The sequence below is a fragment of the Saccopteryx bilineata genome, chromosome 3 (genome assembly GCF_036850765.1).
Source record: "Saccopteryx bilineata isolate mSacBil1 chromosome 3, mSacBil1_pri_phased_curated, whole genome shotgun sequence".
Lineage (NCBI taxonomy): Eukaryota > Metazoa > Chordata > Mammalia > Chiroptera > Emballonuridae > Saccopteryx > Saccopteryx bilineata.
The window spans coordinates 215104809-215176897 of record NC_089492.1 but is presented as its reverse complement, the minus strand read 5'-3'; the positions used below and the strand labels follow the sequence as shown (position 1 = coordinate 215176897).

The 72089-nt window shown below is 38.0% G+C and overlaps 1 protein-coding gene and 2 non-coding genes across 3 annotated transcripts; 2 read left to right on the top strand and 1 right to left on the bottom strand.

Moving 5' to 3' along the window:
- Positions 1-23817: 23817 nt before the first annotated feature.
- On the top strand, positions 23818-24031 carry LOC136332558 (small nucleolar RNA U3). The gene has a single exon (XR_010730773.1). It is a non-coding gene; the product is annotated as a small nucleolar RNA U3 (small nucleolar RNA).
- Positions 24032-24640: 609 nt separating this feature from the next.
- On the top strand, positions 24641-24716 carry TRNAT-AGU (transfer RNA threonine (anticodon AGU)). The gene has a single exon. It is a non-coding gene; the product is annotated as a tRNA-Thr (tRNA).
- A 22367-nt stretch (positions 24717-47083) lies between these two features.
- CTBS (chitobiase) lies at positions 47084-71780 on the bottom strand. Its single transcript, XM_066268785.1, has 7 exons — positions 71564-71780; positions 67538-67676; positions 66832-67040; positions 60822-60993; positions 57254-57351; positions 56747-56908; positions 47084-50267 (listed from the first exon to the last, which is right to left on the bottom strand). The coding sequence occupies exons 1-7, from the start codon at positions 71756-71758 to the stop codon at positions 50076-50078; spliced, it is 1167 nt and encodes a 388-aa protein (XP_066124882.1). The 5' UTR covers positions 71759-71780; the 3' UTR covers positions 47084-50075.
- Between the last annotated feature and the right edge of the window lie 309 nt (positions 71781-72089).

Genomic DNA, 72089 nt, shown 5'->3' with positions numbered 1-72089 from the left:
TGCTTTCTCATATATTCCTTGAGTGGGGGGCTACAGCAGAGGAAGTGACCCCTTACTCAAGCCAGGGACCTTGGGGCTCAAGCCAGCAACCTTGAGCTTCAAGCCAGTAACCTTTGGACTCAAGTCAGTGACCAGAGGGTCATGTCTATGATCACACACCCAAGCCAGCGACCTTGGGGTTTCGAACCTGGGTCCTCTGCATCCCAGTCCGATGTTCTATTTACTGTGCCACTACCTGGTCAGGCTTTAGTTTTGTTTGATTCAAATCTATTTTAACAGATGTCAAGGTGGAACAGTGCTTTGAAATCTTGAAAAATCTTCTGCTCTGCTGTAGGTATGCTAGTATCCTTAAGAATTGTCCAACTTTGATAATTTTTTTAGCAAGAGAGACAGAGACAGAGAGAGGGACGGATAGGGGACAGACAGACAGGAAAGGAGAAAAGAAGCATCAATTCTTTATTGTGGCACCTTAGTTGTTCACTGATTGACTTGACCAGGGGGCTCCAGCAGAGTAAGTGACCCCTTGTTCAAGCCAGCGACCTTGGGCTTCAAGCCAGCAACCTTGGGCTCAAGCCAGCAACCTTTGGGCTCAAGGTAGTGACCACTGGGTCATGTCTGTAATCTGTAATCTTACACTCAAGCGAGCAACCTGGGGGTTTTGAACCTAGGTCCTCTACATACCAAGCCAACTATCTATCCATTGTGCTACCACCTGGTCAGGCTGATAATTTCTTTTCAGCTACTTTATTTTTCAATTTTTATTATATATATATATACTATATATATTATATATATATACTATATATATAATATATATATAGTATATATATATACTGCAGTATATATTTTATATATATATATATACTGCTCACAAAAATTAGGGATATCTCAAAATGAATATGAAGTGATAAAATATCCCCTAATTTTTGTGACCAGTGTATGTTAAATTTTATTATGTAGTTTTGCAAATCACCATAAATTCTCTTGAGGAAAACCACAGAAAATAATACACAAATGCAATGTAGTCTGATATACATAAGACTACATTTTCATATGGAGTGATTGTTCACATTTATTATTGAGGTATATGAAATACATATGGTGAAACAATTTTTAGCATTCTACAGAAATTTGTGTAAATTTAGTTTTCTCACTTCTAATAGTGTATTTCTATTTTATAGAGAATACTGTATGTATTTTATCTTAATTTTTGACCAGAAGAAAATAAACTTTTAAAAATGTGTCATGGTCACAATTTTATTATAATTTACCACTTTACTTAGTTGTATAGGGTGTATGTTCATTGCAATTATTGACCTTATTTATTAGTAAAATGTCTATTTGAATAGTCATAATAAGATTGAGTACACAGCTAAGTTGGCATTTTGAGTCTATTTTAAAGCCTTTTATGTGTCTTTTTTTTCACATTTTGAATTAATCAGAGACCAGAAATGAATGGAATACTATGTTAAACAAGTAAAAAATCTGTTATAACCTTTATACTACTTAAATGAAGAAAGGTAATAAAACCAAAAAAATTTCAACTGATGATTCCATTCAGACATTGGTCAGTTTGTCCCTCAATCCAAGTCGACCTTCCTCATCAGAGGTAAGGAGATATTTTTATACTAAAATATAAGGAAAATATGCTTATTGTTTTGAAATATTTTGATAAAGCAAAAATATGGATTATATAAAGTATTAGATATTTACTTCATTTTGAACCCAATTCCACGTCTGATTATAGTTCTTGTATATCTAGCTCACTTCCTTTAAGTCCCCTGATTATACTGGGACCTCCGATTACCTGTTTGTGTTTGTTTGTTTGCTTGTTTGTTTGTTTGCTTTTATTTCTCACCTTGTGATACCCACTGTAGCTGGCTTAAATATTGTAGGGCAATTTTGATCACTCTCTTGCACGTACTTTTGACTCCTTGCCCCTCTTGCTTTTTGTACTCCTTGGCAAAACAACCCTGGTTGGTTAATCCAATTCTATACCTATACCTAGCGCAGAACATGGCGGGAGAGAAATATACCAGCATAAAGACTATTCTCACTTTAAATTCATAAGCATAAGCATGAATCTCCAGTGGAACCTTTTGCCTATAGGCAATTGACTATCTTCCACCCACTCATTCACTCTTTCACTATCCTAGACAACTATTCCATAGCTTCACCCCATTTTCTCCTTAAAACAACTCCAAGTTATCAAAACTGCTGTTTTTTTTTTAATTTTTATTTTTTAGTTAATGTAAGGCCAGTAGTCACAGCCGTCACCACCATTCACATGCAGGTTCCCATTAGATTCAGGGAGGTGGTAAAGAAACAGTGGAGCCAAAATGTGGTGGGCCATCCTTTTATTAAGTCTTGCACCAACCAATGGGTAAACTCACAGGGAAAACACTTCCCTCTTCATTTAGAGCTCACAAAACCACTGACGCATTCTCCAGTTCCACAACCAGAAGAATCTTCTCCGGTTTCTCCTAGAATCAAAGGCCCCGCCAGTCTCAGTGGAGCTCGCAAAGCCCCTCAGCTCTGGTTCCCCATCTGCACACCTTCTCTCTCTCACTACGTGTGGCTTCGTCCTCTCTCTGCATTCCGCTCTCTCTGCATTCCCTCTGCTTCCACTCTGCAAATATGGCTTCCCTCTTCCTTCTCCTTCTCTCTCACTCTTTTCAAAACTTTCTGGTGTGAAAACCTCTCCTCCAGCAAACATTAGCAAAACAATGGCCCTTCCCAAGCAGGAAGGTAATTTGAAATTTCACAGTCCACACATGCTTGGCACTGCCCAGCCCTCAATGCAAACTATAAGTGAGCAAACATAAAAATCCTATTTTACAAACTTATTTGACTAGCAGTTAATCTTTATTTTATGTCATATTTAAAAAAATTTTACTTATTAGTTTTAGAGAGAGAAGAATGAAGAGAGAAAAACATGAATTTGTTACTCCACCCACGCATGCATTCAATGAGTGACTTCTGTATGTGCCCTGACAAGGGATCACCTGCAACGTTGACTTACCCAGTCGACACTCTAACCAACAGAGCTACCTGGCCAGGGCTAAAACTTCTGTTTCTAAATTTACCTCTACATTACTAAATAAATATTTTATTTATTATTATTTTTTTTTGTATTTTTCTGACGTTGGAAACGGGGAGGCAGTCAGACAGACTTCCGCATGCACCCAACCGGGATCCACCCGGCATGCCCACCAGGGGGCCATGCTGGGCGTTGCTCTGTTGCAACCAGAGCCATTCTAGCACCTGAGGCAGAGGCCATAGAGCCATCCTCGGTACCTGGGCCAACTTTGCTCCAATGGAGCCTCGGCTGCGGGAGGGGAAGAGAGAGACAGAGAGGAAGGAGGGGGGGAGGGGGGGGAGAAGCAGAAGGGTGCCTCTCCTGTGTGCCCTTGCCGGGAATCGAACCCGGGACTCCCACATGCCAGGCCGATGCTCTACCACTGAGCCAACCTGCCAGGGCCTAAATCAATATATTTTTTTAAATTTATTTATTTTAGAGAGGAGAGAGAGAGAGAGAGAGAGAGAGAAGAGGGAGGAGCAGGAAGCATCAACTCCCCTATGTGTCTTGACCAGACAAATGCAGGGTTTCAAACCGGTGACCTCAGCGTTCCAGGTCGATGCTTATCCACTGCGCCACCACAGGTCAGGCCTAAATCAATATTTTAATTCTATCCTACACATACTTGATCTGTCTGTGCACAATAGTTAACACTGTTGATCACTCTCTCTTCCTTAGCATAATTCCTTCATTTGGCTTTTAACATACACATCATCTTGATTTTCCTTCTACCATTTTTTGTTATTTATTCTCAGTCTTATTTTCTTGGTCTTCTTCTTCCTGATCTCTTATATTAATATCAGAGAATTTCAGGGGTGTGCTCTTTGTCTTCTTTTCTATCTGCATTCATTCCTTGGTGACTTCGTCCAATTTAATAGCTTTATCAACTTTATGCTAAAAGATTCCCAAATTAAATTCTCATCCCAATACTTTTTCCCAAACTCCAGATTTATATTCTCAGTTGTTTACTTACATTTCTACTTAGATGGCCAATAGACATCTCAAACCTAACATATGTGAAATTAGCCTATGGATCTTTGTCCCATCCCTGAAACCTCTACTACCCATCCCTTTCCCCATCTTAGGTGACAGCTAATCCATGCTTTCAAGTACCTAGAGCCAGACACCTTGGAGTCATACTTGACTCCTTTCTCAAACTTTACTTCTAATGGGTTGACTTCTAGACCTAAATTATATACAAAGCCTGACTATTTCTAATCACCTCTACTGCTAACATGTTGAACTGAGACACCATCATCTCACACTTTATTTAAATAGCTTCATAACAGCTTCCATTCTCTTATCATTAAAGCCTATTCTGTTATCCCTTTAGTAGTTATTAACTATAGCAAAATTTAGAAATAGAGTATTATGTGTGCCCAGATATGAAGAAATATGAAATACAGGGCACCATTTATAAAGTAAACTGCTTCTTTTCATGACAGGTCTCAGCTCAAGTATTATCTTTTTAAAAGGGCCTTCTCTGACCACCTAGTTTTTAGATATTATTTTGCTGAGGTACTTTCTGTTACATTATTCTATTTTATTTTCATAAATCACTATTCCTATCCTAAATAATGTCTACTTAACATCTACTCTCCCGAAGTAGAATGTTGAGCTACAGGAGCTCTGTTTTGTTTACCCTTATGTTCCTACCATATGCAACACTGCCTGACACTTAGTGTATACCTCAATATTTGTTGAATAAATGAATGCCAAATGAATATTTAGGAAATAAAGTGTATAATATCCATCTCTGAAGCCAGATTACCTGGTTTTGAATCCCAACTTGGAAACTTCCTAGTTATAAAATCTTGGGAAGTTATTAAACTCCTCTTTGCCTCAATCTTGTCTGTGAACTACAGATAATACATGTGCCTATCACTTGGAATTTTGAGGATTAACTAAGATATATATATGGCACTTAGAATAGTGCCTGACATACTATTTATGCAAATAATAGCCCTAATTATTATTATTATTAAGTGATGTAGAATTTCTATTATTTTTAGTACAGCAAATAGAAAGAGAATTATATTCTAAATTGTCTAGACTCTAGCCTTAGTTACCAGCTTTTTGATTAAATTTTTATGTCACAGACCTGTGCCTTCTGCAGAAAAGTGGGGGGAAATGATTGAAAAATGTTACATAAGCTTTAATTTTTCTCATTTATTTATTTGTAGGTGAAGGCAAAACAAGAATCAGAACTGAAACTCAAATCATTTGTTTCTCCATATGATGTAATATGACAGTTTAAAATTTTTTTCACTTGACATTTTAAACTTTAAAAATTATGCTAATTTTTAACTTACTGGCTAATTATTTTTAATTTACTGTTTTTAAAATTACTAGTTATTTAAAATTTCCTGTATGTTTTAGTCTCTTCAACCAGAATTATATTTGCTTCCTATAGTGAATCACTTAGGAAATATTTATTCAGCATCAACAGTTTCTTTAGATGGGCAGCAGACTAATAACTGTGTTGCTGAGGCTGATGAAATAATCCAGAGACCAGTTAGTGTAACTCTGTCAAAGGAAGAACCTGAAACAGATCCAAGTTTTTTAGAAAATATTTTGAAAGAATTTTTTTTAACAATCATCAGGAAGAAGGTGATTTCAACTGGAATGGGAGAGTCAAAGAGGGTATTATAATATATATTAGCATTCGGATCTGTAAGCAAATTCTGGGCCTGTCTTGCCTTAGGAATATTGGCAGCAAAAAAGGGTAAACTACAATTCAGTGTGGGATTTTTAAAAATAGTTTCACCAGGCCTGACCAGACGGTGGCGCAGTGGATAGAGCGTCAGAATGGGATGCGGAAGACCCAGGTTCGAGACCCTGAGGTCACCAGCCTGAGCGCGGGCTCATCTGGTTTGAGCAAAGCTCACCAGCTTGGACCCAAGGTGGCTGGCTCCAGCAAGGGGTTACTCGGTCTGCTGAAGGTCTGCAGTCAAGGCACATATGAGAAAGCAATCAATGAACAACTAAGGTGTCACAACGAAAAACCGATGATTGTTGCTTCTCATCTCTCCATTCCTGTCTGTCTGTTCCTATCTATCCCTCTCTCTGACTCTCTTTGTCTCTGAAGAAAAAAAAAATAGTTTCACCAGGTGGGAGGAAAAAACAATATAAGTACTATGCTAAAATAAAAACAAAATAAAAACACTGCACTTAAATGAACTCTACCACCTTTATTTCTTTTATAATAGTTTCAGGTAAAGTTAAGGCTAAATGAGAAAAAAAAGAAAGTGCTCACTGCATAAAACCTTCGTATTATTACTTTAAATCTAGAAAACTCTTAGCTGGAAAAACAGTATTTTAAACCAAAGGAAAACAACTTAATGTTGGTAGATATTTTTATTTCAAAGAATTTTAGAATTTTTCTCATTACACCCATCAATTTACTAATAATTCAGTTCTTAAAAAGTGGTAGGTAATTAATAAATCAAAATTAAAAGTATAAATAAAGCTGGTACTCCACTCTATCTTTTCACCTTACCATACAGAAAATGAACTGTGGTTGAAAAGTAAATATACTAAACATTTATAAATGCAACGAATCCCCCCACCCAAAGCTAATGACAACAGCCAAAATACACTTGTTCTTAACTAGTTGTATTGTTTTCTATCTGCAATTATAGCAATTCTTTTTTTTATATAAATAAATTTTTATTAATTTTAATGGGGTGACATCAGTAAATCAGGGTACATACATTCAAAGAAAACATGTCTTGTCATTCAATTGTGTTGCATACCCATCACCCAAAGTCAGGTTGTCCTCCGTCACCTTCTATCTAGTTTTCTTTGTGCCCCTCCCCCTCCCCCTCCCCCTCTCCTTGCTCCCCCCCCCATTAACACCACACTCTTGTCCATGTCTCTTGGTCTTGTTTTTATGTCCCACCAATGTATGGAATCATGCAGTTCTTGTTTTTTTCTGATTTACTTATTTCACTCCGTTTAATGTTATCAAGATCCCACCATTTTGTTGTAAATGATCCGATGTCATCATTTCTTATGGCTGAATAGTATACTATAGTGTATATGTGCCACATCTTCTTTATCCAGTCTTCTATTTTTTTTACAGTGATTAAGGCCTTTAAGTAAACTCTTGGCCAATACAGCAAGAATCCATAAAAGAGTAGTGTTCTTAACATGTTCACCAAGTCCAAGTTGGCACCCACACCATTCCAAATCCCTGCAAATGCAACCCAACCCCAGTTCAGTCCATTAGGAGCTGTCACAAGGAGCAGGAGTCCAGGAAAAGTTCACATCCAGGAAAAGTCCACATGGCACTGGAATTGTTGTCACAATTCTATACTTTGCAGCTCATGTCCAAGTCCTAATGATCGCTGCTTCTAGCTGGTAATGATTCAGGTAGACTGGAAAAGCCATCTGCAGCATGTGTGGAGATGGAGCTTCTGTTCTCCTCTGCCTGGAGAGATGAGACCAGGTTGCTTTTCGCTGGAGCTCTGCGACTGTGGCGTGGTAAAGAGAACCTTGGGACACACTAAGCTGGGTGGCAAAGGTAGATTCATAATAGAAGTTGGCAAAAGGGGAAAAGAGAGCTCTAAATTAGGAGTAGGTCCCAGCCTGAAATATGAGTGGGGCATTGAGGTAGGAGGAATAAAGGAAACACTATATATTAAGCAAAGCAGCAGAAAATAGGACTATCAACACCCACAACAGAGATCTTCGAGGCAAGAATAAAAAACCTGACTATTCAGGCAAGACATAGTTAAGTGACCCTTGTGCAAGTGAGATCAGTTTACCTGCTTCTTGGAAGAAATACCATAGGCTCGTCCATAGTGTCGTAGATGGGGCCGATGGCCCTGGGCACCTTCAGCCTTCAGTGGCAAACCTCAGCATTCTGGGCAAGGTTAGGTCATAGGTGGCTGGAGCAGGGCTGGAAGAGACTGAAACCTCCCTTAGAGGAGCAAGGGGGAAGCCTACCTTCCAGTGTCCCTTTTTCCTCACAGCAAAGGCATGTAAGCCAGGCAGGCTTTAGCTCAATGACCTTCCTATTCACTATTGAAGCAGGTCCCAGATTGAATCCAATGAGACCCCTTTTGGGCATTGGAGCCTTTAAGGGTGTATCCTAAAAGCTGGTAGTTCACCTGATCTCTATTGGGCTTTTTCTGCCTCTTGGTACCTTAAAAGCCATGCTCAGAAGATCTCGCTGAGGTGTTTGAGGGTCCCCATCCGCCTATATAAACCTTTTCCGTATATCTAGAGCTATTTGGAAAAAGACAAAACAGTGTTATTAGCTGTATCAAATAAAAGAAGGTAGAAGTTTGCAGGAGAAAAAGATTTGGTGTCTCCTGTTTATCAGCATTCAAAAGAAATTTAAAATTTTTTTGTGTGTGTATTTTTCTGAAGTTGGAAACGGGGAGGCAGTCAGACAGACTTCCACATGCGCCTGACCGGGATCCACCTGGCACGCCCACCAGGGGGCGATGCTCTGCCCATCTGGGGCATCGCTCTGTTGCAACGAGAGCCATTCTAGTGCCTGAGGCAGAGGCCATAGAGCCATCCTCAGCACCCGGGCAACGTTGCTCCAACGGAGCCTTGGCTGCTGGAGGGGAAGAGAGAGACAGAGAGGAAGGAGAGGGGGAGGGGTGGAGAAGCAGATGGGCGCTTCTCTTGTGTGCCCTTGCCGGAAATCAAACCCGGGACTCCTGCATGCCAGGCCGACACTCTACCACTGAGCCAACCGGCCAGGGTCTGAAATTTAAAATTTTTTAAGTGAAAAGCATGATATGGTAGACCCGTAGAAGTTTCAGGATATGACTCCCCTCTTTAAAATTTTTTTAAATTGACCTTAAAATATTTGTTGGGTACACTTTAATAATATCTTGACTTTAATGATTGTAAGAAATACCCATAATTCAAAAGGTTTGACAAAATACAGTAAATGCTTTTGCTACATATGCAGGAGCATTGTCAGTTTAACCAGTTTAGGAAATCCAATAATAAAAAAATGCATACAGACAATGAGCTATAACATGCTTATCAGCCTCTCCTGTTCTGACAGGGGTTACTATAAATCCAGAATATATATCCACTGTAATGTGGACATAGGACTGTTTGCCAAATGAAGGTATACGAGTAACATCTATTTGCCAAAGTTGTCCTGGTAGGGGTCCTTGAGGGTTAACTCCAAATGAAGGGGCAGATTGTAGTATAGGACCCCTTGGACAGGATTTACCAATCTGCCGTGCTGCTTCCCAAGAAAGTTGAAACTGTTTACACAGAGCTGCAGCGTTCTGGCGATGAAAAGTATGAGATTGAATTGCTCGATTTGTCATGGTTGCTCCAAATAATTTTCTTTTGGGTAGCTTGATCAACTTTGTGCTAAAGTTCCAGGGAGCATGGAGTGAGCTCGAGTATGTCCTATAAAACATGGAGCTCTATGTTGACATACAAGTCTTCGAAGAAGGAGGAACTGCTGAAATAGTTCATCAGCATTTGTCCCTAAGACAGCAGTCTTTATAGTGGAAACACCATAAGTAAATATTTGCTGTCTGTATATAGATTAAAGGAGGAATATGGCAAATGCTGAAAAACCATGATAATGGCATATAATTCTAGTCTTTGAGCTGATTTGAAGTTGACTGTTTCAGTATAAAGTTGTCCATTGATTTGCAAAAGCGATTTGCCATTTAGTGGAAGTTTCCCAGAGCCATTGTTGTTGATCCTTTGAAAAAAGGAACAACAATAATTTTGAGGCTCAAAACCTATAAGCTGTAAGGGTCGCCTCTGCCTCTTGATAATCCAGGAGGCGACAAGATCAAAATGTGGAAGTGTATTCCATGGGCTATTAGATGGTTCAATGTGCCCAAGCTGTAGCTGCTCTTGTACCAATTGAGCAGCTGCCCTAAATTTCTCCTGAGGGAGGGGCCATTGGTCTACCCATACAGGATTATCTGATTTCCAAGTAATTGGGTTTGCACAATGCATTATTGGAGTAGCAGGAGCTACCAAGGCCCCTATGCTAAATTTTGATATCCTAATCCACACAGCAATTCTTATATTCTAAGTTTATGCAATATCCAGTGACCTTGCAAACTTAGCACCTTCTCTTTTTTTTCTTTGTGACAGAGACAGAGAGAAGGACAGATAGGGACAGACAGACAGGAAGGGAGAGAAAAGATAAGCATCAATTCTTCGTTGCAGCACCTTAGTTCATTGATTGCTTTCTCATATGTGCCTTGACAGGGGTAGGAGGTGGGAGTGTGACCGCTACAGCACATGGAGTGACCCCTTGCTCAAGCCAGCGACCCTGGGCTCAAGCTAGTGAGCCTTGCTCAAACTACGTGAGCCCCCGCTGGAGCCGGTGACCTCAGGGTCTCAAACCTGGGTCCTCCATTTCCCAGTCTGACGCTCTATCCACTGCACCACAGCCTGGTCAGGCAGCACCTTCTTTAACCTTAGGTACATTTAACATTTACTGTTCTCATGAGATTTACTATTTCTGATAAAACATGTGGATAAGATCTACATATTTTATTACTTGATGCCCGTAAAATGCTCAGTAGAGCCTTTACCTCCTTCTTTTTTTTTTTTTTTTTTAATTTATTTATTTATTTATTTATTTTTTACAGAGACAGTGAGTCAGAGAGAGGGACAGACAGGGACAGACAGACAGGAACGGAGAGAGACGAGAAGCATCAATCATTAGTTTTTCGTTGCATGTTGCAACACCTCAGTTGCTTTCTCATATGTGCCTTAACCGCGGGCCTTCAGCAGACCGAGTAACCCCTTGCTGGAGCCAGCGACCTTGGGTTCAAGCTGGTGGGCTTTTTGCTCAAACCAGATGAGCCCATGCTCAAGCTGGTGACCTCGGGGTCTCGAACCTGGGTCCTCTGCATCCCAGTCCGACGCTCCATCCACTGCGCCACCGCCTGGTCAGGCTACCTCCTTCTTTATTATTATTATTATTTTTTTTATTTTGAGAGTACATTGATTTGAGAGAGAGAGAGAGAGGGAGAGGGAGAGAGAGAGAGAGAATGAAACATTAATTTGTTGTTCCACTTATTTATACATTTATTGGTTGATTCTTTTATGTGCCTTGACCAGGGATCAAATGCACAACCCTGGGGTATCAGGATGATGCTCTACCCAACTAAACTACCCATCCAGGCCCTTTGAGAGCACATTTATTAAAGCCAAGGACAGTGAAACAAAGAAGGACTTAGGATAGAAGAAGCAACAGGAGAGAGACCAGGCAGGGCTGCTTTGGTTCTCTAAAAACATTTTATGGGAAAGAAGTGAGTGAAGGCAGGGTTACTGTCAGTGAATTGGCGAATCAGAGAAACGGGGACCTTGGGGGCAGGTTTAGGGGGTGAATCTGGGATAAGCTGCCATTCTCATTGCCGCCCTAGTTGCAAGTCTCTGTGGAGTCCGTTAGAGTTTAGGAGATACATGACTGGGGAGGGGGGGAGCATGCCCACCTCCTTTATCTCGATGTATCTCTGCAATGTTAAATATTGCTTTCCACTCATGATATCACTTAAAAGTTAAAGGCAAAAAACACCTGGGGGGAAAATACTCAAAGAGGAATATTTTCAGGAATATTCCTGAAAAGTACAAGGTCAAGTGGCTAATAAAGTGGGGCAATTGCCCTACATAAAGCTGTGAGGAGTGTCAGAATTCATACCATGGGCTACTGGACAAATTCCTGAACTATGCTCCTGGCACAAAACCCCCAAAATCTTTGGTGGGAGTATTTAATTCTATGAATTTTGTGCAACAAGAAAATAAAGATTGGCCCTGGCCAGTTGGCTCAGTGGTAGAGCGTCGGCCTGGCATGCAGGAGTTCCAGGTTAAATTCCTGGCCAGGGCACACAGGAGAAGTGCCCATCTGCTTCTCCACCCCTCCCCCTCTCCTTCCTCTCTGTCTCTCTCTTCCCCTCCCGCAGCCGAGGCTCCATTGGAGCAAAGTTGGCCTAGGCACTGAGGATGGCTCTATGGCCTCTGCCTCAGGCGCTAGAGTGGCTCTGGTTGTGACAGAGTGATGCCCCAAATGGGCAGAGCATCGCCCCCTGGTGGACATGCTGGGTGGATCCCAGTCGGGCGCATGCGGAAGTCTATCTGCCTCCCCATTTCCAACTTCAGAAAAATACAAAAAAAGAAAAAAAGAAAAGAAAATAAAGATTAACAATAACTCCACCATACAAAGACAGGTTCTGTTAGTATTTGATGTGGATTCTTTCAGTTCTTTTTTTTTAGTTCTTGTATATAATAAATATTTAGCTTTGTAAAATGAGGACACATATGAACTTTTTAAAAGACTCTTATTTAGGACTATATATCATAGATATTTTATATCAATAAATATATATATACATCACTATAGAATTCCCTTGTATAATTTAACCAGCCCTGTATTGCTTTTGCTATTATGACTTGTGTTGTAAGCAATATTTATTTTAAATACAGCTTTGTGCATTTTTCCTAGTTTTTTTTTTCCAGAAGTTTAATGAGGTTTTTTTGTTTGTTTGGTTTTTGTTGTTGTTTTTTAAAGCAAAAGAGAGACAGACAGTTGAGAAGTATTAACTCGTAATTGTGGTACTTTTGTTGTTCACTGATTGCTTCTCCTTTGTGCCTTGACTGGGGGTAGGGAAAGGGCTCCAGCAGAGCCAGTGAACCCTTGCTCAAGCCAACAACCTTGGGTTTCAAGCCAGAGACCATGCGATCATGTTGATAAGCCCACTTTCAGGCTGATGACCTTGGGGTTCCTACCCCTCCCCCAGGGATAAGACTTCTAATGATGAGAGGGGAATTACCTCTTCTGCTCCCTAGAGCAAATGGTTTCGGCTTCTATTCCTTTTTTGAGAGCTATTAGATTTTTACCTGAGCCCTGTGATGGGACAGTTTCTTGCTTTCCCCTCATTGGCTTAAGGCTTTTGCTCTGTGTGAGAACAGAGTGTTGAGAAAGACTGGGTTTCATACCTGTGTGCCACTGATGACTTTTTCAGGTCTCTTGCCCTGCCCCCATCTTTCTTGTGAGCATAGGATGCAGGCACATAGAAAGGAATTTGCTATTAGATATTAACTCCACTTTGTGCCCAGGGATCCTAGAGATTCTAAACTATCTTGGTAGCCCACATTAGCCTTTATACTTCCTTAAAATTTTAGCTGTTCTTTTTTTTGAAGTGAGAGGATAAAGAGAGACAGACTTCTGCATGTGCCCCCGAACTGAGATCCACCTGGCAACCTCTGTCTGGGGCCAATGCGTGAATCAACTGAGGTATTTTTAGCACCTAAGGCTGATGCCCTCAGAACAACAGAGTAATCCTCAGTGATTGGAGCTCACACTCCAACCAATTGAGCCATGGCTGCGGGAGTAGAAGAGGGAGAGAAAGGAGAGAGGAAAGGGAAAAGAAGAGATGGTTGCTTCTCCTATGTGCCCTGACTAGAAATCAAACCTGTGATATCCATATGCTAGGCCAATACTCTGGCCAGGGCTGTTTTCTTCTTCTTTTTAAATCTGTTTATTTATTTTTATTCATTTTGAGAGTGAGAGGAGAGAGAATGAGAGAGAGAAGTGAAGAAGGAGCAGGAAGCATCAACTCTCATATATGCCTTGACCAGGCACCTTGGGGTTTTTTTGTTTTGTTTTTATAGAGACAGAGACTGTCAGAGAGAGGAATAGATAGGGACAGACAGACAGGAACAGAGAGAGATGAGAAGCATCAATCATCAGTTTTTCGTTGCGACACCTTGGTTGTTCATTTATTGCTTTCTCATATGTGCCTTGACTGTGGACCTTCAGCAGACCAAGTAACCCCTTGCTCAAGCCAGCGACCTTGGGTCCAAGCTGGTGAGCTTTTGCTCAAACCAGATGAGCCCGTGGTCAAGGTGGCGACCTCGGGGTCTTGAACCTGGGTCCTCCGCATCCCAGTCTGACGCTCTACCCACTGCACCACCGCCTGGTCAGGCAAGCTTGGGGTTTTGACCTCAACATTCCAGGTCCATGCTTTGTCCACTTTGCCACCACAGATCAGGCTTCTTCTTGTTTTGATAGTTATCAATGCCTCTGTGCTCTATCAAAGATGAAACAATTAGTTTACTTCATCCACAGAGGAAATTGTAATTCAAGTCCCTGCAACCTCAACTTTCTCATTAGTTCTAGAAAAGTTATTTTATAGATTATTTATCTTTTTCTTGTTGTTCAGATGGGAGCACTCTTTTGTCTTTCTACATTTTAAGCAGAATTGGAACTGCAGTTCTTAAAATTTAATATAGTCAAGTTTAGTGGCACATTCTTTCATAATTATTGTTATTTTTGTCTTCTTTAAAAATTCCTTTTCTGCCCTGAGATCATGAAAATAGGGTCTTGGATAATCTTGCAAACACTTCATGGTTTGCTTTTCACAGGAATTAATTTTTATGCATGAGGGGAGATAAGGTTTCTTAATATTTTTTCATATGTACGCTACCATTTATTGATGATAGTTGTGCAGTTCTTTTTTTACTTTTTGCTTTTTACTTTTTTTTTTTAGTTGTGCAGTTCTTAAAATGGCCAAATTGCTCTTTAGTGGTGCATGAGAATGCAAAATGTCTGAGCTCTAACACTGTGATACTATCGAATATGGCTGATAAGAATACACATCAGCTTGACCAGGTGGTGGTGCAGTGGATAGAGCGTCGGACTAGGATGCAGAGGACTCAGGTTCGAGGCTTCGAGGTCGCCAGCTTGAGTGCAGGCTCATCTGATTTGAGCAAAGCTCACCAGCTTGGACCCAAGGTCGCTGGCTTGAGCAAGGGGTTACTCAGTCTGCTGAAGGTCATGGTCAAGGCACATATGAGAAAGCAATCAATGAACAACTAAAGTGCCACAGCGAAAAACTAATGATTGATGCTTCTCTCATCTCTCTTCGTTCCTGTCTGTATGTCCTTATCTATCCCTCTCTCTGACTCTCTCTCTGTCTCTGTAAAAAAAAAAAAAAAAAAAAAAAAAGAATACACACCATATGTTTTAGTCCTTTAATGAAGGAGAACAGAAGTATAGTATTGTTTCACACATTTTTACAAATTGAAATGGGTCTTGCTTTCCATTAGTTATCTTCTGTTGTTTCCTATGAGTCTGTGCTATGCATCTTTACACTTTTTACCTAACTGAACTTCAGCACATTTAATATTTGACTCCATCATTGTCCACAAATTAATATACTTTCTTGTCTTCTTTCTTTGCTTTCATCATTCTTCCAGTTGTTTAGACTTTAAGCTTTGAAATTTTCCTCATTGTAGAAGATAGATTTGAAGATAAAAAACTTAAAACCATCTTTACTAGCCTCCTTGCTTATAATCTCCTTTCCAATCTATCTTTGAGTGCTGTCACCATTATTTTTCTTGTTTCAAGTTGGATTATTTATCTCTCTGCTTAATAACCTTTGAAAGATTCATTGATTACTACTCAAAGCCCACATTTCTTTAAATGGGAACCCTTCATACTCTGACTTCAAACCTAGGGCTGCAAATATTTGACCATACAGATAGTTCACTGCCTTACTCCAGAACGCTTCCTTTACATAAATTATGATAAAATGGAGCTTTCAGGATTTGCTTAATAAGGTAGTTGGTTTAATAATTTTTCAATAATTCTTAGCTATTATTATTACTAGTACTATTATTATTATAGTTGGGGGGAGGAAGGGGAGGAACTAGTACTATGAAGTACTACTGGAGAGGTAGATAGAGACTTGAACTGCAAGAACCTTGCTTGCAAAGCTGAAGAATTACTTAGGAAATGGGAAACCATCTGAAATTATTAAGAGTGTCATGACTGGATTTAAGTTCCAGAAAAACAACTTAGGCGACCATATGGAGCGCAGGCCAAAGTAATAAAGAGCTGAAGTAGGAAATGTGGTGGTACAGAAATCAGAACTTGAAGAAGCATCTAAGGATTGGGTACAATGCTGAGTGTTTTACACGCACGCCGCCATTTTAGAGATAAGGAAACTAAAGTTAGAGGAATAACTTACCTCCAATCACACCTGCCGTGATAGCACCAGGACTTGAAATCTTAGGGTTTGACTAAAGCCCATGCTTTATAACACTGTGCTAGAGTCATACTGAATTTTTCACAGTTGTCAAAAATGCTACATACATTAGTATTGTGTCCTGCAAATGCCATTTCTTTGCTTAAATTCCTTACTCTCTTTTTTGCCAGGCAAACATTTCTTAGTTCAAAACATAGTTTCACAGTTATCACCCCCCCGCCCCCATTTTCTTATTGGTGCAGTGCATTGTTCTCCAAACTGTGAGTAGGAGTAAGAGATACATATCATATATCTATCAAAATGGAACTCCAAATGAAATAAGATTTGTATTATTTCTTTTGGGAGGTGGATGGTGTAGTGGTATTTTACTGTTAGCTCTTAAACAGCTGGTATATCCACTTTCTTTTTTTGGTTAATTTTTATTGAATATATCTTTTAGGAAAATTCTGTTTGCTGTCCTTAAATGATTACTCTAGTGCCACCTGAGAAATAAATGGTAGCAGCCAGACTAAAATTAAACCAATATGACCTTTAGGTTGCAAAATACTGTGACAGTCCTTATAAAATGACTTTTCAAATATTAATATGACACATTTATTTTTTTATAAATTAAAAATTGATTTTTCCAAGGGGTAAATATCTATATTATCACTGGCAGGTCCATAATTCTGTTAAAATGAAGGGAGATGTTATACACATAAATGTGTGTGAAATACAAATGACATTATATGCTCTGTATTTACACCAGGGATTTTCAGAGGGCGTTCCCCAGAATGCTACTTGAAAAAAAGATGCTTTGACAATTAAGTTTGAGTGAAACCCAACTTACCCCTCTTGTGGATTCACACTGCAAGAGAAATCTTGCAGTAGGAATGTGTGTGTGTGTGTGTGTGCATTGTGTTCCTGTTAGGATTGCTTAATTCAGCTTTTCCCAAACTGAATTGACCAAAGGATTCTCCTTTCGCTTTCATGAAATACCTCAAAAAAATTCACTTTGGAAATTGTTGCCTTCTATCATGTATGGTAAAAGTTCATGAATATTATGAAACATAGGACAAGAAAATAGAATATCTTCATATAAAAACAAAATTTTGTTTTAGTGTTTTATTAATGTTATGAACTCTGTTTGCCCTGGGTAAACATTAACATCAGCTAGGGGAAAAGATATTCCAAAAGAAAAGCAGATGGGAAAAAATCAATTTGGAAATTCTGAATTGCCAAGATCATTGGAAAATTCAAATAATGACAGTCTTAGCACCCAAAAAAGGTAATTAGTATATATATTGATGGATGTATCATAATCTAAACTATAAGAAGAGTGAGATAACCAGTGTACTGTTATAAGGATTTCTAACTAGAACAAAGATATGAGTTAAGTGAGTGATATTTTAAATTAAAATTACTTTGATTCTTATCCTTACTGTTATATACTAGCCTTCCTCTCTAAAAAATGAGGGGTAACTAATTGATTGAATTTATTTCTGTTGTAATCCTTTAGTTATTAGGGACAGCCTAATTACAGAAACTGATTTCATTTGTATTTCTTAGAACTAATTTTTCACTTTCTCTTTGATTCTTGTTATGGGTAATCAGGGTAATCAGTATGCTGGAGTTTCACATTGGTATCATTTTGTTCAAAATTAAATTTTTTTAATATTTTATTTATTGACTTTTAGAGAGAGAGGAGAGAGAGAGAGAAGGGGGAGGAGCAGGAAGCATCAACTCCCATATGTGCTTTGACCAGGCAAGGCCAAGGTTTCGAACCGGCGACCTCAGTGTTTCAGGCCGAGGCTTTATTCCACTGCGCCACCACAGGTCAGGCTTATTTTGTTCAAAATTATAGTACTTAAACAATAGTTCTGCGCCTACTTGCCTTTTTAAATTAAGATAAGGAATTTTATAAACAATTATTCACAAAAAACTACAAACAAAATATGTTTATAAAATTTCCAATTATTTTACATTGTAATAGATATTGGACTATGATTTGAAGTTAGCTATAATATAATGAAACATGATTTTATTACTACTAATAAATGTAGTCTGTATTGATCATCACAGAGATTGAAAGGTAATATGACAATAATTGTCTCAGACTGACTTTAAAAACATTGTCATATCTGTATTTACAGAAGATAAAATAAAATATATAAATATGAAAAGCTAATATTTATGGAATCATTTTTTAATATGACTTCCAAATATCTCATTTTCTTTAAGTCATTTTCTTTGGAAGAATAAATATGACAGAGTTAATAACATTAGAAGAGATGACAGGTATGATTTTTTTTTTATAACGTAAGAGAAATTTGATTTAGAAAATCACAGAAGTAGGAGAAACAAGTTACAGAGACAAAAGAAGGGGAGCTTAGGAGCAGGAGAAATGTGCATGGAGGTGAGGGGAGCGAAGGGACCGTGGCCTGGGCGTCCTCCCTCTTCCCCAGGAGAGCTCCAACAACCAGCTATGGTTTTAAGATGTTTGTTTAAATGTGATAGTGAAATCTAATATTTATACTGAAATTAAAATGAAACTGTAGATTAAAATGTCTAAATTCTCCAACCATAGAGGTTAGAGGATGAGAGAGAAGCCTCCAGAAAATTAAGGGGCCTATCAATTTAGTGACATTTCTGGGAGCTCCATGGTCTGGGACATGTTGAGATATGCCCTTTCCAGTGAAAGCCAGGTTTTGTATCTTGCTCCAGCTACCACTGAGAATGAGACACTTGATAGACATCTTTGAAATTTGAAGAGAGATTTGCTGCATTTGGATGTGCTGCTCCAATCTCTTCTTGTTTATTTCACCAAGTAATTTAAAAGACTGCCAACCTTGAATAGACCCAAAGCAAGAGAAGGCCACGAAGTGGTCCAAGAGGCATTGCATGTAAAGCTGCCAATTGTGTTTTGTAGGCCAGCTGAGCCAGTGGTGCTCGATGTGTCATGGATTGGAATGCTGAATGAAGTCTGAAACAAGCCCTCCAGATCTGTAATTAAATATATATTAGAGCAAAGGAATTCCATCTTCAGCAAATAATATTCTATTGTTACTGGATATTAATAAAATGTGACGCCCTCATACATTAAAGTTCTTGTCAGTCTTGTGGATGCCTAATGCTATTTCACTGTGGTTTGAATTTTTACTTTACAGATTACTCATAAAAGTTGATCATGATTTTATATTTTGTGGAATCCATTTTGATAACTTTTACTGGAAGTAGCTTCCCAGTATTTCTATTGGGTCATCTACTGTAGTTTTTTTTTTTGTTTTTTTGTTTTTTTGTTTTTTTGGTTTTTTTTATAGAGACAGTGAGTCAGAGAGAGGGATAGACAAGGATAGACTGACAGGAACGGAGAGAGATGAGAAACATCAATCATTAGTTTTTTGTTGCACATTGCAACACCTTAGTTGTTCATTGATTGCTTTCTCATATGTGCCTTGACCGTGGGGCTACAGCAGACCAAGTAACCACTTGCTCGAGCCAGTGACCTTGGGTCCAAGCTGGTGAGCTTTTGCTCAAACCAGATGAGCCCGCGCTCAAGTTGGTGACCTCGGGGTCTCAAACCTGGGTCCTAGGCATCCCAGTTTAATGCTCTATCCACTGTGCCCCACCTGGTCAGGCCATCTACCATAGTTTTGTGGGTTTTTAAAAAAATTTTATTTATTGATTTTTAGAGAGAGAGAAAGAGAGAGAGAGAAGCACCAACTCATAGTTGCTTCGCTTTAGTTGTTCATTGATTGGTTTTTTGTATCTGCTTTGACCCAGCAAGCCTGAGGTTTCAAATCAGGGACCTCAGTATTCCAGGTTGATACTCCATCCACTGTGCCACCACAGGTCAGGCATGCCATACATTTTTTAATAGTGGGAATTTTTAATATACTCTGAAGGATGATAATTCTTTGACACTTAAATATGTTGCCACTAGCTTCTTCTACTCTGTGCCATGTCAGTAGTATACCTTGCTGAATACATTGTTTAAGTATTCCATGTCCCTTTTTCCACATTCTCTTTCTACATTTTGAACTGTAAATGGTACAATAGATTCTCCTCTTATTAGTGTGTTACTTTTTATTCTTATATCCACTGTGGTTTCTGATTTATTTAGATTTCTAGGCCCTGGTCAGTTGGCTCAGTGGTAGAGCATTGGCTTAGTGTGTGGATGTCCCAGATTTGATTCCTGGTCAAGGCACACAGGAGAAGCAAGCATCTGCTTCCCATCCCTCTCCCTTTCCCTTTTCTCTCTCTCTTCTCCTTCCGCAGTCATGGTTCAGTTGGAGCAGGTTGGCCCTAGGTGCTGAGGATGGCTCCATGGTCTTGTCTCAGGCACTAAAATAGCTCAGTTGTTGAGCAATGGAGCAACAGTCCCAGATGAGAAGAGCCCCAGCCAGTAGGGGGCTTGGTGGGTGGGTCCTGGTTGGGGTGCATGCGGGAGTCTGTCTGCCTCCCCAGTTTTCACTTAAGAAAATAAATAAGTAAATAAATTTAAATGTGTTATTTGGCACAAAGATATGTAAATATTAATATTATTACTTTGCATCATAAAGTGGTTTCATTGAGCTCATTTAACACTTTTTTGGCCTACATTCTCCCTTATTGCATATCATTTTTTGCTTTCTTTTTGTTTATCTATTTGTTATATTCGCCATCTTTCTTTCCAACTTTTTTTTCAAACTTTATAAATTTCTCTGTTTTAGGTATGTTTACATACAGTCTATAAATCTTTTTTACTTAGCAGATGAGTTATGTTCATTTATTATGTTCATTTTATTGATGGGATTGACATGTTTGAAAATGTCAGATTTGTCATTTCATTTTATGTTATAGTTAGTACATGCTGCTATGTGGTATATTTGCCCTTTTATCCCCTCCTGGTATTAGAAAGGTTGTATTTTTGTTGTAGTGTTTTGTATTTTTGTACTAGGATTTGTAATACTCTTTTTTCTTTTTTTAAATTGATGCTTTTGCTTTTGATTAGTTACCAGTTGTTGGGCAAATAAATATGCTCACTTTGTTAAAGATGGTGTTGCCGAGGACCTGATGATGGCAGCAGAGTAGGCAGATGCACACACTCCCAGCTCTCAGCACCAAACTGGAATACAAATCAACTTAGGAACAATCAGCATGAAAAACCAACTCTGGACTACAAGAACAGCTCTCAAAAGCCAAGGAGCAAAGAAGAAGCCACAACAAACCAGGTAGAGAGCGCCTGAATCTCCTTTGTTTACAGGAATGGAGGGGGGGGGTGAGACTGAGAGCCCAGAAGGGCTCTCACTCCAGGGAAAAGAGCAGAAACTACTGCTCACAGCCACTTGCCTGGCGACCAGGAGTGAGGTCTGTTAAAAGGACTGGCTTATCTTCCAAGTGGAAAGGGGAGAGAGAGGGACAGACAGTGAGGAGCAGAGGAATGCAGGGGATGACCTAAAAAAGCTGATTCATCCAGTACTGGAGGCGGCCATAGATGGGGGAGGGACTGATCCTTTCACAAAACAGAACTGAACTGCTTCTGGATCACAGATCTCCAGACATCTCTCCAGCTCCAATCAGTGCAACAACTCAGAGCTGAAAACAAGAAGTGGGGAGGAGAGGCAGTAACTCAGGTCTCTATGGAGATCTGAGATACACTTCCCCCTACTGAAGCTGAGAAAATACCCTGCCCCCAGAGAGATTAGTAGGTGGAAGAGGACTTCAGAGTTTCAGGTTACACCCATTGCATTCCTGGATACAGTTTCAAGGAAGCCCCCTGCTGAGATCAGTAAACAAGACTATCACCTGTTAAGAAAACACACAAATCAAGACTTTAAAATGGCCCAAAACCAAATGTGGATTACAAATAATAGCTGATGCCAACCCAAGAAGACCTAGAAATAACACAACTGAAAATTGGAGGCAGACAACACCAAGCCTACACTCAACCAGCTCTACAAGCAAAACACCCAAACACAGAAATGAGAAGACAAAGAAGTGCAATCCAAATGAAACCACAAGAGAAACCTTCAGGAATTGAACTGAGTGATATGGAAATAACCAAACTTCCAATGCAGAATTCAAAATAATGATTGTAAGGATGCTTAGGGACCTTAGAATAACAATGGATGGTCATTATGAACACCTAAATAAAAAAATAGCAAGTATAAAAAAGGATATTGAAATATTAAAAAATAATCAGTCAGAGATGACAAACACAATATCAGAAATGAAGACCACAATGAAAGGAATTAAAAACAGGATTGATAGAGCTGAGGATCAAATCAGTGAGTTGAAATATAACTTGAATGAAGGCAAGAAAGCAGAGAAGAAAAAAGAAAAGTGACTCAAAAAGTCTGAGGAAACTCTTAGAGAGCTCTGTGACAACATGAAGAGAAATAACATCCGCATCGTAGGGGTTCCTGAAGAAGAAGAGAAAGAACAAGGGATAAAGACTTTGTTCAATCATATCATAGCTGAAAACTTCCCTAAATTAATGCAGGAGAAACTCTCACAAGTTCAAGAAGCACAGAGAACTCCGTTAAGGAGAAACTCAAAGAAAACTACACCAAGACACATCATAATTAAAATACCAAAGCTAAGTGATAAAGAGAAAATATTAACAGCTGCTAGAGAAAAAAAGGCTACCACCTACAAAGGAGCCCCCATAAGGATGACATCAGACTTCTCAACAGAAACACTTGAGGCCAGAAGGGAATGGCAAGAAATATTCAAAGTAATGCAGAACAAGAACCTACAACCAAGACTACTTTATCCAGCAAGGCTATGATTTAAAATTGAAGGAGAAATAAAAAGCTTCCCAGACAAAAAAAAAACTCAAGGAATTCATTACAACCAAACCAATGCTGCAGGAAATGTTAAGAGGCATGGTGTAACAGATCAAAGTGGGAAAAGAACATAGCAAAAGAGAAACACAGCTTTAAAGAATAAAATGTCAATAAACAACTACATATCAATAATAACCTTAAATGTAAATGAATTCAATGATCCAATCAAAAGACATAGGGTAGCTGCATGGATAAGAAAACAGGACCCGTACATATGCTGTCTACAAGAGACACGCCTTAAAACAAAAGATGCACATAGACTGAAGGTAAAAGGATAGAAAAAAATATTTCATGCAAATGGAAATGAAAAAAAAGCTGGGGTAGCAATACTTATATCAGAAAAAATGGACTTTAAAACAAAGAATATAGTAAGAGATAAAGAAGGCCACTACATAATGATAAAGGGAGCAATCCAACAGGAAGATATAACTATCATAAATATCTACGCACCTAATATAGGAGCACCTAAATATATAAAGCAGACTTTGGTGGATATAAAAAGCAAGATCAACAGCAATACTATAATAGTAGGGGACTTCAATACCCCACTAACATCACTAGATAGATCCTCAAGAAAGAAAATTAACAAAGAAAGAGCAGACTTAAAGAACACACTAGATCAACTTGATTTAATAGATATCTTCAGAACCTTTCACTCTAAAGCAGTAGAATATATATTCTTTTCAAGTGCTCATGGTACATTCTCTAGGATAGACCACATGTTAGGGCATAAAAGTGGTCTCAACAAATTTAAGAAGATTGAAATCATATCAAACACTTTCTCTGATCACAATGGCATGAAACTAGAAATGAACCACAACAGAAAATGTCAAAAATTCTCAAACACATGGTAACTAAATAGCAGGTTGTTAAATAACAAACAGATTAAGAATGAGATCAAAGAAGAAATAAAAAAATTCCTAGAAAGACTATACTTTCAGGGACCATTTCTATAGTTTGTTACTAGAGAAGTTTCTCTGATCATGTAGAGTACCCGAAACCACGAGGAGGAGTTGCAGTGTTCTCTCCTGAGTGTGAAGCTGGCTCTTGGTGCTGCTTGTGCAACTGCCTTTTGCCATTGATGATCGTTCTTCTCTTCCTTTGGGAGAGTAAGAGGAAAAGAACGAAGTCTGAGTGGTAAGAAAAAAAAAAAGGAGAAAAAATAATTCCTAGAAATGAATGACAATGAGCATACAACAACTCAAAATTTATGGGACACAGCAAAAGCAGTACTGAGAGGGAAGTTCATAGCACTACAGGCACACTTTAAGAAACTAGAAAAAGTTCAAATAAACAACTTAACCCTGCATTTAAAAGAACTAGAAAAAGAACAGCAAGTAAAGCCCAAATGTAGTAGAAGGAAGGAAATAATAAAGATCAGAGCAGAAATAAATGACATAGAGGCTAAAGAAACAATACAGAGGATCAATGAAACTAGGAGCTGGTTCTTTGAAAAGGTAAACAAGATTGATGAACCTCTAACTAGACTCACCAAGAAAAAAAGAGAGAGGATTCAAATAAATAAAATTAGAATTGAGAGTGGAGAAATAAGAACTGACACAACAGAAACACAAAATATTGTAAGAAAATACTATGAAGAACTGTATGTCAAAAAACTAGACAACCTAGATGAAATGGACAAATTCCTTGAAACAAACCATCTTCCAAAAATCAATCTGGAAGAATCAGAAAACCTAAACAGACCGATTACACCAAATGAGATCGAAACAGTTATCAAAAAACTCCATGCCCTGGCCGGTTGGCTCAGCGGTAGAGCGTCGGCCTAGTGTGCGGAGGACCCGGGTTCGATTCCCGGCCAGGGCACACAGGAGAAGCGCCCATTTGCTTCTCCACCCCTCCGCCGCGCTTTCCTCTCTGTCTCTCTCTTCCCCTCCCGCAGCCAAGGCTCCATTGGAGCAAAGATGGCCCGGGCGCTGGGGATGGCTCTGTGGCCTCTGCCTCAGGCGCTAGAGTGGCTCTGGTCGCAACATGGCGACGCCCAGGATGGGCAGAGCATCGTCCCCTGGTGGGCAGAGCATCGCCCCATGGTGGGCGTGCCGGGTGGATCCCGGTCGGGCGCATGCAGGAGTCTGTCTGACTGTATCTCCCTGTTTCCAGCTTCAGAAAAATGCAAAAAAAAAAAAAAAAAAAAAAAAAAAACTCCCAACAAAGAAAGGTCCTGGGCCTGATGGCTTCACAAGTGAATTCTACCAAATATTCAAAGAAGAACTGACTCCTATTCTTCTCAAGCTAATTTCAAAAAATTCAAGAGGAAGGAAGACTTCCAAGCTCCTTTTATGAGGCAAGCATAATACTGATTCCAAAACCAGGCAAAGACAAAGCAAAGAAAGAAAATTATAGGCCAATATCCCTGATGAGTATAGATGCTAAAATCCTCAACAAAGTATTAGCAAACCAGATCCAACAATATATGGAAAAAATCATACACCAGGATCAAGTGGGATTTATTCTGGGGAGGCAAGGCTGGTACAATATCTGCAAATCAATCAATGTGATTCATCACATAAACAAAAGGAAAGAGAAAAACCACATGATAATTTCAATAGATGCAGAAAAAGCTCTCTTACTCGATTCATGCCGACACCATCTCTTCCTGTGGGACCCCTGGATTCCCCCCGGGGCTGGACCCTGGCAACAAAGAAGGTAAGAGCATACATTGGAGTAAAGACAGTCTCTTCAACAAATGGTGTTGGGAAAATTGAACAGCTACCTGCAAAAAAAATAAAACTAGACCACCAACTTACACCATTCACAAAAATAAACTCAAAATGGATAAAAGACTTAAACGTAAGCCGTGAAACCATAAGCATCTTAGAAAAAAGCATAGGCAGTAAGCTCTCCGACATCTCTCGAAGCAATATATTTGCCGATTTATCTCCACGGGCAAGTGAAATAAAAGACAGGATAAACAAATGAGACTATATCAAACTAAAAAGCTTTTGCACAGCTAAAGACAATAAGAACAGAATAAAAAGACAAACTACACAATGGGAGAACATATTTGACAATACATCTGATAAGGGGTTAATAACCAAAATTTATAAAGAACTTGTAAATCTCAACACCAGGAAGACAAACAATCCAATCAAAAAATGGGCAAAAGAAATGAATAGACACTTCTCCAAAAAGGACATACAGATGGCCAATAGGCATATGAAAAAATGCTCAACATCATTAATCATTAGAGAAATGCAAATTAAAACCACAATGAGATATCACCTCACACCAGTCAGAATGGCGATCATCAACAAAACAACACAGAATAAGTGCTGGAGAGGATGTGGAGAAAAGGGAACCCTCCTGCACTGCTGGTGGGAATGCAGACTTGTGCAGCCACTGTGGAAAACAGTATGGAGATTCCTCAAAAAATTGAAAATCGAACTGCCTTTTGACCCAGCTATCCCACTTTTAGGAATATACCCCAAGAACACCATAGAATGGCTCCAAAAGGAGAAATGCACCCCCATGTTTGTGGCAGCATTGTTCACAATAGCAAAGATCTGGAAACAGCCCAAGTGTTGGTCAGAGGACGAGTGGATTAAAAAACTTTGGTACATATATACTATGGAATACTACTCAGCCATAAGAAATGATGACATCGGATCATTTACAATAACATGGATGGACCTTGATAACATTATACGGAGTGAAATAAGTAAATCAGAGAAAACTAAGAACTATATGAATCTATACATAGATGGGACATAAAAATGAGACTCAGAGACATGGACAAGGATGTGATGGTAATGGGGGTGGGGAGGATGGGGCGGGAAGGAGAGAGAGGGGTGGGGGAGGAGAGGGGCACAAAGAAAACTAGATAGAAGGTGACGGAAGACAATTTGACTTTGGGTGAGGGGTATACAGCATAATCAAATGTCAAAATAATCTGGAGATGTCTTCTCTCAACATATGTACCCTGATTTATCAATGTCACTGCATTAAATTTAATAAAATAAAAATAAAATAAATAAATAAAAAAGGTGGCGCTGCCCACATGGAAGCCCATTGCCCAGGTGATATTAATGTGTGTTGGGGTTGGGCTGTGGGCAGGTAGGATCCTTGCAGCCTGGGGCTTGGTTTTAGGACTAAACCTTTCCCACCCATTTTGATGTGGGGTGGTGCAATCCTATCATGCCCCAGATAACTGACTTTGTATTAGACTCCCTATTTTTGTATTAGACTGCCCCAGATAACTGACTTTGTATTAACTCCCTATTTTGTATATTGGATTATAGGTTTTGATTTCTGCACTATAAAGTGGGGCAGAACGAGAGCTTGCTCTATTGGTTCCTGAGATTAGCATTAGAGGAGAGAGCAGAGAGGAGAGCAGAGAGAGGCCACGTGGACGAGGCCAGGAGAAGCAGCCAAGATGGTGGAGTGCTGAGTGAGAGGCCAGTTTGTGCAGAGCTTGTGCAGGGAGAAGGAAGGAGATGGGGAACAGAGGTGAATAAGTCTGGTGAACTAAAACCTTTGATTCTAGGAAACTCGGATAAGTCAGTAGCTTTGTGAGTGCTGAATGAGTGGGTTTTGGAGCCCAGTGTGTGTTTTTACTTGCCCGCCGGGTGCAAGCTAGGATTACAGCTAATGGCCCACCAGTTCTTGGCTCCATTGCTTCATTACCATCTGTCCAAATCCAATGCGAACCTGCATGGGCCAGGCTGCTGTGATGGTGGCCGGGTATACTGGCTTTACACCACTAAAACTATCCTTTGACTGCTACCTATGACATTCAGGGCAATCAAAAATATCTTTCCTGCTCCTTTCTACTCTCATGTATTTTTAGTTTGCCTTTTCTACTTTGTCAAAGAATATAACATTTACATACTATGTTTCTAGTCATATTCCCTTCAGCTCTGTTTTAGTCTCAGATCTAAAACTAAATACATTCAACACTTAGTACCAGTTCTTTTGCAGAAGATTTTTCAATCATTGCTTAGCTAGATCAATCTCAACTTATAATAGAAAAACTCCTTGGTACAATATTCCCTTACTACTCCCATATTTATTTATTTATTTATTTTAATTTTTTTATTCCAGAGAGAGAGAGAGAGAAATCGATTTGTTTTTCTACCCACCCATATATTCATTGGTTGATTCCTGTGCCCTGCCCAGGAATTGACCTGCAACCTCAGCACTTATTGCTTCCACGTTTAAAAGTTTATCTAGAGCAGAGGTGGGCAAAGTTAGCTTGCAGCCTGTTTTGTAAGGCTGTGACTTAAAAATGTTTTTTACATTTTCATTTTTAAAATTTTTCAGTTACAGTTTACATTCAATGTTTTGTTTTTTATTAGTTTCAGATGTAGAGATTAGTGGTTACACTTTGCAATGTGTTTTCCTGGTATTTCCAATACCCAATGGGCATGATATATAGTTATTACATTATTGGCCATACTCCCTGTGCTGTACTTTACATCCCCATGACTATTTTGTAACTACTAATCTGTACTTCTTAATCCCTTTTCCTTTTTCACCCAGTTCTCTAACCCCTTTGGCAACCATCAGTCTGTTTTCTATGAGTCTGTTTCTATTTTGTTCATTCATTTATATTGTTTTTTAGATTCTACATACAGTACAAGTAAAATCATTTGGTACTTGTCTTTCTCTGATTTATTTTATTTAATATAAAACCCTCTAGGTTCATCCACGCTGTCACAAATGGTAAGTTTCATTTTTTTTTTTTTACAGCAGAATAATATCTTATTGTGTACATGTACCATCACTTTTTTGTCCACTCATCTATTGCTTCCATAGCTTGGCTATTGTAAATAATGCTGCAATAAACATAGAGGTGTATTTATTTTTTTGAATTCATGTTTTGGGTTTCTTCAAATATATACCCAGAAGTGGACTACTGCTGTGTCAGAACACAATTCCATTTTTAGTTTTTTGAAGAAACTCCATACTATTTTCCATAGTGGCCACACCAATATTCAATCTCCCCAAGAGTGCACGAAAATTCCCTTTTCTCCACATCCTTGCCAACACTTGCTGTTTGTTGATTTACAGATAATAGCCATTCTGACAGGTGGAAGTTGATAGCTCAACTCAAACTTGTGGTTTAATTTGCATTTCTCTGATGATTCGTGACATTGAGCATCTTTTAATATGTCTGTTGCCCATTTGTATGTCATCTTTCAAGAAGTGTCTGTTCCAGTCCTCTGCCTGTTTTTTTTATTGTATTGTTTGTTTTTTGGTGTTGAGTTGTATGAGTTCTTTGTAAATTTTGGTTATCAATCCCTTATCAAATATCATTGACAAATATCTTCTTCCATTCAGTAAGTTTTTATTTTGTTGATGGTTTCCTTTACTTTGTAAAAACTTTTAGTATGATGTAGTCCCACTTGTTTATTTTCCTTGTTTGAGGAAATATATCAGAAAATAATACAGTATAGCTAAAAGAAATGTCAGAGATTTTACTGACTATATTTTCTTCTAGGAGTTCTATGGTTTCAAGTCTTAAATTTAAGTTTAATCCATTTGGAGTTTATTCTTGTTTATGGTGTAAGAAGGTGGTCTAGTTTTATTTTTATGTGTTTATCTTTCCAGTTTACACAATACTATTTATTGAAAAGACTGTCTTTACCTTATTGTATGTTCTTGCCTCCTTTGTCAAATATTAATTGGACCATATAGGCATGGGTTTATTTCCTGGCTTTCTATTCTGTTCCATCAATCTATATGTCTGTTTTTATGGCAGTACCATGCTATTTTGATTATACAGCCTTGTAGGATAGTTTGATATCATGTAGCATGTTACCTCTGACTTTGTTATTTTTTCTGAATATAACTTTCAGTGTTTGGGGTCTTTGTGAGTTTCAAAAAATGTTTCCATTAGTTTTAGCTCTGTGAAAAAGGCACTGATGTTTTGATAGGAATTGCATTGAATCTATACATTGACTTGAGTAGTATGGACATTTTAATAATGTTCATTCTTCCTATGCATGAGCACAGTTATGTTTCCATTTATTTATATCTTCTTCAGTGTCTTATAATTTTCCAGCTACAGGTCTTTTAGTTCCTTGGTAAAATTTATTCCTAGATATTTTATATTTTTGATGCTCTTATAAATGGATTTGTTTTCTTAGTTTCCCTTTCTGATAGTTCATTATTGGTGTATAAAAATGCAATTGTTTTCTGAATATTTATTTTATAACCTGCTACTTTACTGAATGTGTAAGTTCCAGTAGTTTTTTGGTAGAAATTTTAGGGTTGTCTCTAAATAGTATCATGTTATCTGCAAATAATTATCTTATTTTTTCTCTTTTAATTTGGATGCCTTTGATTTCTTCTTCTTGACTGATTTCTACGAGTAGGGCTTCCAGTAAATAAGAGAGGTAAAAGTGTCTATTCCTGTCTATTTCTTTATCTTAAGGGAACACTTTTTGGTTTTTTTCCATTACATATTATGTTAGCTGTGGGTTTGTCATTTATACCTTTTTTTATTTTTACTTATTTTTTTACAGTTTTAAAAAGTTGTAAAAAAAAATTGTGACAGAGATCATATGTGGCCCACAAAGCCTAACTTATTACTGTTTGGCCCTTTATCAATAAAGTTTGTTAATCTCTGCTCTAGAGCCTTGATACTTGGAAGATAGCTTGATTGCCTCTACCATCCTTGGCTTACACTTTTTTCCTCATGAGTTGTTTTTTTTTTAATGTTGCCGTACTAATGTCTTGTTTTATATGTTACTATTAAAAAGTATGACACCACCCTGATTTATTTATTTATTTTTGTAAACTGGCTTGGGTGTTTCAATCTGGAAAACTAGAGGATTTCTTTAATGTGTAATAATTTTACCAGGTTGCATCTCAGTTGAGAATTTTAGATCAGGTATTTCTGGATCAACAGTAGGCTCCTTCAGTATGGAAATAAGGACTTCTTTTGTTTCAAGAATATTTTCTAAAATTAGAAAACAGTTTAAATTGCAGATTCATTCCATCGTTTATTCTTTTTCTTTTTTAGAGACCACAATCAGTGTTATCTTTACTTTTTTTTTTTTTTTTTGAGAGGAGAGAGAGGGAGAGAGACAGAGAGAGAGAAGGGAGGAGGAGCTGGAAGCATCAACTCCCATATGTGCTCCGACCAGGCAAGCCCAGGGTTTTGAACCGGCGACCTCAGCACTTCCAGGTCAACGCCCTATCCACTGCACCACCACAGGTCAGGCAGTGTTATCTTTACTTTTTATATCTGTTATTTTCTCTCTTATCTATTTTACTATTTGCTTTATGTTTCATCTTCTTTGCCCCCTTTATTTCTTTTCCCCATTATTTTTACCATATATTTGGTCATACCTGTTCCTTCCTGGATAATTTCTCATTTATTTCTTTCTTTCTACTGTTTGACCAACTTCCATTTCACATCTTCTTATCAGTTTTTAAGTTTTATTCTGAGTTATTAAAATTTTTATTTATGGTGTTTTTAATATCTGCAAAAGCTTGCTTAATTATATCTTATTACATTGAGAATATTAATTTTTTCTCTGCTTTATAGATGTCTGTTATTTTTGTTTTGTTTTGGGGTGGGTTTTTTTGATGCCTTTTTTTTTTGGTTTGGTTTAGTTCTCAATTTTAAGGGTTTTTAAAAACTGTGTGGCTGCTAGATTGTTTTAGAGATCTTGTTCTTGTTTGCTTGTGTTGGATTTTTCTTTATCAGTGATAACAGGTGTTATAGAGGAACAGAGAATGATGTTTTGGTGGTTTTTCTCCTTCTTAGGTTAGGAGCGCCCTCTTCTGTTGATATAGCAAAATGTAGTTATTTATTTATTTTTAAATAAATTGGGTCTTTGGGGAAAAGGGTCAGTTTTCTCGGTGTGTGTGTGTTTACTAATTTAATTATGCAGAGCTCTTATTTTGGCCACTTTCTTCTTTTTTCTTACTACCTAAACTCAGAGGAATACCTCAGATTTTCAAAGCATTGTCCTTTCAGCAGCTGTGTCTTCCCATCTTACCACCTCTAGCCCCTTACGTTTTACAAGCCCCTGCCTTTGAGACTCTTCATAGAAAGTGATCTGATTTAGCAGATCTTATTCTTATTCTCAGTATTTCTGCACTGCATGGGAGAGGCCTGTCATTACAGACAAAACTGTGGTTGACACACTTTGTTATCTGTTTATGTTGTTGACTATTGGTCGTTAACACCAATCCAGCCAACAGGAATCTTCAGTTTTGGCTCTGGTGAAGAAAGAAACTTGATTTGGTGAAAAACATCTTAACTGTGATACAGCAAGGCTGTGAGACAGCCCAGGTCCTCTCCATCTACACCAGGGGTCCCCAAACTATGACCCCTGGGCCGCATGCTGGCCCCCTGAGGCCATTTATCCAGCCCCCGCCGCACTTCCCGAAGGGGTACCTCTTTCATTGGTGGTCAGTGAGAGGAGCCCAGTATGTGGCATCACTCACCTACAGTACTACTTCCGGTGACACGAGACACAGGCCTCATGGCTCCGGAAGCGCGCAATATCATTTGTTACGGCTAGCAGTGACAAATATGGAACCGGACATTGACCATCTCATTAGCCAAAAGCAGGCCCATAGTTCCCATTGAAATATTGGTCAGTTTGTTGATTTAAATTTACTTGTTCTATATTTTAAATATTGTATTTGTTCCCGTTCTGGTTTTTTACTTTAAAATAAGATATGTGCAATGTACATAGGGTTTTGTTCATAGTATTTTTTATAGTCCAGCCCTCCAACAGTCTGAGGGACAGTGAACTGGCCCCCTGTGTAAAAAGTTTGGAGACCCCTGATCTACACAGTCTGCTCTGCTCTGCTACATTCCATGCTGGTCTGCTCCGTGCTGTGCCAGTCTGCTCCGTGCTGTGCCAGTCTGCTCCGGGCTGTGCCAGTCTGCTCCATGCTGTGCCAGTCTGCTCCGGGCTGTGCCAGTCTGCTCTGGCCTGTGTTGGTCTCTTATGCTCTGCTCTGGCAAAACAGCTTCAGTGTTTCAGCTCAATCAGAAAACACAGCCTTAGATACCCTGTGGAAAGAGAAAGTGTGCTCCCTGAGCCAGAGGGGCAGAGCTTATGCAGTATAGACAAACCGACCCCAGGTCCCTGATTGGTTTGTTCTCATGCAGATGAGAACTCCAAATTCTCACAGTTTGGTCCAAAAGAAGTCTTGGAAGGAAATCATGTTTACAAAACAATAATGAATTCTTTTTGAAAAAAATTTACATTTGAAGCCACTGTGGAAAATGTCAAGTAATAGTGGAATGGAGAAGCTAGAGCACAGGAAAGTCTGTAGGTATAAATATATATACATAAAAAGCATCACCATATAAGTTAAAAAATGCATTGCATTGTTTTGTACATTATCAAATGCTTACAGATGGGAGAAAAATAATGTGTCACCCTACCAAACCTTAGTGATTTTCATGTTTTCTTTAAGATAGGTAAAAATGAATACATCACCCTACCAGATCTTAATGATTTTCCTTCACTTCTTTGTCAAGCTGCTGTTCATTCAGGAATAACTGAAATCTCTTTATTACCAAATGAGAGTAAGTATGATGACACTGTAAGTACCGATGATTCTGAGAGGTAAAGTTGAATGATGTTGATGAAGAATTATTGTACGATGAGTAACTAATTTCAGTTTGGGAAGTTAAAAAAAAGTTCTGGAGATGGATGGTGGTGATAGTTGCATAACACTGTAAATATATTTAATGTCATTAAACTGTACACTAAAAATGGTAAAATGGTAATTTTAATATGTATATTTTAAAGTATATACATTTTATGGTAATGTTAAGTCATTGATATGATTTCTACTTTTAAGAATATACTCTAAAATTTACATTTTACATGTAAGATTTAAGTATATAAACTTTGGGCCCAAGATAAATTCACCCAAAAATTAAACCAAAACATATAATTACTTGAGCTTTACCTAGTTTTACATATATATGTAAATGGGATGTACTGTATTCTTCACATATAGGTATACCTCTTAATATATCACTCTTAGAGAGTGAAATGACTCCTCAGTGTTTTCCTTAAGGGCTATATTGCAAGAAGACAAATAAATTTGGGGTAAAATTTATTATTGCTATTTTAAGCACTTTTAAATTTTACTCACTATTATTTTAGGAAATGAACCATCTTTTAGCTTTTAGACATTGATGAGTATGGATTATAATATTTTAGGAGAGAAGATTATTAAGCAAATGAAACAAGTACAGGAAGAAAGAAGATACCTGGAAAGACCTAGAGAAGAACTAATAAATGTTAAAGAGCTATATGAACAAAATACATTGAAGCAATATCATGGTAAAGTTTATTACATATTTCTTAATTTTTAAAAAAATTTTGAGAGAGAGAAAAGGAAAAAGAAAAAGAAATAAGAATCAACTTCTTGTTCTTCTTAGTTTGCCATTGATTGCTTCTTATATGTGCCTTGACTGGGGCTTCAACTGGTAGCCTTGGAATCAATGGCCCTGGGCTCGAACCAATGACCTCAGTGCTCTGTGGCAATGTTCTATTCACTGCACCACCAGTCAGGGCATTACATATCTTTTACCACTATATAAAACTTAAGTTTTTCAGAATTTATGCTTTTTAATATTTACTATTTTACTCTGATGGTTAAAGTGGTACACTTGATATAGTTTCAATATAGAAAATATAAAGTCATTGTTTAACCTTATTTTATACAGTAAATGCAACATACTTTATGTTAGGTGTTTTTATTAACATTCAGACATTTTCCATAAATGACATTCATTTATTTATTTATTTTCTAACTTTATTTACTAAATAAGTATTTATTAAGTGCCATTTGAATTTAGCTACTGTTAAAAGGGCTCGGGAATTACTAATAGGCAGGCACAATCTTGTCCCTATTCTCAAAGAGTTTATAGTCCAATGGGGAAATGATAATCAAGTTAGACAGTAATGATACATCCTGATGAATACTACGATAAAGGAATTACAGAACTCTATGCATAGGAATACAGAGGAAGAACACCTAAATTAGATGGGAGAAATCAAGACATGCTTCCACAAAAAGATGAGCTAGAATCTGAAGTGTGCTCCTCTGGGACGCAGGCATTCAGGCGTGTTTCCCTCTTCTATCTACATCTTCCTGTTCCACCTCCTCCTTTTATCCCCTTCTTCCCAGTTGAACAGGCTATTTTTACTAATCGTTCAATATCAGCTTAAATATCACTCTAGAAGCCTCGATTTCCTTAGTTTCCTCAAGGTGCTTAATTTTTTGATATGTGTGTCTGTCTGATTTGCTAAACTGAATGAATGAATGAATGAATGAATGAATGAGAATTAGGTAGAAGAAGTTGGTAGTTTCTTTGCAATAGAAATAGAAAGAGTGTTGTTAGGACTGGTGGAAATGGAAAAATGAGCCAGGGTGGAGAAAGTATAGGATAATGGTTTGAGAATGTTAAATGATATGAGAGTCCTGTACAGTACTTTGAGTTGTACTTGAAAATTATAAGGGTAACAGGTTTATATGAAATTAACTGGTTTTAGAATTCTCAACTTACAGCTAAATTATTGCTTTGGAAGCCCTGGCTGGTTGGCTCAGTGGTAGAGCATCGGCCTGGCGTGCAGGAGTCCGGGTTCGATTCCTAGCCAGGGCACACAAGAGAAGCGCCCATCTGCTTCTCCACCCCTCCCCCTCTCCTTCCCCTCTGTCTCTCTCTTCCCCTCCCGCAGCCAAGGCTCCATTGGAGCAAAGTTGGCCCAGGTGCTGAGAATGGCTTCATGGCCTCTGTCTCAGGCGCTAGAATGGCTCTGGATGCAACAGAGCAACGCCCCAGATGGGCAGAGCATCCCCCCTGGTGGGCATGCCAGGTGGATCCCGGTTGGGCACATGCAGGAGTCTGTCTGACTGCCTCCCCGTTTCCAACTTCAGAAAAATACACACACACAAAAAAAATTATTGCTTTGGTACTAGAATTCATCAAAGGTTATAGACAATGTTAGGAGATATTTCGGAAGGTTCAACATCCTAATATTAAAATGTTATCCTGGAAGTAATGGCAGTGACTTGGTCTTGTACTTTAAACAAGCAATTTTATTAGATTCAAGCAATGGACTAGAAATTAAAAGATTGATTCTAATACCAGATCAATCTTTTACTTAGGCAAGTTATTTCTCCTCTTTGTTCCTCGCCCTTTCTGTTTATAAAATGAGAATGATCAGTCACTATCTATATTTTCACTTTCTATTTTAACAGGAATGTTTCTAATTAAAAGCATGTATCAATTATCAAATATTTATTGAGCCTACTATATGCTTCAATTCCAGCATTGTTTTAAATGTTGAGGATACAACAGTAAATAAGACAAACATGACTGTTCCCTTAAGGAGCTTGTTTCTCAAGGGGGGGGGCAGACAATAAACAAGACAATATCAGCTACTGATTAGAGCTGAGAAGTCGAGTGAAAAGAGAATACTGAAGATTGATGATGGCACAGGAGGGATGCTTTAGCTAGGGTTTCAAAGAGCAGTATTACTGTGAATATAGCATTAACATTTGATTATTAAAAAGGCAAGTTGGTAAAGAGATAGGGAATCTTGGCTAATGGTGGTGCAGTGGATAGATAGTCAACCTGGGATGCTGAGGTCTCAGGTTCTAAACCCCAAGAGGTTGATGTCTTGAGTGGGGGATCATCTGACTTGAGCACAGGCTCACCTGCTTGAGCTGGTCCTGGCTTGAGCATGGGATCACAGATATGATTTTATGGTCACTGGCTTGAGCCCAGAGGACATTAGCTTGAAACCCAAGATCACTGGCTTGAGCAAGGGGTCACTGGCTTAACTGGAGCCCCCTGGTCAAGGTGCATATAAGAAGCAATCAATGAAAATTAAAATGATGCAACTATGAGTTGATGCTTCTCATCTCTCTCCCTTTCTGTATCTCTCTCTCTCTCTCTCTCTCTCTCTCTCTCTCTCTCTCAGAAAAAGAGAGGGGGGGAAGAATAGGAGGAACAGATCAAATGTTAAGGTCCAGAGATAGGAATGAGCTTTCAGTTTTAGGATATGAAACAGGCCAGGGTGGCTAGAGCATGTTAAAAAAGGAGGAATGTAGAAGGAAATAACATCATAAGTTTAGAAAGAAACAGATAGCTCAATTCAAGGAGTTTGGATTTTATTCTAAGTAAGGTAGGAATCCATCAGAGGATTTTTAAGCTGGGAATTTGCATAATTTTAAAAATATTTTAGAAAAATCAGAATGACTACTACTGTATGTGGAATAACCTATAGAGGGACAGAAACAGGCAGAGAGCTCAGTTGGTAAGAAATGCCAACTATAAAAGGCATGAGGATTAGATATAGGACAATAGTTAAAATTTTGAGTTAAGTTCCATATAGTCATGTGATTGTAATCAAATCACCATATAAAAATTTTTAATGTGGAGCTTACATTTATTTGAAAATATAAAAAAATAAACCATGAACATAATCTATTCTAGCATATAGTTTGTATTGCTGTTAAGTTAGTACTTAGATTCACATTGGTACCAAAGCGATTCCCTAGCTGCCAGCATTAAAGTTCTAATCAAGGGTCTCAGGTTTAAGAAATTCTGCCCTACACAATTTTGGGGATATAACTAAAATAATTTTGATAAAAAGTGAATCAGAATCTGCTGATATCACAAAATATAAGTCATTTTGAGGGCTGAAAAAAATAAGGAAAAATCTGAAAAAGTATGTATGCCTCTTTCTTTCATAATTACAAATAGAATAATTATAAATAAAAACATGTGCTTTTTGCTCTACATAGTATAAATATTTTAATTAATAATTAATAATCTTTAATTAATAAAGATTTTTCCAGAAATAATTCTAAGCTAAAGAAAGACTTGGTTATAGTTTTTGGATTTACCACTATTTTACTATATTTGTAGATAAGTACATTTATTATTTAATTGACATTCAATCTTAGCTCTAATTTTCTCTGCATATAAGGGAGGAAGAGGAAAGTAGAAGACTTAAAGTTAACTCTGGTTTCCTTTCTAGGTTTTTTTTTTTAAGGTGTTAGCTAAGGTTATTTTTTTTATGTTCCAATTTTTTCTTTATAAATTTTAATGGGGTGACATCAATAAATCAGGTTACATATGTTCAGAGAAAACATCTCCAGGTTATCTTGTCATTCAGTTATGTTCCATACCCATCACCCAAAGTCAGATTGTCCTCCGTCACCTTCTATCTGGTTTTCTTTGTGCCCCTCCTCCCTCCCCTCCCCTCTCCCTCCTCCCCCCGCCCCTGCCCGGTAACCACCACACTCTTGGCCATGTCTCTTAGTCTCGTTTTTATGTCCCACCTATGTATGGAATCATGCAGTTCTTAGTTTTTTCTGATTTACTTATTTCATTCCATATAATGTTAACCATTTTATTGTAAAAGATCCGATGTCATCATTTCTTATGGCTGAGTAGAATTCCATAGTGTATATTGCCACATCTTCTTTATCCAGTCATCTATTGAAGAACATTTTGGTTGTTTCCATGTCTTGGCCACTGTGAACAATGCTGCAATGAACATGGGGATACGTGTGTCTTTATGTATCAATGTCTCTGAGTTTTGGGGATATATACCCAGTAGAGGGATTGCTGGGTCATAAGATAGTTCTATTTTCAGTTTTTTGAAGAACCACCATACTTTCTTCCATAATGGTTGTACTACTTTACATTCCCACCAAGAGTGGATGAGGGTTCCTTTTTCTCCACAGCCTCTCTAAAACTTGCTATTACCTGTCTTGTTGATAATAGCTAATCTAACAGGTGTGAGGTGGTATCTCATTGTAGTTTTGATTTGCATTTCTCTAATAACTAATGAAGATGAGCATCTTTTCATATATCTGTTGGCCATTTGTATTTCTTCCTGGGAGAAATGTTTGTTCATGTCCTCTTCCCATTTTTTTATTGGATTGTTTGTTTGTTGTTGAGTTTTATGAGTTCTTTGTATATTAGGCCCTTATCTGAGCTGTTGTTTGAAAATATCATTTCCCGTTTAGTTGGCTGTCTGTTTATTTTGTTGTCAGTTTCTCTTGCTGAGCAAAAGCTTCTTAGTCTGATGTAGTCCCATTCATTTATCTTTGCCTTCATTTCTCTTGCCTTTGGAGTCAAATTTATAAAATGCTCTTTAAAACCAAGGTCCATGAGTTTAGTTCCTGTTTTCTTCTATGTACTTTATTGTTTCAGGTCTTATATTTAGGTTTTTGATCCATTTTGAATTAATTTTAGTACAAGGGGACTGTAGTCAAGTTTCATTTTTTTGCATGTGGCTTTCCAGTATTCCCAGCATCATTTATTGAAGAGGCTTTCTTTTCTCCACTGTGGGGTGTTGGCCCCTTTATTGAAAATTGTTTGACCATATACATGTGGTTTTATTTCTGGACTTTCTATTCTGTTCCATTAGTCTGAGTGTCTGTTTTTCTGCCAAAACCATGCTGTTTTGATTGTCGTGGCTCTATAATATAGTTTGAAGTCAGGTATCGTAATGCCCCCAGCTTCTTTCTTTTTTCTAAGGATTGCTTTGGCTATTCGGGGTTTTTTTGTTGTTGTTGTTGTTGCATTTTTCCAAAGCTGGAAATGGGGAGGCAGTCAGACATGCGCCCAACCGGGATCCACCCGGCATGCCCACCAGGGGGTTATGCTCTGCCCCTCTGGGGCATCGCTCTGTTGCATCCAGAGCCATTCTAGCACCTGAGGCAGAGGCCACAGACCCATCCTCAGCACCCGGGCCATCTTTGCTCCAATGGAGCCTTGGCTGCGGGAGGAGAAGAGAGAGACAGAGAAGAAGGAGAGGGGGATGGGTGGAGAAGCAAATGGGCGCTTCTCCTGTGTGCCCTGGCCGGGAATCGAACCCGGGACTCCTGCACACTAGGCCGATGCTCTACCACTGAGCCAACCGGCCAGGGTAGTTGTATCTTTTTTGATTTACCTTAACAATGCTTTGTAGTTTTCGTTATATAGCTCCTTTACATTCTTTGTTATGTTTATTCCTAGGTATTTTATTTTTTTTATTGCAATTGTGAAGGGGATTATTTTTTTTTTTTAGTTTGTTTTCTAATGTTTTGTAGTTGGCATATAGGAAAGCTATGGACTTTTGTATATTTATTTTGTATCCTGCAACCTTACTGTATTGGTTTATTGTTTCTAGTAATCTTTTTGTGGAGTCTTTGGGGTTTTCGATGTATAGGATCATATCATCTGTAAAAAGTGATACCTTTACTTCTTTTCCAATATGAATGCCTTTTATTTCTTTATCTTGTCTGATTACTCAGGCTAGAACATCTAGCACCACGTTAAATAAGAGTAGAGAGAGTGGACAACCGTCATGTTCCTGATTTAAGGGGGAAAGTTCTCAGTTTTATGCCAGTTAATATGATGTTAGCTGATGGTTTATTATATATGGCCTTTATCATGTTGAGATATTTTTCTTCTATACCCATTTTGTTGAGTGTCTTAAACATAAAGTTGTGTTGTATTTTATCGAATGCCTTTTCTGTATCTATTGATAAGATCGTGTGGTTTTTGTTCTTTGTTTTGTTGATATGGTGTATTACGTTAACCGTTTTATGTATGTTGAACCATCCTTGAGATTCTGGGATGAATCCCACTTGATCATGATGTATTATTTTTTTAATATGTTGTATTCTATTTGCCAGTATTTTGTTTAGTATTTTAGCATCTGTATTCATTAGAGATATTGGTCTGTAGTTTTCTTTCTTTGTGCTGTCCTTGCCAGGTTTCAGTATGAGGGTTATGTTGGCCTCATAAAATGTGTTTGGAAGTATTGCTTCTTCTTTAATTTTTTGGAAGACTTTGAGTAGAAAAGGAACCAAGTCTTCTTTGAATGTTTGATAGAATTCACTAGTATAACCATCTGGGCCTGGACTTTTATTTTGGGGGAGGTTTTTAATAGTTTTTTTTCTATTTACTCTCTGCTAATTGGCCTGTTTAGGCTTTCTGCTTCTTTATGACTCAGTCTAGGAAGGTTGTATTGTTCTAGGAATTTATCCATTTCTTCTAGATTGTTGAATTTGGTGGCATATAGTGTTTTGTAATATTCTACAATAATTCTTTGTATATCTATGATGTCTGTGGTGATTTCTCCTCTTTCATTTTGGATTTTGTTTATATGAGTCCTTTCTCTTTTTTCCTTGGTGAGTCTTGCCAAGGGTTTGTCAATTTTGTTGATCTTTTCAAATCCTTTTTAGGTTTAAAAGTTTAATTCTTTAGTCAGACTCAAACTACAAGGATCCTTGGGTTACAACAGTCTCAACATATGACGTTTCAAGTTTATGATGCTCACTCTCATAACAACTTAAAGAAATTGAGATGTGAGTGTTTCAGTTTACACCGTTAATGTCATACTTATGGAATACGTTGGTGAATTAGGTTGGTTGAGCGCAGTGGAAGAATACGCAGTAACGCGGCATATAAATGAGGCAGCTGGCATCCCCTGGTATGCATACCTATGCCATTTTGGATTGTTAAAAGTGCAATTGTTCTGTTTGTGTTAGGCAAGGTGTGTATCAATTTACACAAAAATTCAGGTTACATCGGTGTCATAGGAATGGAATTGTGTTGGAACCTGAGGACCCCTGTATGACCTTTGTTTTTTTATAGACTGTGATAGTTGGAAGAAAAAAAATACTTTAAAATAAAGAAAGTCACAGCATCATTGGTGGAGATTTTAATAAAACTTCAAGAAGATTTAGAACTTTACTATCAAATCTTCTTATGCAACTTGAAGCCAGGGAGGTCAAGATGAGACCAAAGAATATGGCAAACATCACAGACTCTAAGGTGCTTACTAAATGTGTTCACATTTTATTGAAGAAGTTCTATTCAAAATGTTTGCTTTATACTTGTTAGTTTTATCTATTTAGGATGCTTTGGACTACAGATAAAACAAAACTTCACTTAACTTAGGATAAGAAAATTCATGATGCTGAGGAGATAAAATCAGCAGCTTAATGCTGTCTTTAAGGGCCTAGGTGGTTCTGGTATTGCTTCATTATTTTCAGGGGTTGGTTTATTATAGAACTGCTTTCCCTCATGGTAGCAATAGAGATGCCAATGGCAAGTAGGGCTATATTCCTAAACCAAGAAACAGCCTCTTCCAGACACATGGAATATGTAAAACTCCCCCCCCTTTTTTTAGTGGGGGAAGGGTAGATAGTGAGACAGACTCCTACATGTGCCCAACCAGGATCCACCCAGCAATCCCATCTTAGGCCCATGCTTCAGTGCTGAGCTATTTTTAGCACCTGAGGCCAATGCGCTTGGACAAACTGAGTCATCCTCAGCGCCTGGGGCCATGCTTGAACCAATCAAGCCTCTGGCTGCAGGAAAGAAAGAGGGAGAGACAGAGGAGAGGGAGGGGGAAGAAGCAGATGGTCACTTCTCCTGTGTATGGCTGGGAATCAAACCCAGGATGTCCATATGCCTGGCTGACACTCTACTCACTGAGCCTTGGCCAGGGCTAAAACTTTCCCTTTTACTTGGTTGGGGATCAACCAGGCCTACCATGGACTGTTAAGTTACCAAGGAATGCTATGTGCTGACTTAGACCAATGAGGAACTCTACCTGAGGACAAGGTCACTTTCTCTGGTTCTGTGGGAAAGAGATGAGATGAACACATGACGAAATGCAGTGGGGGACAAACTGTATTTACTACAATCCCCTTTTTATGTGTGAGGAGGTTAATAATATTCAGGGTATCTAAAATGATTGATTTTTGAAAGAAATTATTAAATTATATAAAATTTTGTCTATATTTTTTAGTCTTGAATATTAAAAAATCAGAGACATGAAGGTTATTTTTTGATTGCATAATTCTACCATATACTTAAACAATATCTCAAGGCCATATCTGTTTAATTTTTGTTGATGGATCCCACTTATCCAAAAAAATTTCTATAATATATTAATCATGATTAAGAGTATAGAGTTTGGAATGCTGAGGTCGCCAGTTCGAAACCCTGGGCTTGCCTAGTCAAGGCACATATGGGAGTTGATGCTTCCAGCTCCTCCCCCCTTCTCTCTGTCTCTCTTTCTCTCTCTCTCTCCCTCTCTCTCTCCTCTCTAAAAAAAAAATGAATAAAAATAAAAAAAATTTTTAAAAAAGTGAGTAAAAAAAAAAAAGAGTATAGAGTTAACTTTAGACATGATAAAATATTAAAAGTTTTCTCATTTATATTTTCCCAGTTTTATTGAGATATAATTGACATATAGTATTGTATTGATTTAAGGCATATAACGTGATATATGTATATATTGTGAAATGATTACCACAATAAGTCTACTTAACATCTATTGCCTCAGTTCCATCTTTTTCTTGTAATGAGAGCTTTTTAGACCTACTCTTAGCAACTTTCAAATATACAATACAGTATTATTAACTATAGTCACCATGCTATACATTACATCCCTAGAACTTATCTTATATCTAAAAATTTGTACCTTTTGGCCTCTTCATCTACCCACCCACCCTTGGCAACCACCAGTGTTCTCTGTTTCTATGAGTTTACTGTTGTAGATAAATTTAAAATGCAAAATCCAAATAGGCTTAAATATTGCTTTCTCCATATTAGCTGATTCTTTTTTTTTAGCATATCTGACACTTGTCTTATTATTTTATCAAGTTAAATATACAATTTTTTCACAAAGGCAGCTTAAAATTTTAAATAATTTTTTGACATTATATTTCATATACTTTTAGAACAAAAGTAACCAAAAAAACTTCTTATATTAAATAAGCTTTCTTGTATTAAATAAGTTTTTTATATAAAATATACTATTTTATTATTAAATATTTTAGATTAGTTCTAATCTCATTCAGTTTATAAAGCCTTATGTCAATTTCTAAAGCCTTGCTAATATCTTAAACCCAGCATATTCCTTTCATATTGATAGTTATTGGTATTTGTGGTACTAATTTAATGGTACTTGTATAAATATCTTCTTTTTTTTTTTTTTTACAGAGATAGAGAGAGAGATAAACAGGGACAGACAGACAGGAACAGAGAGAGATGAGAAGTATCAATCATCAGTTTCTCGTTGCGACACCTTAGTTGTTCATTGATTGCTTTTTCATACGTGCCTTAACTGTGGGCCTTCAGCAGACTGAGTAACCCCTTGCTCAAGGCAGTGACCTTGGGTCCAAGCTGGTGAGCTTATTTTTTTGCTCAAACCAGATGAGCCCGCTCTCAAGCTGGCAACCTTGGGGTCTCGAACCTGAGTCCTCCGCATCCCAGTCCGACACTCTATCCACTGTGCCACCGCCTGGTCAGGCCCCTATTTATTTTTATAATACATGAATGATGATATTAGAACAAAAGAGGAAGCTGTCCCTAAAAGTGAAGAAATCAGAAGATTAATAGTAATTTACTCCAAAGCATTAAGTTTATTTTATGGAATAGGTCATTTTCATGATTTGCTCTTTTGGTATCTATTATCACATTATAGTTTATGTTAGCAAGGCAGTTACAAATAAAAATGTATAGATGTCATCCTTAATAGACATTTTAATATATCTCACACAGAATTACCTTATAATCCAGATCACTGAGGTGCAGCGTGCTGTTGACCAACTTAAGAGATAATTGATACTGGGAAAATAAAACTCATCATAGAAGCTAAGATAATTTGCATTTCTCCTCATTAGATTATAACAGCTATCTTGAAATAATTTTTGTGTTTTAACTTTGGGTAGCAATAGCATAAGAGTAGTAATGACTGACTGTTTTAAAATTGTTACCTTAGCAACAAAGAACACATAAAAAAGTACAAGAATAACAAATAAATCCTGAAAAGATGTGTATTATATCAAGGTCAAAGTAAAACTTAGTAAAATTCTAGTAAGAATAAAAGAAAAAGGACCCTATGAATCAGTACAAAGCCTCAGTAAAATATTTTTTAAAAAGTAGTTCTCATGTATTATAGTCATTCATAAATAAACCACTGACCTCTCTAATCTCCCATTTAACTCCCTACCCCCTCACTTGAGTAATTATTGTATTTTTCCATGTATAAGATGCAACTTTTTCCAAAAACCTTGGGGTATAAAAACTGGGTGAGTCTTACACAGTGGTTGTAGAATTTTTTACTTGCATTTCCCACTTTTTCCTGCTTGTTGTCTTTGTGCTCATTGTACCTGGGTAAAAAGATCCTGGGATAATATCAATATTGAGATCATTGTCAAGTCATTTAAGAAGTGTGGCATTTCAAATCCTATAGATGGAACAGAGGTCAAGGCAATATATGAAGACAGTGACAGATGCGGACAAGCTAATGGATGGGAGTTTTGACAGTGATGAGGAGTTGTATGAATTTTATAATGAATAAAACTTGAGTTCAACAACTTTATGTAATACTTTCTTTTTCCAAATTTCGGGCCCCAAAATTAATATGCATCTTATACATGGGGAAATACGGTATCTCATTCTTTCTGGTTGTTTTCATTTATATATTTATATGAATGCCCTCAATTCACCTCTTTATCAGAAATAGCTTTATGGCAGAGTAATGACCTCCTTCTAGAATTAGCACTGTCCAAGAGATCTTTCTGTGATGATGGACATGTTTCATACCTGCATTGTCCTACATAGTAGCCATGAGGATATTGAGCACTTGAAATGTAGCTTGGTGGGTGACTAAAGAATTGAATTTTAAGTTTTATTTAATTTGAGTTAATTTAAATTTTAAAAGCTACATTAAGCAAATGGCTACTATACTACATAGCACAGTTCTAGATTTTTTTTCACTACCAGCAATCTCCAGGCTAATCCTTGGCTCAGCCTTGAGAAGCTTAAAACTTAAAATTTAGAGAATGAAAGGTGTAAAGGGCAGATTTAAACAAAATATGAACAGTTAGCATTCTTATACAGTATGTACTCAAAAGAGTAATTTGTTCAATGAATGAAAGCTGTGTATTCAAAAAATGGAGAGAAAGCCAATGTGGAAACTTATATACTTAACGATAGTTGGGTGGGTAAAATAAAATAATAGAAATACTTCCAGAGCCTTCAACCATAATCTCACTGTTCTTTTCTTTTGGAAAGTATGCATATTAGATTTTATTATGTTTGTATATTTTAACCCTATAAATATCATTTATGAATGGTTTTAAGCCACATTAGAATTACTAGTATAAAAAATAAACAAAAAAAACTAATAGGAAAAGAAGAACCAAGTTTTTCACTTCCATAATAAATTTTTAATTACTAATTTCTAAATAATTACCTCAAACTTACCTACAAGATTCAGAACTAAGGGGCAGAAAACCTAGCTGAGTCTGTTGCAAAGTTAGCATAAGCAGTGCTTCTCAGACTTTAACATGAGATATCCTGGGTCTGACTTGGTAACCCTGGAGTGAACCTGAGTCTTCATTCCTAAACTCCCAGGTGGTGGGAATGCTTCGGTCCACAGACAATACATGGAATAGTAAAGGGTGTGGCACCAGATGGTTTGAATTTGAATCCTGGCTGTGCCACTTACTAGTTTTATTCCTGGAGGGAGTTACTTAACTTCTAGTCATCTCAGTTTGCTCAGCTGTAAAATAGGGATAATAAGATCTGCCTCAGTAAAAAATTTGATACAATCAGAGGTTAGATAATCCACTTAGAAGAGTGTTTACCACAGAATAACAATACTATATTACTTAAGTACCTGCTCAGTTTCTCAGAGCTGGGATTTAAGGTTTTTGTAATTATAAGGAGGGGATGTTTCTGTACTTTTTTATTTATTTTTATTTTTTACTATTTCTCTTCACTTGAGAACAGATTTTGAAGCTTCAGCAAAAGATAAATTTTTTTTCACTTTAGTTTTTTAGAAGTTTAATTTTATTATGACTATATATAAATACATAAAATTATTTGATAGCTTATCTAGCAGTAAACAAGCATGCTTATTCAACAGGACTTTTGACCTATATATTTAACATAATAATCCAGTGGAAGTGAAGGCATTAAAAGGAAATAAAAGAAGACAGTTAAAAGTTACAAAAAAACCCACCTTTATTTAGATGAAAATTATGTAAATTGTGTGTGTGTGTGTGTGTGTGTGTGTGTGTGTGTGTGTGTGTATTTTTCCGAAGCTGGAAACAGGGAGGCAGTCAGCCAGACTCCTACATGCGCCCGACCGGGATCCACCTGGCATGCCCACCAGGGGGCGATGCTCTGCCCATCTGGGGCATCGCTCTGCCGCAATCAGAGCCAGTCTAGCACCTGAGGCAGAGGCCACAGAGCCATCCTCAGCACCCGGGCAAACTTTGCTCCAATGGAGCCTTGGCTGCGGGAGGGGAAGAGAGAGACAGAGAGGAAGGAGAGAAGGAGGGGATGGGCGCTTCTCCTGTGTGCCCTGGCCAGGAATCGAACCCGCAACTTCTGCACGCCAGGCCGATGCTCTACCACTGAGCAAACCAGCCAGGGCCAAAATTATGTAATTTTAGATGAGTAAAATGGAGTTCATTTTTGAAAGAATTCATTTCACAGATGAGAAAACATGCAATTTCAGATTTGTGTACACTGAAAGCTGAACTGACACAATAAAATTAATACATTACAGCCTCAATTAGGTATGTTAATACGACTTTTATTTGTCAAAAGTATTGAATATTATTGGTATTTGATTAACTTTGTTCTCCTTGCCAATATTTTGTGTAAATCATGAGGTTTATTTTATTTTTTTACCAAATCCTTTGGTATTACAAAGTGAAGGTATTACAAAGGATATCAGGAAATATTTGATGAAAAAAGTAAAATGGTGTCTATTTGGTTATTTTTGATGATTTCAAACCTGTTGCATATTATTTGACAGTACTATATTTTACAATTTTTATTAGTATTATTATTTAAATTATTTTCCATTGATTTGAAAGAGAGAGAGAAGGGAAGAGAGACAGTGAGAGAGAGAGAAAAGCCTCAACTTGTTTCACTTAATTGTTCCATTTAGTTGTGTACTCATTGATTGCTTCTTGTAAGTGCCCTGACCCGGGTTTGAACCCGTGACCCTTGGCACACCCGGTCAATGCTTTATCCACTAACCCATCCAGGAGGGTATAATCTTTATTTTTAAACAGTCTTAAAATTTAAAAGCTAACATAATTATAAAATATAAATTAAAATCATATAGTTTAGTAAATATGAATATATTTATATGTAAGTAAACACTGTTTAATTCATTCCTCGTAGTACTTTAATTAAAAGCAGCCTGGAAATACAAAAGAATTAGGGATATTGAACTTGCATTCAGAGTTATGACAGAGCTTAGTATCTAAGAATTTAAATTTTTTATTAATTTATTTTAGAAACATAAAGACATTAGAAATTCAGCAAATTACATGGAAAATGGTGGGTCTTATTCTGCCATAATAATTGTAAAAATAGGAAATGGAATATTCTCATAACAGATGACTGAATCATTTATTTCAATTTAGAGGGGAAAAATGTGCAAGAAACTTAAGATTTATGTAAGTCCAGAGTACAAGGATGCAGACCTTTAATCTAAGTATTTATAAGAACAAATATAAGTGAAACAGTATTCTTAATTGCCTTGAGAGAAAGAACAGAGACCTCTGTACATTTAGAAAGATTCTTTGCACAAAAGATCTTTTAGAAAGAGAAGCTACTTGAGAAAACTTTGTCTTTAATAATTAAAAGGAAAATGCAGATAGACAAAGAAAAATTTAATCTTGAAAAGAAAACTGGCCAAGAAATAAAGTATAGATGTCCATAAATGAAGAAATTTTAATAATTTGAAAGGTAAATAACAATGGATAGAATATCCATTATATCAGCTCTAACCACATTTTTTTTTTTTGTATTTTTCTGAAGCTAGAAACGGGGAGAGACAGACGGACTCCCGCATGTGCCCGACCAGGATCCACCCGGCACGCCCACCAGGGGGCGATGCTCTGCCCCTCCGGGACGTCGCTCTGTTGCGACCAGAGCCACTCTAGCGCCTGGGGCAGAGGCCAAGGAGCCATCCCTAGCGCCCGGGCCTTCTTTGCTCCAATGGAGCTCGGCTGCGGGAGGGGAAGACAGACAGAGAGGAAGGAGAGGGGGAGGGATGGAGAAGCAGATGGGTGCTTCTCCTGTGTGCCCTGGCCGGGAATCGAACCCGGGACCCCTGCACACCAGGCCGACGCTCTACCACTGAGCCAACCGGCCAGGGTCAGCTCTAACCACATTTTAAAAATTTAGTTGGAAAATAATAGTTAGGTCTAATATACTAATTAAAATATTACTAAGTTATATTCTTGTATTTTGTGAATATTTTGATCCTTTATATAACCTTCCCCCCGAAAGGTTGTTTATTTCATATGCCTCAGAGAACATGAGTCTTATATGGAGTCAGGGAGCAGAAAGATTATTTCCAGCAGTTTGATGGACCTAAACAGAAGAATGAATTGCAGGTTTTAGGTTTAGAAAAAGAAGCACAGAGTAATCTATTCTAAGCAAACATTTCCACTTCATATTATACATATTTAAATATTAGCATTTATTTGTAAGTATATATGTTAATATTATGGGGAAATTTAACATAATAAAATTCTGAAAGCAGTTGTCCCTAATTATAGTATTAAATCATCTTATAGAGGAAATTTTTTTTTTTTTGAGCTAGAGAGAGAGACAAGAAAGAAGGGTGAAAAGCATCAACTCTTAGTTGCGTTCACTTTAGTTGTGCATTGATTGCTGACTGGGGCTGAGCCACTGTCCCCTCGCTCAAGCCAGCGACCTTGGGCTTTTTATGCCGGAGACCTTTGGGCTCAAGCTGGCGAGCTCTGGGATTGTGTGGGCTATTCCCCAGCTCAAGCCAGTGACCTTGTGCTGACAAGCTGGTGCTCAGAGCCAGCAACCTCAGGGTTTCAAACCTGCGACCTAGACATTCTGGTCAATGCTTAATCCACTGCGCCACCACCAGTCAGGCTTGTGGAGGAATATTTAATATAGTAAATTGACTTGTTTCTTACCTTTATGTTTCTGAATACTGATAATATCAATATATACATATCTTTCAAATTCAAACAATCAAAGCATCTCTATATTCTTTATCTGTTTTTGATCATACTAATAAGATATATAGTCACATAACAAAAATGTATTAATTTTTTTCTCTTCAAGAAACTAGAGCTATTTATACAGATCCTTTTCTACATTTTAAGTTTGACAAAAGATGCTCGTGTCTGTCACAGCTTTGGTTGTAAGGCTTTCCACATGTCTTCAGTTTGCTGTCTGGCTACGGCATCTCCAGAGTAGTCAAGGCAGTTTGCATTCCACATGCCAATGCCCCGCAAGCCATGGGTGGGGATATAGGCTGCCTTTAAAGAGACGCTCTTTGGGTTATCATACCACACTTGATGGAAATGGCCAGAAGAATCCTATATGAATAAGTGAAAACGGAAATGTTAAGTATTCAGCACAATAAGAAGGAAAACATTTAAATTCAAAGATTCAAAAGGATACAATGAAATAATAAAAATTTAAAGGGCATAACACCTTCTAGCTCTATGATTTCATGGTTCTTATGTGATAATTTTCTAGAAATCATTGCTTGTGGCATTTTTACAACAGCAGAGATTACAAAAATTAGCCTCCTAATATCTTCTATTTAAGGTCCTTCTAATGTCCTCAGATTCCTTTTTTACTCTGATCTGGTGATTATCAGCCAAGATGTATATCTGAGCCACTGTAGAGCTTTTAAAAGTATCGTTTCCTGGGACCCATATCACATGAAACCTACTTACTCAAAACTTTCTAGGGCTAGCGCTCTGATATGTATTTGTTTTGTGTTTTATATTCAATTACATAATTGTGTTGAAATATGCAACCAAGGGTAAGGAGGACCACTGTTGTGGTTCTCTGATACCAGCTTATACACTTTTTTGGTATTCCCTATAGTTGCTAGAAATGGGCCCAGTTAGGAGCTTAATAAGTACTTTTGTTTATGATGAATTAGTCAAATCAATAGGTAATGGCAGAAGATGAGGAAAGGAACTCCTTTTCTAGACCTTACAGAATTGATCTAGGGGCCTGTCAGGTCTGGACTCCATGGGTACCTTATGCACACAGCTGATGAATAACCATAAACTAGAGAATGGTCATATGCTCACCTCCCACCCTGTAAAGTCCTTCTCTCTAGTAACACCTGCCGCTATCTATCAATAGTACTAACAGTCTCTCTTAGGAGGTATGTCAACTATTAGATAGGGATAAAGGAAAGAGGAGAGGAGTAGATCTAGGCAAAAGGATAGAGAAAGGGGAAAGATAGGATGGGCCTGGAGATTATTATGCTGAGTGAAATAAGCCAGTCAGAGAAAGACAAGTACCGTATGATTTCTCTTACATGTGAAATCTAATGAACAAAATGAACTAACAAGCAAAATAGAAACAGACTCACAGATACATACAACAGAATGACAGCTGTTGGGATGGGTGGCTTGAACAAAAAAGAAAAAAGAAAAGAAAAACCTCATGGACATGGACACCAGTGTGGTGACTGCTGGGGGGAGGTGATGGGGGAATGTGGTGGATGAAGATGTGACTTGTGGTGATAAATACACAATACAGTGTACAGATGATGTGTTGTAGAATTGTACACCTGAAACCTGTATAATTTTATTAACCAATATCACCCCTATAAATTCAATAAAAAGGAAAAAAATAACTTGGTTAAAAATAAAAAGGTTAAAAATAATTTACTGATTTTTATGCTTGTATTACAAACTATAGAAATGATCCCTGAAAGTATAGTCTTTATGCTTGTATTACATACATACAAGCATATCTTATATAAATATTGATCGACTTACGACCTATGCAACTTATGACCATTCGACTTTATGACCACAATCGCTGGCCATGACTGCTCCGCGTCTGGCAGTGCAAGCGTTGCCCAACTGGGCATATGACAGTGCAGACCAGCTTCCAGCAGCAATACCAGCTCCGTGTGCACCATTTCAACCCAGACTCAGCACAGCAATTTGTGTTTTGTGTCTTGGATATTTTTCATCAAACCCCTCACAAGATGTCTACCAAGAGGAAATTGTCTTTACAAGTATGTATTAAACCAGTTGTACTGGTAGTGCAGTGTTTTACTTAAACCTGATGAATGTAAAAATAAAAAACAAAATGGTGTAGAAATAATACAAATGGCATAAAATGAACAAAGAAAATTATGATATATAACAATAATGAAAGAAAATTATAATAAAATATGACTTAAAGATTTTTATAACATCATTTCACAGTACTGTACATATAGCCTACTCAACTTACGACCAAATCGTGTTACGACTGGTCAGAACCAATCGTGGTCATAAGTTGAGCACTAATTATACTACCTCATATTCTGTTCTTTCAAATATTTAGAACTAGTAAAAATCATGCATGCTCTAGTAACAATTGTAATTCATCATTAAAAGGTAACTTGAAGAATTTGCACCTAGATCTAGAAATATTTATTTTGGAGATTTAGGAGCAAACCTAAATACATACACCTTTCTCTTAAATCATACCAAAAACTTCATTTTGGTTGCTACAAATTTTACAGAGAAAAAAAAAAAGAGGAACAGCCTGACCAGATGGTGGTGCAGCAGAGAGAGCATCAGCCTGGGACATAGAGGACCCAGGTTCGAAACTCTGAGGTCTCCAACTTGAGTATGGGCTCACCAACTTGAGGGCGGGGTCATTGGTTTGAGTGTGGGATCATAGACATGACCCCATGGTTGCTGGCTTGAGCCCAAAGGTTGTTGGTTTGAAGCCCAAGGTCACTGGCTTGAGCAAGGGGTCTGCTGTAGCCCCTGGTCAAGGCACATATGAGAAAGCAATCAATGAACAGCTAAGGTATCACAACAAAGAATTGATGCTTGTCATCTTTCTCCCTTCCTGTCTGTCTCTGTCTGTCCCTCTCTCTGTCTCTCTTGCTAAAAAAAAAGAAAAAAGAAAAATAAAAAAAAAAGAGGAACAAAAAAGGTATATTAGATTGTTGTCTAAAGTGCCATTGAATGAATAGCCTTCAAGGTCATTAAAATGTTTCCTGAATTTTAAGTCCTTTAAAGAACGTGTCTTCTTATTCATTTAGGCAAAAATAAGTCAGGGATTCAAAAACACTACTTCACAGTGTCAACTACTATTCTATATTCTATATTTCTAAATTATGTATAATTGGTTATATATAGTCTTTACAAAGCTGATATCCATGAAACACTCTTTCCCCTACACTTTTCTACGAGTGCTGGGAAACAAGGTTCTATGTTAAACAATTACACAGCTTACGTACTGCAGCACTTCTCAAAGAGGGACATACAGTATGCATTGTTTTCCAAATATATTTGGCCATGGTGTGTTTGTGTAATATTAACAGTACCCAGAACAGAGTTCTATAAGTACTATATGGCAAAGGCAAGGTTATAGTATGCCCTAATTTAATGACCAGTTATGTACACCAGACTCTAAAGTTTAGAAAACTCTACAGTAAAGCTTTCTATATAATTGATATAAAAGCATGTATAGATGTAAATTCATTATAATTTATTAAATATGTATGTTTGCAGTCATTTTTACACTTGATCCTAGTCAAAAGGCTGAGAAACAATTATGGTCACTTTTTATAAGAGTATCAGAATATTAGTTAAAAATAGATATTCTCACTGGAATTAACTTACATCATATAACTTCAGAGCACTTTTTATAGTAACATAATTCAAAGTCAATTCAAAGATAGTCTGTTCTTAGATTTGATTTGTGAGGTGTAAAACCTTTTTATTATGCTAAAGGTAAATTATGAAAAATATAACTTTTTTTAAATTGTATTTTTCTGAAGTGAGAAGCAGGGTGGCAGAGAGAGACTTCCGCATGCGCACAACCAGGATCCACCCAGCATGCCCACCAGGGGGCGATGCTCTGCCCACCTGGGGCGTTGCTTCGTTACAACTGGAGTCATTCTAGCACCTGAGGCAGAGGCCATGGAGCCATCCTCAGTGCCTGGTCCAACTTTGCTCCAATGGAGCCTTGGCTGCAGGAGGGGAAGAGAGAGAGAGAGAGAAAGAGAGAGAGAAAGAGAGAGAAAGTAGAGGAGGAGAGGTGGAGAAGCAAACAGGTGTTTCTCCTCTGTGCCCTGGCCGGGAATCAAACCCGGCACTTCCACATACTGGGCCGACACTCTACCGCTGAACTAGCCATCCAGGGCTTGAAAAATATCACTTTTCTTTGCTTCTGTGGTATGGCATCTCCGGTTTATCAAACACTACCTGACAAAACTGCTGCTAACACTGGGGAACAAAATTTTTGTTGCATCCACAAAAACACTTGTTCTTACCTGTATCGAGTGTGCTGATCTCAAATCTGACATTAGTTTTTCTCTGTAAGCTACAGGTTTTTTTGCAATTCAAGATTTTAGGTTTTCATCTTATTGTAAAATTTTCAACATTTAGTTTAACATAATGAAGTAGAATGTCTTCTTGGGCATCATCTTTGTGAAAATATAATAATTTATATAATGCAGTAAATACACTAATACACTAAAAGATATGACTGCATTAGAATTTGTCTACAATTTCAAAATAGAACATATTAAAACACTTATTTTAATCATAAAATTTGCACAAAACTTATTTAAATTCTATTCAGGCAAAAATTTGTGTCTGTAGCTCTTGTGTTTGTGTACTTGTTGAGGACAATCTCGTTTGATGCTCCAGCATCTCATTTGATGCTCTGCTCACCACTAACAGCTCCAAGATTTTCAGGAAACTTATCAAGGTGACTGTTCAGGAAGTGAATCTTAAAGCTCATGTTACATCCAATGTCACAGAAATCCAACAGCATCCTTTGAACCAGAAGTTCATAGTTTTCTTCTTTTTTGTTGCCAAGGAAGTTCTTTGTAACTGCCACAAGAGACTGCCATGCTGCTTTCTCCTCTTTATTCATCTTCCTGGCAAATTCTTCATCACGTATGAGGGTTCGAAGTTGAGGTCCATCAAATACACCTGCTTTTATCTTCTTGAAAGACAAGGCAGGAAAAGCAGAAATAATATGTTGAAAGCATTCACTTTCTCTATTCAAAGCCTGAACAAACTGCTTCATTAAGCCAAGTTTGATGTGAAATGGGGAAAAAATGATCCTGTCTCGATTAACTACAGGTTCATTCACAATATTTTGCATCCCTACTTCCAGAGCTTCACATTTCGGCCACTCCTTCCGTGTCCAGTGTTTCTCCCGAGCTCAGCTGTCCCACAAACACAGAAAGCAAGGATATTTTGTGAAACCTCTCTGTTGTCCTAGCAGCAAATTTACCATTTTAAGATCCACACAAATGATCCAGTTATGCTCTTCATACTTCAGAAAGTCAAGGGCAATTTTTATGTCATTCTTACTAAGTCATTCAATTCAGGTTGGCTAAACTGCTGAGGGGTTAATGACTGCTTGGCATCAGAAGCAGGCTTCAGATTCTACAACCATTTCCTCATGCATCTTACCAAAATACACTTGATCACCATGTTTACTTTCTTCGTCCTTAGAAGAAGTAATACCATTGAAAACTGGAACCAGGAATGTCTCAGTATGTGGGATACGTCGTATTGCTGAAGGAATATTAGGACATGCGATCATATGCCGTTTTTTCTTGCCTTTGTATGGATCAGACAGAAATAACAGTCACTGCTGTGGTCCTTAGGTTCACGCCAAACCTTAGGAATACCAAAAGGCATTCCTTTGCGTTTTCCTTTTGTCCAGTCACAAAGCATTTCTTCACAATTATGACACACAATATGAGGAGCCCAATTCTTGTCTTGATCACCAAGGAGAACTTGAAAATAGGCAATATATGCACGTGTCACAAATGATGAAATATTGTGCCTTTCACATTGAAGTGTATAACAGCCACATATATAACAGAAGGTGTCAGGACTATTCTTACATTTACGCCTACTCAAAGAAGCCATGATTCAATCTTAAAACAAAATAAGAGGGTGTTTTTATAGATAATAATTTTTACATTTAAAAACAACTGCAATTATGTAAAAGTTATGTTTGTAAAACATTAATTGCCTTGTGGGTTATGTTCAATCCAAGAGTTGTTGCTCTTTAACTCCAATTTAAAAACCAATGCATGCCATTAACTGTAACAAAAAGAAACTAAAATTGCATAAAAACTAGAGCATGCACCAAAAAATGGACTTCGGATTTGGAATGAGCGATGCAGAAATATATAGAAACAGTTCTAAAACCTCATGCAACAGAAAAATGAAAAAAAAATTGTTCCCCAGTGTAATCATTCACTCTATCTCTTCAAGTCTTCATAATATTTTTCAGTCTCTAATTTTGATATTGCTTTTCATTTGTCTAATATCACTGAATTGTGACTGAATTGTGAAATAAATTGAAATGATGTCATCTTCTATTGTAAAGTCCTTGATGGCACAGCTCTTGTTCTCAGCCTCTTTCCTTCCTGCATCCTGCATGAGAGCCTCATCAGAGACTCTAGCTACTCTGATATGGAGCCTTTCAGAGCTACCAACTTGTTTTGGCCCAAGTTAGTTAGAAGCCACAGTCATCATATGTATTGGTCAAATATGAAGAAAATCCTGTTCACGATATGCATGTTTTTATCACACCACCTATACAATGACAAGTGGCCCATGCAGAGCACTTCTACAATGTTCTAATTTGAATTGCTCACCAGGGAAGTAACATTCCTGATTACACAGATTCAAAGACAAGTCTACTAATATAAACAGCAGTCTGGATGTAATACTCTAAAAGAAAACTGATAGAAATTCTCCATATCAAATATGTAATTTTAAAAATATGCAATTATGAAAACTAATGGAAATAAATGTTCATAACTTGTAAAAAGTCTTACTTTATAGTTATAATATGGAGACTTCTGATATTCATCCCACAGGATTCCAGAAATAGAAATGTTTACTTGCTTCATAATTACTTTATAGGGCACCTGACGTCCTGCAGCATCACTACAAGGAGCTCCCCGGAAAGGGACTTTTGCAATATTACAAACATGGTCCTGGAAATGCAAAAATGTCCTTGTTATAGATGATCAACTAAGAACAAAACCCCAAAAATACTAAAAACCATTTATTAGAAAAATATACACTATAAATATCCTGACTCTACAGTATGAAAATTAAATTTCACTACTAAGAATCTCGAACATTTAGAGACTTTCATGGGATTGGATAATTAAAAATAAATTCTTTTTTAGTCTTAAACTATACTTCAGAAATTCTCAAATTTTCATATTTGATATATAGAATAATTTATGAATTCTAAATAGAGTACATATATGAAAATAAGGTGTAAAAATACAAAAGAAAGAAAAGAAATTACATAACAAATTAGCTGTTCTTACCTTTGACAGAGTCAGGCAAGTATAATCATAACCATACCAGGGAAGACCCATTACAAGTTTCTTAGGGTTAATGCCCATCTCGATATAGTCATCATATGCTAATCAAATAGAGACAGAAAAAGCATATTGTTTTTTTCTCATATCTCTATTAATATGTTCATCCAAGCTATGCAGCCATTCAGAACCTAAGTTTGTAAAAACAGGTACATTTATGCTAAATACTAATACAGTGTTTCATTGATATTCTGAAAGTCATCCCTTAAGAACTATGAATTCTAAATCACTTTCTGAACTCTTTTAAGTAATAAAAACATCAAATTAAGACCAAATTGAGCCTGACCAGGTGGTGGTGCAGTGGATAGAGCGTCGAACTGGGATGCAGAAGACCCAGGTTTGAGATCCCGAGGTCACCAGCTTCAGCGCGGGCTCATCTGGTTTGAGCAAAGCTCACCAGCTTGAGCCCAAGGTCACTGGCTTGAGCAAGGGGTTACTCAGTCTGCTGTAGCCCCATGGTCAAGGCACATATGAGAAAGCAATCAATGAATAACTAAGGAACCGTAACAAAGAATTGATGTATCCCATCTCTCTCCCTTCCTGTCTGTCCCTATCGGTCCCTCTCTCTGACTCTCTGTCTCTGCCACACACTCACACACACACACACACACACACACACAAAAGTTGCAAAAAAATTTACAAAATTCAGCCCTGGCCAGTTGGTTAAGTGGATAGAGCATTGGCATGGCATGCAAATGTCCTGGGTTTGATCTTGGTCAGGACACACATGAGAAGCAACCATCTGCTTCTCTTCCCCTCGTGCAGTGGCTTGGTTGGTTTGAGCATCAGCCCCAGACAGGAGCTGCCAGGTGGATCCCAGTCGAAGCCCATGTGGGAGTCTGTCTCTTTATCTCCCCTCCTCTCACTTAAAAAAAAAATTACAAAATTCTAGGAAGAATGACACACTTCAGGAAAGAATGCTAATTGTGTCTATTAACTGGTAAGATGTATATTTGATATTCTAGATTCTAAAGTTTTAATAAAGTTTTATATGTGTTAAACTTCTTGTCTAGGATGGTCTCAGAATTTCTTTCTTTTTTTTAAAATTTTATTATTATTATTTTTTATTTTTTTCCAGAGACAGAGAGAGTCAGAGAGAAGGATAGACAGGGACAGACAGACAGAATGGAGAGAGATGAGAAGCATCAATCATTAGTTTTTCGTTGCAACACCTTAGTTGTTCATTGATTGCTTTCTCATATGTGCCTTGACCATAGGCCTTCAGCAGACTGAGTAACCCCTTGCTTGAGCCAGCGACCTTAGGTCCAAGCTGGTGAGCTTTTGCTCAAACCAGATGAGCCCACGCTCAAGCTGGCGACCTCAGGGTCTTGAACCTGGATCTTCTGCATCCTAGTCCGACGCTCTATCCACTGTGCCACGGCCTGGTCAGGCTCAGAATTTCTTATAGAAAGCACAGTGTTCCATATTTTACAAATATCCTAAAAGTATGAATTACAACTGGGGATGAGAAATGTCTCCCTCTTACTGTGTATTAATCTGTAGTTATAGAAGCAAAGAGAAAAATAAGCAAATTACTAGTACTATCAATCCCTTTCTGTCCAATGCTGCAAAATAAGTTTTCCCACCAAGAGAAGTTCCAACACCATGTAGAATGGTAAGTAAACTGGTATTTTTCAGAGCCTTTATATTTATTGTGTACCATTAAATATCTGAGAGAGGAGTGGGGTATGCATCATTCCCCAAACATATTTGCTAATGAACCTTTTCTTGATAGAACACAATTGTTATCTCTTTCATGAAACACAGTTTGGGAACACTAGATTAAACAAATACTTTTTAATTGTAATAATTAAATTTTTTGTCATGTATTTTTTAATCATTTGTCTTTCTTAAATTTTTAGACTTAGAAATAAATTCAAATGTGGTTAAGCTTATCTATATTTCCCTTTATGTTTTGTCTCTTTGGCAATTTATTAACTTATAACTCAAAACACAATTTTTGAGCATAGATTCTGGGCCTAGTCTTGGGATATGCTGAAAGAGATCATTTTCATTCCCAGATGGCACAAAGAATTGTTTTTCTTATTGTTTTATGGTTTCACTTTTGTATTTTATTCTTCAAAATACATTAAATTTTTGTGTTTTTTGTGTTATATCATGAGATAAGAACTTAATTTATTTTCAAGCAGTTAACTATTGAGCCTAACAGCCTTTTCTCACTTCCATCTTAATCCTATACCAAATAATTACCCATATTTGTCATATTTCTAATAATATATGTTTGTGATCAGATTATTCTATATAAACAACTAGGACATAATAAAATGGGGCCAGGTTCTAAGGTTTTTCCTCATATGAAAAAGAAAAGATTTTTTATTTATGAACCAATCAACAAATCAATGCCAACTATCTCAGAAAACTTCACTTGAGTCCATAAGATAGCAAGCAACCTTGTATTCAGTTGGCTGATGGGATACAAACCAATCAAAACTTTGGAAAAGATAAGGCAAAGGCAACATCATATGAATGACAGATCAGAAGTGCTCTTAATTCTAATCCTGTATAGGCATAACCTCTTTATTTCACTTTAAAGATGTTATTTGTCTTACAAATTGAGGACTCTCCACATACAAAATGATTATGACTTGCTTTATTGCTGTTATCTAGAACCAAACCTACAGTATCTCCTAGGTATGTGTGTAATTTGTAATACAGTATTTGTACTAATACTAAATGCCAAATGAGATAAAGCCAATTCTATCAATCATGTATAGAAAGTACTCACATCATAACCATCTTTGCTATTAAATTATTTTACATTGGTTATTTCAACAAAAATATCTTGTCAAATTCAAGATAAGCAAATATCTCCTTCATGTAATTTTGAGAGAAGTGTGTTGACTAGAAGTTAAAACATATGCTTGTAGGTCCTAGCTGGTTCGCTCAGTGGTATCGGCCCAGTGTGAGGACATCCCAGATTTTATCTCTGGTCAGGGCACACATGAGAAGTGATCACCTGCCTCTCTCCCCATCCCCTCTCCCTTCTCTCTCTCTTCCCCTCCTGTAGCCAGTGGCTTGGCTGGTTCAACTGTTAGCCCTGGGCACTGAGGATAACTCAGCTGGTTTGAGCACTGGCCCCAGATGGGGGTTGCTGGGTGGGTCCCAGTTGGGGTGCATGTGGGAGTCTGTCTCTCTGTCTCTATCTTCCCTCCTCTCACTTAAAAACAACAACAACAAAACCATGTGCTTGTGTTTCAGCTATATATTACTTATAACTGTACAATCAAGATAACCTAACACCTTCATCCCATCTCTAATAGACAGGTAATAAATATCATACTTATCTCATAAGATTTTTAGAAGAATTAAGTGAAAACCAAACCTTTAAAACTTTTTGTAAACTTTAAAGCCCTCCAAATTAAGTTTTTCATGTTTCAAGAAAGCTTTACAAATGGAAAAGGTATACAAATTACCAAGAAATACTAAAATATGTATTAGTGTTTGAAGTTATGGACTTACTATTATTAATAAATGATTGGTTGGTGTATCTTACCAGTTAATGTCTGATTATAGGGAGCATTGGCTGCTGCAATACATTCTGACCAGACCTGACTTTGTTCATCATAAGACATCACAAAGAGGAAGTCACAAGCATCTGCAATGCCAGTATAATTATAGCACCTTCTGTCTATGCACTTTGGAGACCACGCTACATCAAAGGTTACCTGTGGAGAAATGCATACCATTGTATGTAACATGATAAAATTCACATAGCACACCAGATGTTTTGTTGATTACATATTCTCTTGCCTCATACTACCCAAGAACATAGAACTGTTTTCATATATGAATGTAGGGTGTGACACATGTAGAATTAGAATGCTTCTAAGAAATGTATTTTTTTGCCTACATGGAGTAACACAGACATGTTATTTAGACAATGTGTTGGAGATATATATTTGGATAATGACCATATATTTGGACCCAGACATATTTGGACATATACAATGACCAGGAGTGGAGAACTGTGTAGAAGGGGTGTTTTTTTGTTTTTTTAAAAATTATTTTTATTTATTTATTCATTTTAGAGAAGAGAGACAGAGAAAGAGTGAGAGAGAGATAGAAAGAGAAGGGGGGAGGAGCAGGAAGCATCAACTCCCATATGTGCCTTGACCGGGCAAGCCCAGGGTTTTGAACCGGCAACCTCAGCATTTCAGGTCGATGCTTGATCCACTGCACGAAGGGCATTTTAGACTTAAATGTCTTCAGGAATTAGACTGGAACCTCAACAGACTGAAAGATACAGATGTAATGACAATAGGGTGTGATGGGGCCTCTAAGCACCTAGAAAATAAAAGCAGCACCCTAAAATAGTTCAAATACAAAATTTTTTTCCCTTTTTTTTATGTCATCAAGGAACTTGTTTTTTTTTTCTTTTTAAGATTCCTCCCCCCCTCTATTTATTGACTTGAGAGAGAGAGAAGGAGATTGCAGTTGCTTCACTTTAGTTGTTCATTGATTGCTTCTCATGTTTGCTTTTCTTATGATTGCTTTTTGAACTGGCAACCTTAGCATTCCATGTCAGTGCTCTATCCACTGCATTACCACAGGTCAAGCCAAACACAAAAGCTTTTTTTTTTTTAATTGTGCAGGCTAAGGTGGTCATATGTCAGCACAAGCTCACTGGCCTGTGTTGGAAGTTTGAGCCCCTGATTTACAATTACATTAGTATGGTAGGTTCATTCCAACATTACAATTAAAGAATAGTGGTGTTTTATATAGCTACAGATATAACCAACTCGAAATGTTAAATAAATCACTTGATTGTTCTAATTTTATGGAAATATTTCAATAAAACTTCAGTGATAAATTATCTTTCATTTTGAATGATGAGTCAGTCTTCCACAATGGATATCTTTGCCTTAACCAAATATTAATTAGCATTATTTTATATCTGTGCAAATATTCTAAAATTCTATTAAAAGTTTTTTTTGAGAGAGAGAGAGAGAGAGAGAGACAGGAAGGGAGAGAGATGAGAAGCATCAACTTGTAGTTGCAGCACTTGACTTGTTCATTGACTGTTTCTCATACATACATGCTTTTACTTGGGGATTCCAGCTGAACCAGTGACCCCTTGCTTAAGCAAGTGACCTTGGGCTCAAGCCAATAAGCCTGTGCTCAAGCTGGTGACTTTGGGGTTTTGAATATGGGACCTCAGCATCGCATGTTGATGCTCTATCCACTGCACCACCACTGGTCAGGCAAAAATTATTTTCTTAATTAGGCTCTCAGTAAACCGATTGATAAATTATTGCAAACAATTGAAATACTTTAGTTAAAATTTTTACACTTTGGACAATTTATTCTACTATTATTCTTTTAAAGACTTTCTCAAAGTTCTCACAAATTCTCTGAACATTAGCACTAAAGGAAACTTTACTTTACAAAAAAAAGTTTCTTATAGGTTGTAAACTGAAATTTTTACTTATTGGACCCTGTTTTTATCACTGCTTCCTATTATAAAATGGGAGCTATACTATTATAAAGGAGAAACTAAATGATTACCTCCAAGCAGTTAAATTTCAAACCATTTTTTAAGTCTTTACCTCTCTCCTAAGTATTAAGAATGTTTTTACCGGCCCTGGCAGGTTAGCTCCGTGGTAGAGCGTTAGCCTGGCATACAGGAGTCCCGGGTTGATTCCTGGCCAGGGCACACAGGAGATGAGCCCATCTCCTTCTCCACCCCTCCCCCTCTCCTTCCTCTCTGTCTCTCTCTTCCCCTCCCACAGCCAAGGCTCCATTGGAGCAAAGTTTGCTCGGGCGCTGAGGATGGCTCTGTGGCCTCTGCCTCAGGCTCTAGAATGGCTCTGATTGCCGCAGAGCGACGCCCCAGATGGGCAGAGCATCGCCCCCTGGTGGGCGTGCTGGGTGGATCCCGGTAGGGCGCATGCGGGAGTCTGTCTGCCTCCCTGTTTCCAACTTCAGAAAAATACAAAAAAATAAAATTAAAAAAAAAAAAAAAGAATGTTTTTACCCATATTTCATGTCATGGTTAATCTCATATTTTTGAGAAGGCAATGTAAATATTTTAAATTAATCAAAAGACTTTGGTTCTAGTTTTGGCTCTGTTATAACTAGGTCTGTTTAACTTAAAACATCTAAGTCTGTGTTCCTACCTATAAAAATGAGGGTGTAGAAAGAACTCTACAAGAGCATTTCTAGCTCTTTAATTCTCTGACCACAATTCTGTAATCTTTAATTATCACCTTTTCCCCAAAACACAGTTCTTTTTTTATACTCTATTTCAGTCCTTTTTTGTCCTGTTCACCAGGTTAAGAACCTTTTCTGATTCCTCTTTCCTACACCCCATCACTAATCTCACATCTTCCTTTGGGGCCTTCTCATAATTGTCTGGCTACTTCCTTTCCATTAATTAACTAATTCGATAAATATTTATTGAATTCTTGCTGAGTGTTAGGGTTATGCCATCATCCTAATCCAAACTCATTATTGTATTATTGGGTTAGTCTTTACTGGTCTTTCTGTCTCCTCTAGACTATTTTACATACAGCTATAGAATATTCTTCTCCAAACACTTTCTACACATATAATCTTACTTACAGAATAAAATGCATACTCTTCACTCTGATATTCTTGATCTTCTACAATTGGCCTATCTTGGCAACTGTGCCTCCCACTAATTTACATAAAATCACTTGATATAGAAACCCAAATTGTTCTACTTGTCGCTCGAACATGGAAATAGATATTACTGCTGCAAAGTTTGCTCAACTTTCTCCTCCTTGCCCTCTCACTAATACTTAATGAGCACTAGCAAATAGGTTATGTTTTTCATACATCAGTTCTAATCAGTTAATAACAGCAATGTAAAGAATGAGGGAAAAGTTTTAAGAACTATATAAGGAGAGGAATTGGCGGCCTACATAACAGATATTTGCTATTCTCGATCTAAATTATATTTCTCTGGCCCTGACCAGATAGGCATTTATCGGTATAAATTTCCTTCTTAGAATTACTTTTGTTGCATCCCATAAATTATATCATTTTGTGTTTCTTTTTTCAGTTGTCTCAAGATATTTTTATTTCAATTTTTATTTCTTCTTTGACAAATTGGTTTTTCAGTAGCAAACTCTTTCATTTGTACATATTGTGAGAAATCAGTGTAACTCATTTCTAGTTTATACCATTGTGGTCAGAAAAAGTGCATGACAAAATTTCAGTTTTCTAAACATTATTAAGATGTGTTTTGTGGCTTAACATATGCTCTTTCCTGAACAATGTCCCATATGCACTTGAGAAGATGAATATTCTGCTGTTGATGGAATGTTCTATGTCTGTTAGGTCACTTTGCTCTATCTAACACAATGGTTTTCAGCCAGTGTGCCACAAGAATTTTAAAACTTGCAATACCTGACTATCTAGTTAGGGGTAATGACTTCTTTTCCTTTAGACTGTCAAATAAAAAAAATAACAGCCAACACAACAGTAGCCATCCAGTATGAATGCCTTGTCTTGATCCATAAAAATATAGATCATATAACAGAGTTGCATCTTAATGGCCACATCACATAATAAGGTTGTGTCTGATTGGTTAATTCTTGGTAGCAAAAATCCTTATATACAAATAGAGACACCTGATTTTTTTTAAAAGTCACTTTGGAGCAAAAAAGGTAGGTAATAACTATTTTTTTTATAAGTCAATCCAAATTATACCTATTTTTTTGGTCAGATTGGCAAAAAATATATTTTTTGGTGTGATACAAATTTTAGTAATCAGTTTATATGGGCCATGAGATGAAAAAGGTTGAAATACTCTAACAATTAATTTCCTTATTGAAGTCTATCTATTATCGGTCTGGATAATCTATGCACTGCTGAAAGTAGAATAGAGAAGTCCCCTTCTATTGTATTGCTGTCTATTGCTTCCTTCAGATATGTTAGCATTTTCTTGGTATATCTGGGTGATCTAATGTTGCATACATAAATATTTATAACATATATTGTCCTACTTAATGTATCTCATAAGTTCCTTAAGCTACCTTCAGTATTCTTCACTCTTTTTTTCTTTTTACTGCTCTGATTAGACGAGTTTCACTGCCTTTAAGTTTATTGATCCTTTCTTCTGCTTGATTCAGATTTTTGTTAAAGACCCGCATTGAATTTTTCAGTTCATTATTGTTATTCCTCATTTCAATGATTTCTCTTTAGTACTGTTGTTTGGGGTCTGGGAAGAACTGCAGTTACTACCTAGGTGTGTGCTAATTAGAAGTCAGACCTTTAGGCAGCAACTTGTATGCAGTCAGACCCTTCCAGGAAAAGACTAGGAGATGGGATTTTTTTCTCTGTTCTTTCTGAGCTGAGCCCTGAGCGAATGCCCATTGCAAGTGCTCAAGTGCCTTGGGAACCTCTTTGCTAATGTCCTGTGAGTATAAGCCCTGTTAGCTTACAGAGCTAGGTGTTTGCGGGCCCATCCCTCACTTGAGAGCCTTAAAAATTGGGGCACAAAATGTACATTCCAAACCATTCACTTGTCAGAAAGGAGCTGGAATTGGTGGTTCCCCTCCTATTATATGGTGCTGTGTCAGGAGTGGGGTTTATGACAAGAGTGTGTCTCAGCCTTTCCTGCCCATTTTGATATGGTTATTTTCTCAGCTGCCAGATGTGTAGGCACTCAGCTAGATTCTGGATTTCTCCCCAGAAAAACTGTTCCATTTGTAGCTGTATATTCTGTGTGTCCCTGTGAGGAGGAAATTCAGGAGTTTCCTATGTCTGCATTGGTGCAGAATCTCTTGGCCTAGTAGTTCTTAATCATAATTACCTATGAAACTTTTCTGGGCACTTAAAGCATGTGAATCTAATTTTGGGGAGTGGGTTCAAGGGTGAGTATGTGTTTGTATGTACCTTTTCTGATTACTTATTTTCTCGGTAGACGGCGGGGTTTGAGAATCACCAATCTGAGGCCACATTATCCTTCGTTACCCATACATTGCCTGGCATGATGCCTTGTGCTATGATCTTCTGCTCTAATCATATTCGTTTTGGTAATGGGGAAACACATAGCCTTTGTCATAGCTCTGACTCATTCTGTGGAGTTAGTCCTTTGTGCCTTAGTGGGATTCAGGTACTTTACAAGTTATTCAGAGGCTATAGAGCAGGTAAGGCACTTTTCCAGAGTACCTCTACTCTAAGGTAAGAGCTGTCTTTGCCCTGCACTGGTGAAAGCAAGGCTTGAACAACGTAGCCCTTTCTGATTCTTGCTGATCTCTTTGCCTATCTAATATTCTAGCCCTGCTGTGAGGCTAGAAGGTGGGACAATCCATGTTGTAGCTTGATATCCACAGAAAACAGATTCAGCACCTTAAAATTCTGTAAAACTTCTTTAGTAAAACCTCCAAAGTTACAGAAATATTTTCTAGGATATAAGTGCTAAACTTTTTTCTACTCAATTACTATAAAACTGAGATTCTATTAGTTACACCTTCATGAATATACATTGATAAGGACATTTATGTGTTTTCAAAAAATATTAAAGGAATTTTTACCTGTGACCCCTCAATTTCACGATGGAAAGAATCTGTAGTTTCTTTGACTAAAGCAGTTAATGCATCATATTCAGGTGATGAAGAATTTACTTCTTGCTCTATGTCTAAATTAATTCCATCCATATATTGTGTTTTGGCCAAATTAACTTGTTGAGCTATCCAGGATGCTCTGAAATTAGGATCAATGATATCCTTTAATGATATATCTCCTGTGAAAGAAATACACATCTTTTGTGCACATATGCTTTTCACAGTTTAAGGACATTTACTTCACAAACCCATTCTAAAGAGATCAAAACGTCCTTTAAACATCTCATTATTTTGGAATTCTAAGCTCCCGATTTAAGTCTTCCAAATGAAGAAATAATATACCAAAATAATACGTCATTACTCATCCATCTCCAAAATAACTGTTATGAGTAAAATCATCCTTAAAGTAGAAAGAAAAATCATGAACTATGACTAGCTAAAGGTCATCATGCTAATTAGGAGTCACGTTTTGCTCAAAATGACACAGTGGTTTATTTAATTCTTTAATAATATTTGTATTTGTGAAATTAATTAAATAGTACTTAAGATTGAGTTTAGATGCTAACAATATAGCAGATGAACATGAAAAGGGAGTTTTTTGGCAAGACAGAATACCAAATGATAACAAGTAAACTTACCAATTGTCTGGACACATCTGGTAAAAACTGTCACTCACCTTTTAGCACTACTCTGGCTCCTTTTGAATGAGCATAGCACATAAGTTCTGAGTCATATTTTCCAAAAAGTGCCACAGTTGTAATCTGTGACCAGTCATAAGATTTCCAAGTTTTGCCACCAACATCAAACACAAAGACCTATGGACAACACAGATAAGCAGCATCACTTAAACTAAAAAGAATATCATTCCGAACCCCCAAATGACAGTAAACACTGAACACATGCCAGGCGCTGGGGCACTGAGAGAACAAGACTGAATAAGACATAGGGTAGTTAGGCCCTGGCCGGTTAGCTCAGTGGTAGAGTGTCAACCTGGCGTGCAGGGGTCCCGGGTTCGATTCCCGGCTAGGGCACACAGGAGAGGCGCCCATCTGCTTCTCCGCCCGTCCCCCTCTCCTTCCTCTCTGTCTCTCTCTTCCCCTCCCGCAGCGAGACTCCATTGGAGCAAAGATGGCCCGGGCGCTAGGGATGGCTCCTTGGCCTCTGCCCCAGGCGCTGGAGTGGCTCTGGCCCCAATGAAGCGATGCCCCAGAGGGGCAGAGCATTGCCCCCTGGTGGGTGGAGCGTCGCCCCCTGGTGGGTGTGCCGGGTGGATGCTGGTTGGGCGCATGCGGGAGTCTGTCTGACTGTCTCTCCCCGTTTCCAGCTTCAGAAAAATAAAAAAAATTTTTAGCTGATGTGTATGCGGTAGACTTAGCCACATGTCTGTAAAAAAGAAAAGAAAAGAAAAAAAAAAGACATAGGGTAGTGTCCCAGTATAATTCGTGGCAGGGGAAATTAGCCTGCCTGGAAGGTAGGGAAGGGCACTAGAAAGAGATAGAGCAAAGTGCCGAGGCCTGGAGGCAGAGAGGATGGTGGTTGTGTGACTAAATATTGAAGATGAGCTGGTGTCACCCCAGTAAATTCAGTCATAAAGGAAAAAAATTACCGAGGATGGCTCTTGCCTAGAATTTGGATTGTGACAGCAGGGAAGAGAACTAGAGAATGGTGGGCAGGATTAAATCATAAAAGGCCTTGAAAGCTCTCTTGAGAAATTAGTATTTTATCCTGAAGAGAATTCACATGTTTGCATTTTAGGTCTGCATTTATGTATGCATTTTAGAAAAATCCCTTCAGCTGAAGTGGAAATGGATTCAAAAGAGGCTAAAACTGGAGGCAGAATATCTAATAGGGAAGCTGTTAGAAGAACCCAGGCAAGAGATGATGGTGACCTCAACTAATGTTGTGGAGCAGCAGACATAGGTGAGATTAATGAACAGTTCTGAAAGATCCTGAAGAGGAAGAATTAACAGGACTTTGCAACTGCTTGAATGAGGAAGGCAAGAGAAAAAGAGGAGGTTGGTGACCCTGAAGTTTCTGGCTGCTACAGGTAGAGCCATAGATACTGTATTCTATAAATGCTTTTTGGTGAACCTGACTCCTTAAAATAGTACTCAAGTTAAATTATAAAGCAGATGATGTTATGTTTTCCCATTATTTTTATCCCACAGATAATTCTAGAAGGACAGAAGGCTTACTAATCATTATTATTTTATCCCAAATAAGGTATTGATTAATTGATCCAGCAAATACTTATTGAATTCCATCCAATAAAGTATAGGGAGAGCGTATAGCTAAGCCTCAGTGACAAAGCAGTTGAAAAAGAGAGAACAGGCAGGTCCATTATTTAAGTATAGTAGTGTTAAGGGCTGCATGGTAATGCAGGGGGCCATGACAGCATAAAGGGGACCTGCTTCCCTAGTTGGGAAGGAAAACTTTCCTGAGGACTATACTTTTTTCAGAAAGGACTGAAATCTGGGGAATGATCTGGACAGAATGGAGGAGACATACCTATGGATAAAAAAAAGCATTCTCAGAAAGGGAACCAAAAAAAGCTTAAAGATCTCAATACATCAAGAGAATTCTGAATTTATGGAACCAAAAAAACATCAATGTGGAGGCCCTGGCCGGTTGGCTCAGTGGTAGAGCATTGGCCTGGCATGTGGATGTTTCAGGTTCTATTTCCATTCAGGGCACACAGGAGAAGCAAGCAGTTGCTTCTCCACCTGTCCCCCTCCCCTTCTCTCTCTCTTACTCTCTTCTCCTCTCACAGCTATGGCTCGATTGGTTCAAGCAAGTTGGCCCCAGGCACTGAGGATGGTTCCCTGGCTTCCATAGCAGGTGCTAAAAATAGCTTGGTTGCAGAGCAATGCCCTAGCAGACGATTGCCCCAAAGAAGGCTTGCCAGGTGGACCCTGGTTGGGGCACATGTGGAAGTCTGTCTCTCTGCCTCCCCTCCTCTTACTTAAAAAAGAAAAAAGAAAGTCAGTGTGGCTAGAACACAAAATCTTGCAAGTACATGGAATCAGATAAAACTAGTAAGGTAGGTGGTGGCAAGATTAAGTAAAGCTTTGTAGACCGAGGAGGATTTTGTATTTGTCTAGAGAACAATGGGAAGCCATTAGAGTATTTTAAGCAGGGGTGGAGCATAAGATTTGCATTAAGAAGTAAGAGAGAGAATGCAATCACTTGTCCACTGTGAGTAGAAAAATGGGGACGGTTGGTGGGAGAACTAGCTATAAAAGTTTAACTGGACATTTCTAAATTTTCCAACCTCTGGGTTTTTGTTTTGTTTCGTTTTATGTTTCAGAATTAATTGTGCATAACCCATTTTTATGCTAATCAATTGCCCACTGAAATAATAAAAAGTTTAAAGATGTGAAATTGTACACCTCATTGTTTTTAGACTCATATTTCCATCACAAATCTTATCCTCTATTTTAATTCTGATCATTAAAATTGAATTTAAAAATATTGCGACGGCCTGACCTGTGGTGGCACAGTGGATAAAGCGTCGACCTGGAAATGCTGAGGTCGCTGGTTCAAAACCCTGGGCTTGCCTAGTCAAGGCACATATGGGAGTTGATGCTTCCAGCTCCTCCCCCCCCTTCTGTCTCTCTCTCTTTCCTCTCTCTCTCTCCTCTCTAAAATGAATAAATTAAAAAAAATTAAAAATACTGCGAAATTCTAAAAAATAGTATGAACCATTTAAAAATATAAGGGGAAAAAAGCCATGTAGTCTAATCTTGGGGTTTGAAAAATATAGAAAAAGTCAGTAAAGAAAAAGACCATTTACCATGAATATACAAATGAACACAATTTTGCTTGTTTGCATAATTGGTTCTTAGTGCTAGAGTAAGTCTTTGAGATGTTAAGTTTCCAACATTAGGCAGGTTCTCTATTATAAACACTTTCACCACTTTTATTTTTTTCTCCTAAACAGTGTGTACATATTTTTTTAAAAATTGGCATTGAAATGCAACAGCCTCAAACTTAATCTGCTAGAATAAGAACTGGCAATTGTCGCTATATTGCAAAATAATGCTCTTTGGACTAAGCCTTTATTCCTCTCTGAAGTCCAATTCCTTCCGCAGTTATCAAACTCGAAGAAGTCCGGTAGGTTTTGCCCCCAAAACAGTTTGATTAAAGTTGTCAAAGGTCTTACAAAAAAATCGTTAGGTGAGTAGAAGGAAGAATTACTGAAAGACCTATTTTTATTCTCCTTTGTGGTGGTTTTTGAGGTGCCTAAAGAAAAGGGCTGGTGGGTATAGAAAAGCAGAGGAAAACAAAACTTTCTCTCCTCCAACGCATTGTTGGAGTGCCAAAATTCTTTCAAACTGAATCTTCATTCTCTTGAAAACCAGTGGATCTTGCTACGTAGGGAATATCGCATTGTCCTAGCTCCCGGCTTGTAAACCTAGAGTGCGCTGCAGAGAGTCAAGTAATGAAAGGGGATTGTGCTGGGTTTGAATACTTGCCTGCCAGTTACAGGCAGGCACTTGCTGTGGAACGTGGGAGGAGTTACTCAACCTCTCTGAGCCCGAGTTTCCTCATCTACAAGATGTGGGAAATCCCTAACAGGTCCTGGGCGAGTGGTCAGATTGGTTTCAGCTCCCACACCACCTCTTTTTAGGGCTCGGTTCTACTAACTTCCTTTCGGGGTTCCTCCCGGCCAGACTCGGAGGGGCAGGCGAGAGGCGCTTACCTCGAAGTTGGGGCGGCTGCGGATGGGTTGGCAGAGCGCTGGATCCTGGCACGGGCAGTTGGCCCCAGCCCCGAGTGGCAGCACCAGCAGCAATGGCAGCACCAGCAGCAGTGGCAGCAGCAGCGGAGCGATCCCAGGGGCGCTGCTCCACAGACGGGCTAGGAAGAACGGAAGCCTGAGCGACGGCCTGGACATGCTGGTGGTTCCAGTGGGCTCCTCCCGCCAGGCCGGGAGGGGCGGGGCCTGCCGCTATACAGGTTGGGCGGGGTGGGCGGTGCTCCCAGGCCGGGAGGGCGGGGCCTGCCGCTATACAGGTTGGGCGGGGTGGGCGGTGCTCCCAGGCCGGGAGGGCGGGGCCTGCCATTTTACAGGTTGGGTGGAGTGGGCGGTGCTCCCGGTAGGGAGGGGCGGGGCTGGGCACTAGACGCAGCCGGGAGCCAGCGGGCTGGATGAAGTAGAGACCTCTGTGAGAGATGAATGACTACAGTAAGCCAGTGTGTCTCCTGTCACTGCTGACTAGTTGACT

Bases quoted from the DNA above. Each gene is read 5' to 3' on its own strand.
- CTBS (XM_066268785.1), bottom strand. From the start codon at position 71,758: ATGTCCAGGCCGTCGCTCAGGCTTCCGTTCTTCCTAGCCCGTCTGTGG. The intron at 67,677-71,563 runs GTAAGCGCCTCT...TGTTGTCCATAG, and splicing joins GCAGCCGCCCCAACTTCGAG to GTCTTTGTGTTTGATGTTGG. The intron at 56,909-57,253 runs GTAAGAACAGCT...TTGCATTTCCAG, and splicing joins CTTGCCTGACTCTGTCAAAG to GACCATGTTTGTAATATTGC.